This window comes from Nymphaea colorata, chromosome 1 (genome assembly GCF_008831285.2).
Source record: "Nymphaea colorata isolate Beijing-Zhang1983 chromosome 1, ASM883128v2, whole genome shotgun sequence".
Taxonomy (NCBI): domain Eukaryota; kingdom Viridiplantae; phylum Streptophyta; class Magnoliopsida; order Nymphaeales; family Nymphaeaceae; genus Nymphaea; species Nymphaea colorata.
The window spans coordinates 19928875-20000532 of record NC_045138.2 but is presented as its reverse complement, the minus strand read 5'-3'; the positions used below and the strand labels follow the sequence as shown (position 1 = coordinate 20000532).

The window sequence follows — 71658 nt, the reverse complement described above, 5'->3', positions numbered from 1 at the left end:
ACATATTGTAAAATACTGGAAAATTTGAAGGGGGTGAGATTAGATAACATTTTATGAGTGGCGACCTCTGTAAAGAATGCTAACTTCTCATTCAACTTGGACACCAATTCTAAATGAAAACTGAATTTTCTTGGAAATATTCTCTTGGACTGTCTTTCTTTTTCCAACGTCTGTTCTTTTTCTTTCGATGGATGTTTCTGTTTGTTGAACATAAATAGTTCTGCTGAAATATGTTTGCCGTGGCTCTTGTGAATGCCCACATTTGCAAACTACCGAACTGCACTTTTCTTTCATGCAGATAAGAGAAGATGGCAATTTAGACATGTCTGGCAATGTTATGAGGTGATGATCAGGGTAGGACCAATATCCTGCTTTTGTGATTCATAAGAAGGATGACCACTTAGTTATGTCAAGCAGGTGTAACCATGTACATATTTGAGAAAAGTAAATGATCTTCATAAGCAGTCCCAAGAACAGTTATCTACTTCAACCGTGCCGGAGAAACCTAGACTAAATAGGAATGATGAACGTCACACCTTGGTTCTTCTGCGGAAAGTGATCAACATTTATTATCTGTACTATTTATATGGGTTTTGCGAATTGGCCCCTTATAATTTATATTAACACGCCCTGAAGCATAGCCATCTAAATCTAGAAAACGTTTTGGAGATACTCGTAAATTGCTTGTAAATGATCTACCTGAATGGTTCGACAAACATAGTTCTGCCAAGAAAGGTTAGACTTATTACCCTGTAATATCTATCCTGAGCTCCAGACTGTCCTTTACCACTTATCTATTGTCCAGTTCCATTTGAACTTAAACTTCATGCCGCAAGAAAATGAGCATAATTTTTGTCATACTGATCTAGTTTCTGGTATAATTCAAAGACCCAATTGACACTTGAGCAGCAAAATGGATTCAAATGAATTCTACAAATCCAGATGTTGGTCGCTTTTGATATGCATCAACTGTATCAGAGGACAAATTCAGGAACATGCACCCATCTTACTTGAACAAGAAGTCCAGGCTAATAGTTCAAGTATCACAAGCAAAGTCATGAAAGGTAGAAGTGCTCTGAATGATACTGTCTCACGATTGTTGATAAATCCCAAAATTTTTCATGAATGATGCCTTATAGCTATTTTGAAACTTAGCAGCGCTTTCTCTAACTAGCCTTTGCAGGGAATGTGGTCAGGCCAAAGCCAAATGGGAAAAGTGGGTCGTAGTGCTTGTCGCCGACATTCATTGGCAGCTGATCGACATGCTTAAACCATGTCCGTGGCAGCTTTCCTGTGAAACCATGGTCACCAAAGAGCACATCTGCAACTCCTTGGCCTTCTGTACCTGGTAACCATGCGGCAACCAGTGCGTCAATTTGTGATACATATGGCTCAATGGCTACAGGCCTGCCTGAGATGATGATGACTACACATTTGATGGATCTGCAAACGTTTTGGATCACAGAAGGACCGGGGTCAATAATGGTCAGGTTCTTGCTGTCACCCATTGATTCGGCATAAGGAATCTCTCCAACAACGACAATAGCATATGAGAATAGATTCCTCTTGACAAAGTCAGCATCAGGATTCTCTTCATAGACAACCTTGGTGTTGGGGCTCACTGTGGATTTCACTGCACTGAGAATAGTTGTTCCTGCGCAAGTGAAAAAAGTTTGGGACCTCTTCAGAAAGTATCAAAACATTGAGACTGGGAAATTAAAGTTAGAAATATCAATGTAAAGATCATATAGTATATTTAAATTGCTGTGAAAAACATAGTGTTATACTGTTATGAACATACCGCGATAGGTTAAAGTTAATCTGTGAACAAGATTCTGATATGAAGGAAAAACCAAACATTGTGACATACAGAAAAACATCAAACTAAAAGGATCCAAGCGAATGGAGCAATTAAGAACGCTGAAGACATGTAAATGCATAATCAGTAGGGATATGTACATACCTCTGGTGGCATTATTCACAGTTACACCTTGCCATAGAATTGTCCAACCACCACACTGATATCCCAAGTTATTGGCATGGGTCCCGGCCACAAGGATTTTTGGAGCCTTCCTGTCAAGTGGCAATAAAGGTTTGCTACCTTCCTTTCCATTCTTAAGCAAGACAAGTGATTTTCTCACTGCTTCTCTTGCCAATTCTCTGTGAGCCTGTCAATTAAGGAAGTAATTATTAATTTATTTTCTAAGTACCAAAACCATGGGAGGTCAGAATATTTCAAAGACTGGTGACAGCATGGAAAATTCAAAATTTGCTTATTGTTTGGCGCTCATATAGGAACGAGATTGTCACAAGTCATTAGTTATATTAGGTGATATGTACCTGGCTACCGAGCTCATTAACCAAACTGTGATCAGCGTAGGGCCTTTCAAAAAGGCCCATTGTGAACTTTACTCGCAAGATCCGGTAAACTGCATCATCAATCCTGCTCATTGGGATGGCTTTAGATTTAACAAGATAGGTAAGGTCATCAATGAATGTAGTGTAGGCCCAGGGAATCATGACCTGCACATGGACAAGACGAGCCAGATATGGCAACAAGAGTGATAAATATACGCTACTGTCAGAAATATGCTGCTTTGAATGCAAGTTTCACAACAAACAATTGGCAGAAAAAAAAAATTCTGTGTAAGATTTCATTTTAAATGTTATGTGCAAGGAGTCTCCAAGAAGATGCTTCCCCTGAACCAACTTATGCCAAGTATACACTAGCAACAAAGTCAGATAAAGGACATAGAAAAACAAATCTAATGCTGATATTGCTTAACCATCTGGTTTCAATGATGCATTATATCAGAAAGAACAGGAAAGAAACTGTTTGGTAATACTAGTTGTTGATAAAGGAAAAGTACAACAAACCATATCAATGCCAGCACTAATTCCTTCATAAACAGAATATGTGTAGTTTGCATCCAGGGAAGAGTTGATCTTGTCAATACCCTGCCAATCGGAAATAACCAAACCCTGCAACATAATCAAATGACACCGAATTAGGGACTACTTCTATAAGCTGGACAAATGTAAATCAGCTCAAGTTCCTAAATATTTGGCCAGTCTATGCCCAGATGAAAACTTGAAAGATACATGCAGAAAGTATGTAGATTGTAGCAGAGAAATGACCAATGTACCCTAAATTTGAGTGTGTTCTTGAGGTAATCAGTAACCAAACCATGATTTGCATGCATTTTCTTCCCGTTGAAGCTCGAATAAGAGACCATGATGGATGAAACACCTTTGTAGACAGCAGCATAATAAGGAGCCATGTGGATCTTAAGCAATCCAGGAAGGTCAATGATGGTATTACCCTCATTGATTCCATCATGTGTTCCACCATCGCCAACATAGTGCTTTGCACAGGCTGCTATATGGCGACTGCATAAAAACACACACAAAAAAAGTATTCAACAAAGAGATAAAATCAATGTCGAGTTGCATTATGGTTACTCACTTTCCATCTACAAAAGGGACACCCTTTCTTGTGTTTGGCGGCAAGTCTCCTTGTAGACCAGGAATTATATCAGTCATAGCTTCAACAAGCTGAGGATCCTCGCTGAAGCTCTCATAGCAGCGGCCCCATCTTGGGTCCCTGCAAACCTATGAAAAAAATACATCGGAATCATCAGAATTGGTAATACTATTGAAGGTAAAATGTGCTGCATGTATCTGATCAAGTTTATTCTTACAGCAACACAAGGAGCAAAAGTATAAGGGATGCCAGTGGCTCGAACTTCCAAGGCTGTTGCCTGACCAATCCTTTTTACAAGGTCAGGATCCCTGCATCCAGAGCATCAACAAATACACCAATGAGAAAATTAACTTGATATGATGTGACCTCAGACCCCAGTATGTATTCTCCACTCGGTTGATAAAAGGGAACCGATCAGAGGAAACAAGAACTGATAACATATACACGGAATGCTCTAACAGATATAATAATCTCCTGCACCATCAAGAAAGCCTAATATGACCTGCAATCTTCAACTCATCTTCCCAAAAGACTGAAAATCATCGAGTTCCCTGGAACTCAACAAGATCAAGTTTATACTTGCCGGGTAGCTCCAAGGCCAACATTGTGAGGGAAGATGGTAGCTCCATAGACGTTGCTATGTCCATGAACAGCATCTATACCGAGGATCATCGGGATTTGGAGACGAGTAGACATAGCTCCTTTCTGAAACTCATTTACCATGTCAATCCAATCCTGTGCAGTAGCTTGAGGGCGAGGGGAAGCTCCAGGGGCACTCACCAAACTGCCTGTTCAATTCCTTAGCACATTGTCAATTTGACATCTCAACATTACACGTTAATAGGAATGGAGAAACGGAGCAGCTTTTGGCGAAAACGCTAGTTTTTACCTATGAAGTAACTCTTGACTACATCAGGGGTTGAAAGTACACGATCAATTTGTGCCATCTGCCCAATCTTTTCTGCTAGAGTCATCCTGCTCATCAAATCTCTGATCCTAACGTTCAGTGGCTTTCTTGGATCCTTGTAGCTGGCATAACTTGCTTCTCCAATTGACATACATCCAAGTAACAGTAAAATGCTCGTCACAAACAACCGGAAGATTGCCATCTTCTGATCCAGCAGTTACAATCCTGAGCTTAGTAGAAAAGGTATCAGCGTTAAAAATTAAGTTCAATCAGAACATGAGCATCCCAGTTTTGTCAAACAGAAGGTGCATTCAAGGAAACTCGAAAGATTAGTTAGCTGAAGTAACAAAAGAAGAATGTAAGTACAATGTGAGAGGTAGAAAATTTGATGAGAAAAGCAACAACCAAGGACAGAGTACTGGCGCACGAAGCACAAACTATGGCAAAAAAAACTAAACGAACTCGAGGGTGAGCACATCACTAAGTGGGGCATAGACAACCACAAAATGTAACCATTGAGTTTCCAAGAAAAAAACCCATTAATGTTCTTGTTAAAGAAAGAGAGAGATAAGTGGGTTAGTGATGTAACGAGAAGCCAGAATATACAAGAAAATAGACAAATATCAATCTCATGGCAACACTAATCTCCCAAAACTGAACTGACACAAGTAAAGCAGAGCATGAAATGCTCTACCATATGAAGGAAAAAACTTTTCCAGCCAGCCTATCACCAAAATTGACAGACTCTTTTATGTGGATAACTGATACTGACCACCGCCATCCCTCCTCCCACGCCCCTTCCCCTCAAATAAAGAAATGTTCATAGTTGGCAGAAAAATGCGAATGCCGAAGAGAAGTTTGTTCGGAAAGTTGTTCAAAGCTCAGCATATTTTTTATGGTACCATTTTGAAGCTGAAACAAAACCAAGAACTTTCTGATCAGCACGTGATCAGGTTCCTACTTGGTAGGGCAACTTCCATCTCAAACAATGTAATTTACAGAAAAAGCAAAGTATGCACTTGAAAAATGCAGATAGTTCACCTTCACTCGACAGAGAAGATAGCAATCTGCTTTAGCAAGACCCCCACAGTGCGGAGTTCAACTAGCACTCGGAGCTGTGTGTGACGAGGCGCTCTCAGCATCTCCCCCCGTCTCTCCCTGTACAATTAAACCCGGAGCTTGAAATGGTAGACTAATTCCCCGCCATGAGGATTAGCTTGTGATTATTTTGTTGGTCGAATTTGACCACTCCCCAACAACCACCTGTCCTCTCCCTTCATTATTTACTGCTGGTCCAGGAAGAAGAACTCAAAGAATTAATGCTCTGAATTCGTCGGCTGATTAAGCATCGTGTATTCTCCTCGCCCACTGGGTATTGGCCAAGCACTTGTAATTGTTAATGTACTAATTACTTAAAGAATAATCGAGAATCCTTCTGTGATGTTAAAGAGGATATCTTCCCTTTTTTGTAAAAAAAAAAAAAATACCACAGGATGTGACCAGAGAGGCTGACCACCTGAAGGTGGAGGCTCGCCAAGAAGATGATGGTGGTTCTGATATGAAATATTTTTTTAGGAAAAGGCAAAAACTTGCCTTTATGGTGCTTTGTAGGATTGAAGGGGGAACATAACCGGGCGCTTCCATAATTGGCTCGTCAAAAAATTAAGGAAGCAAGATATGGGTCTTATGTAAATACACGCAGAGTAAACGTAATCTTATAGAATTTGGAGTACCAAAGAGCATAGAGAAGAAGACCGCATCTCAAGAAGGTTAATACGGGAATCTGAGCAGTCTTTTGAGTAATCGACTTAAATGAAAGCTGCGAAATTTGTTTATTAAAATGGACATCGTCGATCAAGTTGCCTTACTTTTCATTGTTGTCGACATAGAGGATGGGGCCTGGTTTCCCTTTGTTCTTGAAGAGTTGATCGAAAAAAAGAAAGAGTACCGGATGCAACTCCATGTGTAGATTTAGATAAACCTTTCTACACCGCCTTAGAATAAGGAAGTGCTTGACCGCTTGAAATGAACTTCAAAGTTGGACCCTCCAAAGGGCTAATAGCAGTTTTTCTCTGAGGAAGAAGAGTTGTGGGTAAAAGCCTTCCGACCAAGTATAGTTAAAAGGCTTTTGATGGCAAGCAAGTATATTTAGAGGCTTTTGATGGACGTAGTTTAGCTGGTTGGCCGGAGTGATGCACAGACAATGTGTCTTTAGTTTATTTCTTACAAATGTTGATGATATTATGTATATCGTAAAATTACTCATGTTTGGGGCAATGAAAGGGTGCATAGGCTTTCGTCTCTGACAAACCACCTAAAGTATCTGCAAAGGTTCTTAAATGCCTATATTGAAGGTCAAAAAAGGAATTAAGACTACTTTGTGTTAATGTTTGTCAGAATCAGCCTTAAATCCCACTTACATCTGCGGCCAATTTACTTATTTTTGAAACATTTGAGGACCTGAGGTTGTTTTACATCTCTACTTTATATGTATTTCTCTAAAATGTAAGTTTTTGATCACTTTAACCGATTGAGAACCCTAACTAAAAGTTCAGGAAACCAATTATTGAGATGAAAAAGAAGCCCGGAAATCAGTGACCTTCCCTCACTTTCTATAACCAGCCTGTTCTCGACCAGCCATTGTTGCAGATCAGTAGTTTAAACTTTGGGGAATGGGTGACCTGTTCCATCTCCGGCCGTGACGTCGAGTCAATGCAATAAAGCTGCGAGCAGAGGGTGATGTGAAAGCGGTGTTGTAGCATGCTAGCTAGCGGCCTATACCAGTCAATCAAATTCACACAGACAACCATAAAATACCTCACCGCTTACATCATATTTTCCATGCAAAAGCAACCGAAGTCCGTGATCTCTCTTTTGTAAAAGTTAGGGCCGTAGATGACAACTCCCTTACTTGAAAGAATGAAATGTAACTGTGAGTGGAAGAAGCATATGGAATCTCATAGATGCTGAAGTCTTCCGCACATTTATTTTTCAACTCAAGTATGTCATGCACTGTCTGCAGTTCAGAAAAATAACAACAATCGAATTAGAAATGAATCGTCGGTAAGTTAGACCAACGGACTATGCTATGCCCTTCCATGTAACTATGTTTTAAAGCTCATGTCAATCATAGCAAGACTCACATACAGTGCATTCACACCAAGATCTAAATAACAAGGAGCCTCTTTGCATAGTTTTTCATGGTGGTGTTGTTTTCCGAAAGTTCTCAAAGTTAGGGCCCCAACAAAAAACAAAAACACCTTTTATCCTATATCCAGTGGGTGTTTGATAATAAAAATATTGTGTTTTTGGCACACATGTTTCTAAGATACATGACTATAAAATATAATGTCTGAAGTTTGTTATTTTTTTGTTAGATTTATAAAAAAAAAATCCATAATCATTTCATGATCGTTTAAATAAAAACAATTATGTTTTTGAAACATTTGCTCCCCAATAACACAATGTTCTTATCGAGCTCCTCATTGATTCTTGTGATAAGCAATGTTTAATGTGGGCAAGTTAAATAACATCTAAATTGGATATTATTATTATTATTATTAAGAAAACTTAAATTGTGCTCAAAATTAATTTTTGAAAATTGAGATTGAAAAAGACGCACTTCAAATTGTGAAATAAATGTACCAACCTTCGCTTGCCATGAAAAAGAAATAAACCAGAATGACCGGGACAGGATCATAAATTTCAAGAAGATATTGCTATCCCTTATTAAGGGGGCAGTTGGTTGCGCTTTAATGGCCAAACTCCTCTTCTATTTTTCCATAAAATTTGTATGATGTGTTCTCATAATGAATGCATGTGGCAAGAGATGTAAGTTGTAACTGCAACCAGCAAATGCCATTATGAGACGCAATGGTCTCCAACTGTTCCATTTGGTATTTCTACTGCGCGCGCCTTTGTGTTTAAAGTACATGGAATTTTTTATTCTTTAATTACTGAAATTTTATCCAGAATTTAAAAAAATGTTATATATACATTATATATTTTGCCGATGCATTACATGATTGATTCATCCGAGCTCAAAATAGCCCACTGAAAAAATAAAATAGCTAGCTGCTTAAAATATTATTGAAAATTCAGTAATCCACCTCGCTAATCTGGAGGCCGATTTTGGATGATCTGCATTGAATAGCTCCTTATGCATATTTTTTGCTTTTCAAAAAATAAAAAAATAAAATTAAGTATTTGTTGAAATGAAAAGTTAGAAACTAGAGCCGACTACCCAAATATGGATTCAATTAATTCAAATTTGTTTAATAAAAAGCGTGTGAATTTAATCGTTAACCAACTTCTCCTGAGGAAAAGGTTAACAATCCACCAGAAAGAAAGAAGCCTAAATCCCTCCAATTCCCTTTGTCTCCAAATTCAGGGACTTGAATGAATGAGATACAGTACACCCTTTAAGGGACGTTACCATCCGACCGTTTACAATACTAGGAGAGTAAATCAATGGCTATCCGCTAGTGGCTTACACACCAGTCATCAAATTCATGCATACAATACTTCACCGCCTACATCATATTTCCCATGCAAAGCAATCAAGTCTGTGATCTCTCTTTTGTAAAAGTTAGGGAACCCTTTTCCTCAAAAGAATGAAGCATTGACTGCAACTCTTGTCTTGGACTATATAAAATTTAATTATGATATTTTTGGTGACGGGGAGAGAATGTCACAGTTATTTTTGCCGAAGCCCCACCTTCTTCCTTCAGAGACTCTGGGTCAAGAACTATGTGGGGATCTGGGTGGTCCTGTGGTACATCTTCAATTTAAGTGTTGTGCATACTATCATTTGTCGTATATGAGTGTAGCACAAACTGAAAATCATTTTCACACTATTTTGGCCAACCAGCTATGTTATGCCACTAAGGCCAATTATAACCTATAAAGCTTGTGTTTACGAAGACTCATATCTACGAGTGGAGCCAGAAATTTTTCATGAGGGAGGCCGAATTAAAGTTGCTAAATTTTGACTACGACCGTATCATTTTTCAAAATTTTTATATAGAACAGAAGTGAGATTTTTTAAATTTTACATGTAATTTTTTTTAAAAGATTTTTTTTGAGGTATTGCCAACGCCCAAGTGGGCCTTTCCTTGGCTCCGTCCCTGCATATTCATTGCAGAGCTAATTAGAAAAGAACTTCTTTCCAGCTGTTTTTCATGGTGTTGTTTTTGGAACCTTCCCGAAAACAAAAACACCTTTTATCCTATCCTTAAAAGGTGTTTGATAATAAAAATATTGTGTTTTTGGAAAAAAAGTTTCTAAAATACATGACTAAATATAATGCAAGTTTGTCTTTTGTTTGTTGGATATAAAAACATACCCATCGTTCTTTAATAAAAGCATAATGTTCTTGAAACGTTTTTTCCCCGAGAACATAATGTTCTTTTAAGCTCCTCATTGATTGTTGCAATAAGCATCCACTAATATTTAATTTTGATATGTTAAATTGCATCTAAATTAGATATTATTATTAAGAAAACTTAAATTGTGCTCAAAATCATTTTTTTGAAAATTAAGGGTTGAAGTAAACGAGTTCCTTTTGGTTGACATATTGCCAATTTGGTTGCGGTTTAATGGTCAAATTCCTTTTCTAAGAGTGAATGCATGTGCAAAGAAATGTAAGATATAACTGCGACCTGCAGAGGCCATTATGAGATGCAATGGTCTCCAACTGTTCTATTTAGTATTTCGACTGTGCCTTTATGTCTAAAGCACATGGAATGTTTTACTCTTCAATTCTTGAAATTCCGTCAAGAACTTAAAATATAGCAACATACAGTATATATATATATATATATAAGTTATAACTGCAACCTGCAGCAGAGGCCATTATGAGATGCAAGGTCTCCAACTGTTCTATTTAGTATTTCACTGCGCCTTTGTGTCTAAAGCACATGGAATGTTTTATTCTTCAATTCTTGAAAAAGTAAAATAGCTGCGTAAAAAGTCATTGAAAATTCGGTGACCCGCCCTTGTTAAATATTGATGCAAACTGACAACCTCCTCATTTAATTTTCTTGGACTGCTTGGGACAAAATGGGCAAGTGGATCAGAAACATTCACACCATGTTAGCAACGTGGAGGTCCATTTTGGATGATCTGCACTGAATTGCTCCTCATGCATACATTTTGCTTTTCAAAAAATAAAAAATAAAATTAATTATTTTTAAATACAAAGTAGAGCCGACTACCCAAATATGGGTCAAATTTTAGTTTTGTTTAATTAAAAAAACTTATGAGTCCTGTTGTTAATCAAATTTTCAGGTGAAAAGGAAGTTAGGAACGTATGAAGCCCTTTCACTTCTCTTGCCTTGGGGGACTTGGCCGTGTTAAAGACCTTGGTAGTTTATGATGCACCTTTAAGGAGTGCCGCCATCCCACAGTTTGCAGTCTTACAGCACTAGCACCAACATAAAGCTAACCAATGACATGTCTTTAATGTGCTGCCTGTTCGACCTGCTATGCTATACACATGACAATGTGTTGCCTGTACGACCTGCTATGTAGCAATTATCCAAATCCATGCTCCTTTTCACATATTGTATTATTCAATGAAACATATGCCGAAATTAAGATAGCAAGCATTTTTGTCAGAAAGCAAGTGCAAGTCTTTCTGGCACTCTATCGATGGCCTGGTTATATGGGCCATCTTGGTATATGAATTTTCGTGCACCAATATGTTTAATGATTAAAATACCCTTAGCTCACATTGAAAAAGAAAACTTTTTTGTAAAGAAAAAATTATAAATGGAAAAAAGTAAAAAAACTATGGAGGACATTGTTTCTTATAAATTACTAAAATATCATTTTCTCTTTTACTGCGCACAGTGCGCCCAACAGGTAGCTTTTTCTCACTTTATTGTCACACGGCATAGACAGATATTAGGGAAAGTAGAAAATAGTTTAACAAATTTTCAGGAACAGTAAATGGGGTTTTAAGAAAATTTAAGGGCTAACTTTGGGATTTCAGATAATCTTTTGGAGATTGATCGTGGGTTGGCTTGACCAAGATCCTCAAAGCTCGTGCTGGACCTAGTTTGAGTTCGTGCTAAGCTTATTTGAAAAAAAAGAAGAAAAGAAACTTGTGTATTGTGTCTCAGAAATGTATAAAAGGACAAGACCAACAAAATTTGAACTTGGAATATGCCTAAGGCATCCTTATCTCCACTTAGTGGCAGGGCCACATCAGCCCAACAAAAGTTATAATAGCGTCCCAAGTTCACATTGTCATGACTCAAAAATTACATGCTATGGCCACACCAAACTTATGTTGCCAACTCAAGTAAAAATTCCTGGCTCCGCTACTATCCCCACTGTGAAAATAAGTGCAAATTGGCCCTATCAACTTCATGAGTTTAATCACGAGACTTATAACATAGAACAACTCGAGTTCAGCTCATTAAATCTACCACCCCTAATTGCTAGGGTTGTAAAGTGCCTAAAGTTAGCCAGGAATTTAAGTTTGAACCACAAGCAGAAGCAGAACGTTAAGGATATGTGTGCGTTTTATGGAAGGTGGTATATTAAATTAAAAAATATTTTGAAAACAACTTAAGATTGGAACTTATTCTTCTATGGCAGTAGGGGTGACAATGTTTTCTTGGTTGCAGAATTAAGAAGAAAATCTGATGCAAATTTGTAGGGAGATAAGGCTTTCCTCGGATTCATTAAGGAGACATTTGATCCAAAGGTCATCCATATGATACAGATGGATGGTTGAGAGAAAAACAAGAAAAATATATATGAACTAATTTGAGATTATGAAAATGTCTATCACATTTTTCTTATTGTTTTGCTCTTAATCGTCCATCATATTGGATTAAATAGCCATAATTAGATAGCTGGGTGATTCTGATAAGCTAGAATCACCATTCAATATATATATATATATATATAGAAAAGTTGTTAAACAAGAGTATGGTTGCCCTATACAAGGCTCATTTGATGAAAAAGCTTGAGAAAGTCAGGCAGTTCTTAGCCTAGCGAGTCATAACTCTTTAGCGAGTCTTTCCTTTCAATTTTTTCCCTAAAGCCCAAATTATAAAGGTCAAGCTTGTACAAGTATCAATTTATGTTGTGACACATAAAATGAAGGCATTCTAAGGAAAGAGTTGGATGTTTGTTTAAAAGAGGATGCCATTTTTTGGATGTAGAAACCTAGGCTGGCCAGGGTGGCATTTGGAAGGTGGTAGGAATACAAGCTTCTTTCAGCAATTTATATACAAAAAAAAAGAGACTAACACTTCTTGAAGTCAATGGAGTTAGTGATGAGGACTATTAGAAGATTCATGATGTTTGCAGAGAATTTCCAAAGATTTCTTTTCATGTAACATGCTAGGATTGGTAAACCTTGGTATATAGTGGGGGCTGAGATGCAGGTTTTCCATTTTGTTAACAATATTATTTTGGCCCCAATTGTTCTGATGTAAGTTGCATTGCAGATTATGGATTATTGTGGCGCGTTTAAAGATAAGATATCAAGATGTCATTCTGGGGTGGGCGGAAGTAGGTGTGGGTTACACGTAGGCAATTGCCCACATGGACAAAAAAAAAACTTCTTATTTTATATGGATATTTTTGATGAATTTTTTCATTTACATACTGGTACCCTTTTAAAATATAAAATATTATACTAGCTATCAAACTTTTTAGTGGGCGATTTATCAAGGAATGTCAGAGGTTTAGTGGTTGATATGTGTCCTTTGGCTGGCTGGCATAGTCCATGGAAGAAGGGACTATGTTTTGACAGGTTCATATACCTATTAACATATAAAAGCTAGTGTCTATCCGATTGCCTATTTTTCAAACTCGTCATTTCGTGAGGAATTTGCTTTTTCTAGTTTACTATGTGCTCATAATTTAGAACAAGTGATTTAGGAAAGGTGTCATAAAAATTATATCAGATAAGAGTCCTTACTTTTTAAAAGTTGTTTCAGATTAACCATATTGAAAGATTGATTTTTTTTTCTAACAAATTTTAATTGGCATCCTTATAATATATATCCCCAATGTCATCTTTAAATTTGCCATAAAATTTTAAACAATTGTTATATTTGTAATTAAATATCATCTTTAAATTTGCCATAAAATTTCAAACAATTGTTATATTTGTAACTAAATATTCAAACGATATTATCAAAAACTTTTGATGAGTACCTAAACATCATATTCCAAATCAAAATATCTAAGGTCTAGCCCATAACGTATCCACTTTCATCCTCTTAAATATCATTTTTTCAAGGGCATTTGGATGACACCATCAACAAAATTTGGTTTTGTGAAACTACAATTTCAAATACTTGGTTTTGTCAAAACCCCAATTTTAAAAATCCGGTTCAAAACTCAGTTTTGTAAACTTGGTTTGAATGTTTGGTTGACAAGTGAAAAACTTTGTTTAGATGCAAAAATTAACTTTACCATAAAAACTTGGGGGACAGGCCCTTCGTGAAAACCAGCTTTGAGAAAACCAGTTTGAATGTCATCCAAACACTCTTAAAATTGTGTTTTGGAGCAAAACCATGTTTAGTCTCCCAAGACCTAGTTTTAGATTGTCATCCAAACAGCTCCATATTTTACTTCCTTAAAGTGAGCAGTTTATATTATTTTCATTGAAAAGTTATACAGCTTAGTTGATACACTTGCATGATAACAACACTAGAAAAAAAGCTATATTGGTAGTTATTGAAAGAAAGGAATAAATACGCATGAACATGGAGATAAATATAAAATTGATAGTTATCCTCAAATTTACTAGTGAATAGAAACTTATGAACAAGGTACTTGTTCCAATCAATTTATGTTTATAATCCTAACCGTTGGGATGAAGGAAAATCCTAATAATGAAAGTGAATAAAATTATATATGGGTGCCTGTAAGACACTTGTGTTTTGGCTTACCAGAAAGTCTTATAAAACAAAAAGATAATGAAGTTTTTCAGAAAAGTAATTCTTTTAATATTCATATTAAATATGAATGCTAATATAAACTCATGCCCTTCTGATTCATTTGAAAATGTACCCAATGACGATAGCTAAGATGATGAGAAACATTTTACTTTCAGAAAAGAAATACCATTCTACTTTTTCAAACTTGAAATGTTTTCTATTTATTGCCAGAACCAATAACAAGAATTCATGAGTGCTGACACTTCATAAATTGTTCCTTAATTAGAAAGAAAATCGTCAACATTCCATGGCTTTGTATACATTCTTCTCAACATTATTTATTTCATAATAGCATTTTTCTTGAAGCAACATTCTTAATATCTTTTAAAATATTACATTTATTTCACAAATTATTTTCTATCCTAGTGTAACTTTTAGAACATCAAAACACATTATTCTTATCCAAGAAATATCTTCTTAAACATATAATTTATCTTTTTTATAATAATACTTTTAAAACGTCATAATTTATCTCATGTTGTAACTATACATTCTATATAATACATATAAATAAATATGCATTAAGATAATAATATAAGATAAAATATTTACTTGCTTAAAATAAACAGTTTATATTTTTTTCATTGAGAAGTTATGCAACTTAGTTGATATACTTGCATGATAACAACACTAGCAAAAAACTACATTGGTAGTTATTGGTAGTTATTGAAAGTAAAGAATAATATAAACAAGTAAAAACATGAAGATAAGGATAAAATTGATAGCTATCATCAGATTTACTAGTGAATAAAAACTCATGAACAAGGTACTTGTTCTAATCAATTTATGTTTATAATTCTAATCATTAGGCCGACATAAAATCTTAATAATGTAAATAAATAAAGTTATATCTTTGATCTTGTAAGACACTTGTGGAGACAGTTCTTGTAGTGATAACAAAAAACCTACATCTAGTATATAACATGATCTCATTCAATACTCTTAGCATTAAACTTAACTTTCACCATCTTGGCGACTAATCAACTTACATACCAAATTGGCATAGTATACATAACCTTGATTTTACTAATAAAGAAATTTGTCAAACCTAGCCATTGTTGTGGGTCATCTTATCTTAAGATATCAGATGACTCATGTTAACAAAAAACAACATCATTTATTTTTCGATTTCAGCACTTCCTTTTACTTTCACTCTTTGTTCATCTCTCTTTTTCCTTCAACTAGCTTTATATGGAAAGACTATTTTAAGTACTAAAAAAATAAGTTTGTGCATACATGATCACTAAGTAATGTTAAGATGGATATGTAATATGTATGTTGATATGTTCATGGAGGATTAGTAATTACAAGGTCTATTGGGAAGGATTCTGCTGATTCATGGCCAAGAATTGTCAATGTTAAAAATTTTATTGTCTCAAAATTAAATAGTTTTATAATTGCTTTATAGAATATGATGCTACTATATTTTCCATAACAGAAAGTCCTACATAACAAAAAGATAGTGAAGTTTTTCAATAAAGTTACTTCTTTTGATATTTATATTATAATGAATGCTAATATAGACTCATGCCTTTGTTATTCATTGGAAAATGTACCTAATAACTATAGCTAAAGAGATGAAAAATATTCTACTTTAAAAAAAGAACCACCATTCTACTTTTTGAAACTTAAAATGTTTTCTATTTATTGCTAAAACAACAAAAATTCATGTATTCTAACGCTATGAATTATTCCTTAATTAGAGAGAAAATCGTAAGCATTCCATGACTTTATATACATTCTTTTTATGATTATTTATTTCATAAATAATTAAGCTGTGTCAAAAATATACATTCTTTTTATAAATATTTCTTCCAAAATATTTATTTGGTGCATACATTATTATTAAACAATGTTAAGATGGATATCCAATATGTATGTTGATATGTTCATGCAAGATAAGTGATTATAAGGCCTATTGAAAAAGATTGTGCTGATTCATGGCCAAGAATTGCGAGTATTTTAAATTATATTATCTAAAAATTAAATATTTTTATAATTGATTTTTGAAATATGATGATACTGTGTTTGCCTTACAAAAAGTTCTTATAGAAGAAAAAGATAATGATGTTCTTAACTAGAGAGAAAATCGTAAGCATTTTATGACATTGTATAGATTCCTCTCAGAATTATTTATTTCATAAATAATCAAGCGGTCTTCTAGCCTTTTTTTTATGCAACATTCTTAATATCTTTTAAAATATTACATTTATTTTACAAATTATTTTCTACCATAGTGTAACTTTGAGAAAATCAAAACACATTATTCTTATCCTGCAAATACCTTCTTAAACATATAATTTATCTTCTTTTCTAATAATATTTTTAAAACATAATAATTTATCTCATATTTTAATTGTACATTCTATATAACACATATAAATAAATATGTATTAAGACAACAAGATAAAATAAAATATGTACTTGCTTAAAGTAATTTGTTTGTATTCTTTTCATTGAGAAATTATACAGTTTAGCTAATACACTTGCATCATAACAACATTAGCAAAAAACTACTTGTAGTTATTGAAAGTAAGAAATGATATAAATAAGTATGTACATAGATATAAATTGATAATTATCCACATATTTACTAGTGAATAGAGATTCATGAATAAGGTACTTTTTTTAATCAATTTATTTTTATAATCCTAACTGTTGGACTGAACAGAAATCCTAATAATGGAAGTGAAGAAAATCATATCTAGGAGCTTGTAAGACACTTGTGGAAGCACAATTCTTGTAATGATAACAAAAATCTACATTTAGCATATAACATGATCCCATTAACTACATTTAATATTAAACTTAATTTTCATCATCTTGAGGACTAATCAACTTACATGGTAAATTAGCATAGTATAGATAATCGACCTACCCATTGCTATGGGCCATCATACCTTAAGATATTAGATGACTCATGTTAACAAAAAACAACATCATCTTCTTTTTCAACTTCACTCTTCCTTTTACTTTCACTCATTGTTCATCTCTCTCTTCCCTTCAACAAACTTTATAAAAAAAGACCATTTTAAGTATTAAAAAAATAAGTTGGTGCATACATGATCACTAAGCAATGCTAAGATAGATATCTAATATGTATGTTGATGTGTTCATGCAAGATAAGTAATTACAAGGCCTATTGAAAAGGATCGTGCTCATTCATGGCCAAGAATTGCCAGTGTTTCAAATTATATTGTTTGAAAATTAAATAGTTTTATAGTTGGTTTTTGAAATATTATGCTACTGGACTTGCCAGAAAGTCTTATAGAACAAAAAGATAATAAAGTTTTTCAGTAAAGTACTTCTTTTGATATTCATATTAAATATGAATGCTAATATAAATTCATGTCATTGTGATTCATTGAAAAATATACCAAATGAAGATAGCTAAGAGGATTAAAAATATTCTACTTTCATAAAAGAACTACCATTCTACTTTTTCAAACTTAAAATGTTTTCTACTTGTTGCTACAACATCAAGAATTCATGGATGTTGACACTCTATGAATTGTTCATTAACTAGAGAGAAAATTGTAAGCATCCCATAGCTTTATATACAGTCCTCTCAGGATTATTTATTTCATAAATAATCAAGCGGTATTCTAGCTTTTTTCTTTGGGCAACATTCCTAATATCTTTTAACGTATTACATTTATTTCACAAATTATTTTCCATTATAGTGTAACCTTGAGAACATCAAAACACATTATTCTTATCCTATAAATATCTTCTTAAACATATAATTTATCTTCTTTTCTAATAATACTTCTAAAACATAATAATTTATCTCAATGTTTTAATTATACATTCTGTATAACACATATAAATAAATATGCATTAAGACAATAACATAAGATAAAATATTTACTTTCTTGAATTAACACAAGTATTCTTGGATGCTGACACTCCATAAATTGTTCATTCACTAGAAAGAAAATCGTAAGCATTCCATGGCTTCATATACATTCTTATTTGAGCAATTTTTTGGCTCTTAGGTGCATCAACCTGCCGTGCTTTGCCATATTATAACGAACTTGGTGACATGAGCTTGTCATGGAAATACAAAGTGTAACTATATAAATTGGTCCCATGAAAGTTATTAATTAATAAGTGGAGCTGGTTGTGGTTGATGAAATATTTCATTCTAATTGGTCCATAATTTGTGAATCACCCTTTTCATGTTCAGTAATGGAAAGTATTTTGCATGGACCAACAATTTGATTTCAATCATTAATCAGCAAGACTGACGATCCACCAAAAGGAAAAAAGAAAAACGCACTGTTGTTATGAAGAATTAGGTTTTGCCTTGAACTGATCCAATTTAATTTCTGATCCAATTTTTTAGAGCTTGGTTTCTATCTCGTATTGAAAGCCTTGAAAACCAATGTGCACCCTTTATATACCTTTAGTAGGAGGGCATGGAAGACTAATGTGTAAATATGGTGATATACTTAAGAATCATATGATAAATGCTATAGTTTATAACTGTTTCATGGATTTGTATAAAAAATTGAGGACATTCTCATAACATTTTTTAAGATGTTTCATGAATCTACCACTAAACTTTGGGCTATATTTATGAAACAGGTACATATTATTCTATTTCCCAAACAAAGTTTCAGATCATGGCAAGACACATGGCCAATCCCACACAAGTTATTGCTCCCATGGCCTCTTGAAGCTGCATATTGGATATGGAGCTGATTATAAATTGGATTTGAAGCTTTTTACCAGATTTCTCAAAATGGATTCGTAATTAGATTGAGATTGACCTATACATAATCCATTTACATACCTAAGCACAAACATTATGCCCATTTCCATTTCCTTCTTCAGTTCTTACTTGCTCATAAACTATGGACATGGATCCAAGTAAATCAGAACCAAATTTTGTTGCATTAGGGTTACATCTCAAAATGAAAGCTTCTGTTGGCACCTAGAGTGGCTTATTTTTGACATGGTATTGCACTCATATTTTCGATCCAGGTCCATTTTTTCACAATGACATCAAGTTTTAGGATTTCAAACCCAAATACTGGATCCAACTATAAGAACTAACCTGCATTTGATCTGCTGCGGTCACACCCATGTTTTGACATTATTTTTACTGTGCCGAACAATCTTGCGATCACTAAATAGTTTTTTTTTTTAAAAAAAAACCCTCCTCTTTTTCAAAAATAATAAAGAGGTTGAATTAAAATATCTGAAAATTTTAATAGGTAAAATTGAAATTTGAAAAGCTTCTATGACGCCTAACCGACAATCCTTTTCACCCCACCTCTGCTTTCTTGGGGAGTCGAGGAAGGATGATGATGGTCCCATAAGGGTGAGCAATGAGCCCGATATTTACTCCCCTTTGAAAAGCTTATCCAGATTTTGAGTTTGGTTCAAATCTGAAGCTTGAAGGAAATTGGGCCGGATGGCAATGGGTTGGGTCTGGTACCCAGTACCCGGCCCACCTTGGGTCAGGGCTCAAGCCCAGGCCTACGGCCCGGATCAGTTCGATAACTTGTCGGGCCGACCCACTAAGCCACATACAGATCCAAATCTCTTTCGAATACCAACAAATAATTGGAAATTTGTGGGACTCGACTCGACCTCCCTCGTGGTAGTCGCCCAATGCTTCCCATATAAACCATTCATCAGTTACTTTCGGTGGCGTTACTTTCCTTCATCGGCAAAAAAAGTAGTCGATACAGTCAAAAGCAGGTAGGGAGCAAAAGCTGAAGAGTTGCAGAAATCTGCAAACGAAAGCGAAAGCGAAAGGAAAGATATGGTATGGGGCCTTCATAAAGGAAGCAAGTCACAAGCCATGTGAGACAGAGAACAACATTGAACCAGAATGAGAAGACCAAGAATTTACTTATTCTTACAAAAATGTTCAGAAGAACTTTGTTTTTAATTACATGTATTCGATATGTGATCAGAATCACAAACCCTGAGGTTTTTTTTCCCCCCCCCCCCCTTTTTGTCTTGTCTTTTCTCCCATCGATCGATCAGACGACTCGCTCGGAAAGGGAAGGAAGCCGGCGAAGGAAGCTGAGCACGGGAGCCGGCATGGGGTCCCGAAACATCGGGTGCCGGAGACAGTAGAAGACGAAGGCGATCGCCACCACCTTCAGCGGCACCAGGTACAGCACCGCCGCAGCCAAGAAGCACATCCCCAAGAATATTCCCGTCGCTCGCGGGTCCCGCCAGCACACCAGCGCCTGCACCCGCTCCCCTTGCGCCGCCAGGTCCCCCAACACCGTCTGCACTCGCGCCGCTAGCAGCCGCAGCCGATCGTACCGTGCGCGGACTACCTCCGGCGGCCGGACCGACGGTATCGGGTCGAACTCCTCGTCGAGGTCGTCGCCCTCGGCCACGTCCGCCAGCGAGAGCTTGGCGTCGATCTGGGGAGGGGATCGCGGCTTGTACTTGTAGTTCCACGTTCCCAGGAAGAATACGTAACAGAAGAGCGTGGGGACGATGAGCTCCGGGAAACAGACGAGCAGCACCGCGAGGAAATGCACGAGCATCGAGGTCGCCGGGTTCCTCCACCGGCGGACGTCGTCCGTCCACCTCAGGACGTCCACCGCCGGAGACAGCACGTTCACAATCCGGTACCAGTTCGCCCGCGTGCGCCGGATACTCCAAGCGTGCGCGTCCGCCTCCAGCATGTAGAGCACCGCCTCCCGCCTCAGCGGCGGCTCCGCCCGCGCCAGCCTCTGCGCGACGATCCGCGCCGCCACGTTGCGGAGCGCCTCCTGCTGCGTGATGCCCATCGGACGGGTGTAATGCATCGGCGGGAGAAGCGGTTGCACATAAGCGTGCAAAACCTCGAGCTCCGAGATGCGGGAGAAGCGAACTGCAAGATCAAGCTCACCCATTCGCTTCAAGCCAGGTGGCAGTAGAAGCATCAGAGGGTAAGAGTTTTTGTACACCTTCCCACTCTCCAAAGCCGATACTCGGATCCGGACTTTCCCGATCCGACATTCTGGCTTGACCCGCTTCTCTGGCTCGGCCACGTCAGCATAGATCTGCCAGTTGTCGAACACTGATACGGTAAGGGTCGTGCATGGGTCGTACACCTGCCACGTGTATTGCTCATTCCAGACCGGATTTAAACTGTCGGTCATGGTTCGGGTCCGAACCCATTTTTCGCCATACTTAGCTACGCAGTAGGCATCGGTGGACCCCTTTCCGTTTTTGGTCTTCATGGGGAGAAGGTTCCGGCCGCCGAGAATGCCGAGTTCCAATTTTCCGACGGCCGGACGCCAGAGCTGCTTCGCCGTGGGCCGGAAGTCGCTGCTCAGGTGGGTCCACTCGTCCATCACGTGGTAGCCTCCGTCGAAGCAGAGACGGACGTGGAGTCGACCCTGGTACGTCCCTGCCTGGCCCGACTCGCCCACGTCGAGCCACCGAGATGCCACCAACCGATTGTCGACCCGTCGCTCGATCCCGGTTAGCGGCACTAAGACCTGGCCGAGCACCGACGAGTCCTTGCCGGCGAAGCTTTCCACCGTGAGGGCGAGCTGCTCCTCGAACGGCTCGGCCGCGACTAAGACGAGATCCTCGTTCCAGGAGAGCGAGCCGTTCCGGGTGGTTGATTTTCGAGTCTTCAGGATTTGGAACCCAAGCTGCGCTCGGACGCAGATTCCGGTGCCGTGAGGTAGGTCCTGTGCCTCGATGACGGTGGTGCGAAGGTACCAGAGCTTCGGTGAGATGTAGACCTTCGACCGGCAGCTAGCGCCGACGGCTGTGTCCGAATACCATGCCTCCGGGAACGACTCGTCTGCCTGCGTCCCGAACCAGACGGCGAGCATCACGTCTCCTGAGACCCCGGTCGGCGACTCACCTCCCTCGAGTCGATACCATTGTGGAGCCAACGGGCTGTCGGGCGGCACGCGAGTCGGGATCTCCAGTAGGTCAAAACAAACCCCACCGAGGAAGACTTCCGGTGCCGATCCCTCACTGTTGCTGGATTCCGGTGAGTCCCAGACGGAGACTTCCAGGGTGGAAGCTGAGGCGGCGATCTCCCGGCCGAAGGCGAATGTCTCTTCCCACTCGCAGGTCGCCATTTTCCGAGCCGGTCCACAGCGGGCGGTTCGGCCCGAGACTTCTATTTTCACGAAGGGAGCTGCGGGCTGTGGATCGCCGAGACACCGCGCCTTGACGACTCGGACGAAGAGGTACTCCATCTTGTCCACGAGGTCGAACGAGGAACGTTCCCGTTGACCCCCATCCGTATATGACGTCGCGATCTCCCGGGGATAGACGTCCGGCGTCGCCGGCGTGAAGATCCTCTGCCTGAGATGGGGACCATACTGCATGGGTATAGCGGACGTGTTGCTTTCCCTTCCGTAGTTTGTTGGAGCATTTTCCCCAGGTATTGGTTCTGGCGGTGGGTCCGCCGACGCATTTGCTGTTGGTTGTTGGGTGGCGGTCTCCGGCGGCGGCGGCGGCGGAGGGTTTTCTGGCGCCGGATTGGTTTCAGGTGGTGATTGCGGTCCGGGAGGGTTTTCCGATGCCGATTCTGGCAATGGTGGTTCAGGCGGAGGCGGCGCTTCAGCTTGTAGTGGTGGTGGTGGTGGTGCTGCTGATTGCTCTTCAGCCGATGCTGGTGGAGGTGGTTGCTGCTCCTCCGCCGGTGGTGGTGGTGGTGGTTGTTCTTCGACCGGTGCCGGGATCGGCTCGTCGACGTAATAAATCTTCAATCCGATTTCGCCCTGCACCCAATTCAGGAGGCTCTTCCTCTCCAAGGGGTAATAGATAAGAGCTTCCTCCCCTTTCCTCACAAACTGGCCGGAGTCCAGGCGGAGACGGCCGAGGAAATTGTTGCGCCGCGTCGGTCCGAGGTGCTTGTCGTGGTAAACGTCGATCTCTAGGACTTCTCCGGCCATGTTCTTCGGACGGGACACATGGAACTCGAGCACCTCGTTCCACTTGGGGTTCAAGTCTCTGTGAACCGTCCGCGTCTTCTTGCGCTGGCCATCGAAATCGGCGACGACGTAGGGGCTGGACGTGCCGGTGCCGTCTTTGGGAAGGAGCTGCTGCGCGTCTATGATCTCGACGACGAGCTTTCTGGTAGCCATGGCCGAGGAGTGCGGTCACATGATCAAGGAAGGGCGAAGGGGAAGGATGAGGTGTAAAAAGGGGGTTAGTGGTCTTCTTTATTTAGTGAAGAAACAAAAGTGAGGCCGCCCACGACGGACAGTCGGAGACGCAGAAAAGCGAATTGCTTCACCTGCAATCCATCCTACTTTTTCTTAAACCCATTCCATTATCTCTGCAGAGATTCCTTTCTGCAGACCACCCCACCCACTGGAGTGGATGGAGCCCGGTCTGGCTTCGCCTGGATCTGATCCAAAATCCAAAATCCAAAAAATAGAGGAAACTTAGGGTTTTGAAGAATAATCTTCAAAAGTTAAGATATAATACACCCGTTTTTTTACCTATATATAGGACCGATAATTTTTATTCTGATGGTAAATATGTAGAGAAAAAACAAAAAGCTCTTAAACCGATGAAAAGACAGTAAATAAGTCAGTTTCTTAAATCAACTAATTAATTGAATATGGGTCGATGGGATACCCACTATCCAATTTTGCAAACTAAAGTAAATTAATAAATGCTTGAATCTTATTAAATGTATTTTTAGGAAGCTAGGGCCTGATCGCCAATTGACTTGATCACTTCACTAATGGGTGTTTATCTTGGAAAATCCTAGAAATTCAGAGTTGGGGACTTTGATACAGGAAACGGAGGCTAAGGCGCTAAAACTAGATATTAGTATGAGTTCCAATTTGCCAAAAAAGCAATTTCTGGAAAGTATATTAAAAAATCTTCGGTTGTCTGTTTCTCGGGTTCAAAGATAGGACTTCGACAAGATCCAATAGGTCTAGTGTCAGATCCATAATTGAAACCGGGTCCGGTATAAGTCAAGCTGGACCATTGTATTACCATCCAACCAAACTTGAGAGCATTATAATTGCCCGGACTTAAAATCATCAGGACTTAAAAACTGTGGATTTTAAGGTCAGACCCTCCTCCCTTCGATTGTAAATCTGATTTTTCTTAATGCAGAAAAAAAAATATTAAGTATACATTAGGATTAGCATAAATCCTTAGCTTGGTGAACCATTAATTTTACCATAGATCTTTTACCACATCAATGATCAAAACCATGCCCTGTCGGATCCATGGATTTCAAATCTCTGAGTTCATGACAAACACATCATGGTCAGATGATCTCGGGTCATCTACATTTATTAATTGGTTCCCAAATCAAATATCAGATCTTGGGACGTCATCAACCATTGCAGCCAATTTTTAATAAACGCACCTGTACGGTCACATTCATATTGCCCTAAGTTATAAGATTCGAAAATAATATCAGCAACACCTGATTCATTGCTTGAATTCTACAAGGATTCACAATTTACAATCTTACTTAATTTTCTTTCATAAATTTTGTATGCATACAAAATCATGATTTTTTTTAGTTAGCAACGTAGTTCAGGGGCCAACATTACAAAAATATTGACCAAAAGTATTTAGACAGAATGCACCGATCACACAATTCTTGTGAGATTTTGGAAAAACATTAATTAACCTTTTATTAAAAAAATAAAAATAAAAGTTGACAAAACCAAATCTACAAAAATAAAAATAAAAAATCCATGCAATAAGATGGGATCATGCTTGTTTTCGCCCTAGAAGTATAGCTTATATATATAACCGTATGACAGATATTACTGGATGATTAAAATGTAAAAAAAGTCATAAATCATTAGTTAAACCAACATAAAATACCACCACAAATGTTAAGTTAGTGACAGTTTTTTATTGACAAATTTTTATATTTTAATCATCCAGCAACATCCAGTTTATCGCAGTCACTATATTTTGTTTTTTAATGAATTTTTATTTTATCGTTTCTATCTAATATATATATATAGGCGACAAAATGAAAATTAATTCAAAAACAAAATGTAGTGATATATATATATATATATATATATATATATATATATATATATATATGGGAGAGAGAGAGAGAGACGAAATGAAAATTTATTCAAAACGAGAATGTAGTGACAAGGTCACCAATCGGGGAGAGAGAGAGAGAATTCGATAACGTTGCAACCCAATGCAGCTATTGTTGGAGCCTTGGAGGAAGCTCTACATGTATGCGTGGAAATCGCCGTTAATGTACAATCCTACGTAGGCCTTCACACGTACAACCCCATTTGTTCCTGGTCGTCGCAAACATTATATTAGAACGGAACAGGCGTCTCGATGAGTGGAGAGTCTTGTTCAGTTCCCGCACAGAAAATCATTTATGGCATTCCTTAGGCAACCAGAAAGTAAACAGCCATATTCTCCATATAGAATTCACTTCTTTGGTCATCTAACTTGAGGAGGCCTCCTTGTTGCGCCTCGTGAATGGCAGGCGCTTCAGTAACAGATTAATTGTACTTGAAGAAGAAGAACAGGTTAGCACCAACATTTCCTGTGTGAGACTGCAACACCAAAATAAATGGGTGGAAGATTCCTACACCTGCCTGAAGATCACACAAGAATTGCTGCAGTTTTTTATGTAACAAAACAATCTTTATGGTGAAATGAACGCTGCAACTTATATATGTTTATTTCTCACTGACTGTAAGACTTCAGTTATAACCATGGATGAATCTTAGCTTATGGATGAGTCTTTTACTTTGCTTTCAGCCAACCAAAAATAAATGAAAAATGGAAATCTTACTGTAGGCTAATATCACCATGTCTAGTATACTCGTGTTCTCTTCTCTGTAACAGCATCCGGGACGGTTCATCTCTATCCCCAAGTAAGACACTAAAGGCAATTCCTTTCTCGACAAAGAAAAAGAAAACAATAATATAAAACGAAATGCACCACACTTTCTTGAGAACAATGACACACTGAGAAACATTATAGAGGATCATCAGAAATCCATCAAATTCTTAAGATAGTAGACATTATGCATGTGGAGAGCCTGGGGAGTGACAGAGAGGCCTTGTCTTATGAAAGAGTTTGTCAATGTTATGTACATCAAGGAAATACAAATACGTGCAGAGCATGCACCCGTAATCACAATATCACAATCCAAATGCCGCCACAATTGATAAAAATTCAGAAGTTTGACTTAGTGAAAAAAAACACTGTTTTTCTCATATGATTTATCATTACTCTATGTTGTTTTCCACCAAGCCTGCGCGTATGTATATCATACGCATGGTTGCAGGAGAAACCGATTCTCAATGGATCCCACCACAGTGAGCAGGTGGTGGGAAAAGTTTTGTTTTCCCTGATATGATCAAGATTATCCATGCATGGGCATCTAAATCATCAACTAGCAATGGTCTGTTAAAACGGCCACCCTTACCTGACATCACATTTTAACAATGTAGATCAATTTTCATTGATGAACTTGAGCAAAAACACATGAAAAAGGTTATATATGTGTTATAACAGTCAAACACAAATAATACAGCAAGTTGCAATTCTAAATGAGAAACTGATAATCCATGAATCCACATTCCCTCAGTATAAATCTTCAAAAGACCATAAACAAACAAAGGTATCATACATTATGTTGCATTTGAAATATGTTCTATATAGCAAAGACAAAATGGAAGGTGGGAAAAAGAAAGCTACAAAGGCAATGTTTTTGTCCTTTCCTTCAAAGGAGAAGAATTACAGTGGCAACAGATCTGGATGACAATGTAAAAGCATGAGTACAAGGAACAAACTAGCCAACTTATGTGCCCATGCAGCAAAAACACGAGTTGCTAACAAGTGAAATAGACCAACTTAGACAATCTTACTTGATCAATAAGAAATGAATCGTGAATAGATTCAGGATAAGGTTAATTTTCTTTGGGCATAGAAAACATGCTGTGAGGAATGAAGCCTGGTCCGAGATCTATCTTTCATACGATCATTTGCTCTTGAAAAGCGACAAGAGAAATACAGAAAGATTTGCAGGGAAAGATCTTGGAACAAACTTCATTCCGAACAGAAGTTTCCTTCTTCTCTCTTTTCCTCTCTCTTGTTCTACATGAACTTGAGTTGCGGAAGGGGAGAAACCTGAAGGCTACAAATAGGAAGCGTTAATTTGTTGAGAGGGCACATGATAACAGAATTTTGCGCATAAAATACTAAAAAGATTGTGGGTCGTCCTCAAGGAAGTCACGTCTTCTTCAGAATGACCGCCACTTTTGCAGGGCATGTCTCTGAAAAAGGCCACGGTAGAGCTGTAGGTCTCTTTTATGTAAATATAATAATGAAAAGTTGTACATGTAAACGAACGGTAGCAACCAACAAGAAGGATTTTTATGAAATCAGTGCAGTAAAAGGCAACCGTCCAAAGTCTTTAGCTCTCTCTCGCTCAGAGACACACAGTACTACGTATCTGGGGATGTAATATCTGTCTGTGGCTCGATAAACAACACATAAATATCAGATCTTACGCTAGCTGGATCAAAATTAGACTTTAAAAATTAAATTTCAAATTCGAACCACAAACATAAAACTTCATTAAGCTGAATTTGATACAAACTGAGCCGGATTCAAAAAAGTACAAACAGTTTAAATTCTTATATATATATTAGTGTGTGAATGATGATTTTGTTTATCTAAAGCAGATGAATGACTGAAAGAAAAATAAGAAGAAAAATGTGTGAATAAATACTCACTTCATTCTTGTTTTTCTGTGAACTATTCATCATGTGGATTGAACAGTCTCGATTGGATCTGGATAAGAGACTCTAAAGAGCCTGAATTATGTATATCCATATCATGGGAGTACAACAATTGCCCTGTAATAAGAGAGAGAGTTTTATTAATTAATTGTTATGATCAATGACTGCTTTGGAAGTGTTCCCATTGGAAACTGATCAGTGGGAACGGTGAAACTTTTACTTTTCACTACGCGTTCGTGGTAGGGTTTATTCTTTCAATTTCGATCCCCTCAAGACAGGAGTAGCAGTTTCACACTGAGAGTGGATACCGAGGAGAAGTTTCGAACTTTAATGGTTTAGACCCAATGATTTCGGTTGTTCTTTTTGACCGGTTACGAGGAGGCTGGGCCGTCATGTATGGCCTAGATTTAGGAGTGATCATGTCTCTGTACTCTTCATACTTTTCCTCACGACTGAAACCGCCATGATTCGCCATCTTAAGTTACCTTCTCTGTGATGCTGCTGGTTTCATAACTTACAACGGGCCAGTTGGGATATCACTAGTCGCGCGCTTTCTAAGCAGAGAAACAGAGCAGCTATCCAGGTTGATGGAACTGTCTGCCATTGTGATGCAAAGCGAACTCAAAGGGACCTAAGAGGCTGCTTTGGATAGAACATTTTGTAAACGTTTTATATATCTAACTGAAAAATTGCTTAGATTCATTGAGCAGTTGAAAAAGTATTTTATGAATTTGCTTCACTTTTAACGGTAGATTAACTGAAAAATTGGTTAGATTCATTGAGCAATTCAAAAAATATTTTATGAATTTGCCTCACTATATGCACGGAACAGTAACATATTACCATTTCTAAACAGCCTCTAATGAATCCAAATTCGTCCGACACGTCCAAGGGTCCATTCTCGATAAATGTACCGCTCAACAACACCAATGTGAAGATGTGTGCAAGTCCTGACTTAGGATGAGATGAAGGGTACAAGAGGAGGTCCCCGCATGTGACAAGGGATAGAAAAGCCGAAGGTTCAGCTTTTCTCAGGCATACATTGTTCGATTGGACCCATTTAGTGTGTTTGTAGATCCTTTATTATATTTTGGTCATCTTAAGAAACATAACATAGCTGCCAATAAAAGCCCAGTCCTTAACTTGATTCCTTCCCATGAGCATTGCTCCTTTGAATTACAAAACCATAAATTCATCTAAGAACGTTCTGAAGCAGCCTTAAACCTTGGGATAGGAGAAAATAGAGACGAAATTTGACCTCTTCGGCATATTTTCCTAAAATACCCATGTTTTTTTTTCCCTCTTAGGGTGAATTATTCAAGAATGAAAGATCCTGTTCCCCTTTCTTGCTCTCTTTGTTTCCATTAATTATCAACATTGTCTAGTGTTTGTTTCCTTTCAATTCAATTAAATTAGTTGATTTGTGTCTCTGATCAGGAGTCGAACCTCCCTACTCTGCATCAAATTGTATTCTTAAAGATCATAGCTTCATATTTAACTACCTCTTACTTTTTGGACTCACTCACGAACTCTTCTTTTTGGACCCATTCACCATGGTGAAGAAAGAGAGGGGCGCGAGAGAGAGAGAGTATGCGTGGAACTCCTTGCTTTATTCCAAAAGATCATTGGAATCAATTCATCATGGCAATTCATTGGACTGCTTTCCTTTCAGCTTCAACTTATGATTGTCACTTCTTATCTCGTATTCCAATGGAGATTCTTCCAACCTCACCGTGATTAGTTAGAACCGCTACCACTCCGATGGTTTTGCATTTTAGGTGTTTCAATGCCATAATCTTCTCGGCAAAACAACTTTAGCTAAGTTTTAAAACTCTCTTCACGTAGCTATTGGCAGCGCGAAGTTCAAAAGGATTAGCGTTTTCAAATTGGAGACATTAAAATGGCACAACGTTTTTTAAAATGTGAAGTCAAGCCTTATCATTTTCTGATAGATTTAATAGTTTAAATCTTATGAATTATGACCAATATAAGCCAATGGAGACTAAATGCTGGGGCCTTGATCAACAGAACGTGAGCATCTGGGTGTTCCAAAGACTAAAAGCCCCTAGAAAGGGCTTCTCATGAAACACACAAATGCAATGGGCAAGTTCCAAAAGAAGGTCCATGAGGACAATATGGAAAGCAAAAAAAAAATGTGCGCCCTTATTTTTACTTATATGTCCCAACAAAGTGATCGTAGTTGGTAAGAAGAACATGTCAAAGATGTGAAGTTAAAGACTTCAAATTAATTGTCAACATTATTGTTCTGCAGCCTAAGCAATGGCGGAACAAGATGTGGTTTTGGTGTGAGTAATTGCTCATACCAGACCCACAAAATACTCTTTTTTTTTTTATTTTTCTGCTGTCAAATATTTGATTATTTATATATATTGGTGCCCCTCCAACCAAAATTTCTGTTTCCGCCGCTAAGCCCAAGTTTTCTCATAGTGTTTTCCTGCTAAGGCCCTAGCAGTTGAGACCTACCAAGTGTGCCACAATTGACTACATAAGGGATGAAACCAATTGGCTTAAGAACATAATCGAACCAATTAGGACAAAGTGGCGTAGCTAGTTAGCGTCAAGCAAGCTCAGCAAGTGACCGTCTTCTTAGATAGAAGAGCACTTAAAAAAAAAAGGTTTCTAACTCCGCTTCTGCAAAAGAATCTTTACAATATTAATGTAACTCTAATCCACAGACCAATTTTCACAATACTGATGTAAAGTGAGCTCATTTGAGAAAAAGAGATTTCGGGAGTTGATTCACATGGGCCTGCCTGAATGAGACAAAAAGAGAATTCGAACCTCAAAAGCAGAGTTAACTTGAATCGCTTTTCTTTATGCAGCAGAGAGGGCATGGGACCCTTGTGATCTACAAGCCTGCATCCACTTCAATGCATGTAACAATGAAATGGACCAGGAGTGTGAAGCCATCTGCTAGCTTTAGATATCGGCATATGCAGCGCCGCTGCATTTAAAGAAAGAAACTTCTACTGAAAAAGATTGTCTAAAGAAAGAACTGCCATGATGACGCCCATGATTTCATCAATAAGAAATGCCAGAAAAACTCGAGTCCCCATATAAAAGAGACCAAGAAGAAGGAGGAAGTCATCACACGGGCACGTGCTTCTGCACATCATCTTCAATTTTTTTCTGAATCAGTCAGGACCAAAAAGGAAAATCTTTGACAGCAAAGAACTACGAAGAGCACCAGTTGCAAAGTTTTGCTCAAACTTGATTAGTTACAGTTAGGTGAGCTCAAATTCAGTCAGCTCAAGTCGACTCGACTCTTCGATCTAGTGTCAAGCTGTGTATAAGGTGAGATCATGCTTGCCTCAATAGACTGAATCTTGGCTCAAGCTCGACTCATTTAAGCTTGTTTATCAATTCCTCATCTTCTTATCACCTAGATTAAATGAGCTTATTCGAGTTTAACTTAGTAGTTCATGTAACTTGAACTCAACTCATTTATAATCTCGAATTGTCAGTTAAACTCGAGCTCTACTCGTTTAACCAAGCGACATTGAGTTGGCTTGACCTGTTGTACAGCCCTAGTTACAGTGAGTTTGACAAGGGATGCAAATGGGTCAGATGCAAAACAGCAAAGTGCATAAAATAATGATTGGGTCCTGACCAGATATTGAGCACCAAATGCCCGATCTTAACTCCATCATAAATCCTTTCACAGATGCAGATTTCAGTTTTTTATATAACAATGCCAGTTCTGTAGATCCCCTCATCCATAAAATCTGCACTTGGAATATATGTAAACATGCATGTATTGCCCATCATGCAGGGAGTGATATTGATAAGCAATTAAGCATTGACCGTTGTTGGCTGATACCCTCCAGTGTCGTAAGGCAAAAATGGCGACAGATAGCCCCGTCGCCAAAGCTACCTGGGCCGCAGCTACAAGCAGCCACAATGGCGCTGCTTCAGGTGCTATGGGTTCACTTTGAGATGTGCCTGAAGAGTAGTATTTCATCTTACCATTCTTGACCATTCATCAAGAAGACAAGACAGTCGAAGCCCCCCACCCAAGCTCTCGCCCACGTAAGATACAGGATTGCTTTCTATGCATCGGGTCCCTAACCCCGTGCGCACTTCAACTTCCGTATCAGTGAATGAGCTTCACTTTGAATAACAAGATACTAACGTACAAGAACATTCTAGCAATGTGACTTTCTTTTGTGATTCACCAACACAAAAATAAGCATTTGTGTGTCATTATAATGCACGTAATCTAATGATAACATATGTGTGCAACAGTTTTGAGTTAATAAATAACATAAGAAATAATTTTAACAACTTACACATCTTTTGCATTACAATAACCTTCTTCTTTTATTATATGGGTCATCAGAAAAATATCATCCCATGACAGTGCACTCTGGTCATACTGGTATACATAGTTTCACTCATTTACAAGTTGTCGTATACAATTTCAGCATAATGGTATGGCAAATTGCAGCACTAGCTTGAGCAACATGGTAAACAAAAACAAATGATAAACAATACTGTATCGTACATGATTTCAGCCAAAATCTGTTATTTCAATGAATCCACGCATGAAGATTTGAGTTCTGTGGAGATTGAAAAGGATATTCAATTGTATGATCAGACACGCCTTTGCAATATGTGGTTTTCTTAGCTCAAAATAATTCAAGAAAAAATTAAAAGCATTTTAGTTTTAATTGAATGATTATAGCTGCATTATTATGTTATTTCTATATGTGGTCAGACGACTTTGTCTAGCTACTGGTTTAAATATACTCAAAAAGATCACCTGCACAACAGTTGATGCAGAAATGCATTTTTTGCTTGCTTCTAAATATGCAAAATTGGACCATCATAACTTCATCATTGTCAACAGTATTTAGTGTGACAGGTTCTCACTTTATTTTATTTCCATCTCTTTTAATATTATATATGTTAAGCAATTTGACTTCTCAAGCTCTTAGTTGAAACTGCGTCACACATATAAACTGAATGATCACATAAGATCAGTGGAGTTAAGAATCCAATAATGGAATTAAAATGAACTTGTCTGATGTTGGAAAGCAACATTAGGGTAGTTTTAGCTTGCCAAATACAAAATTTCAGGTAAGGTTTGTTTTACAGCTAAGGAAAAAACATGGATCAACATATTTAGACTTGAAATGTGTGTGCTACATGTCTTTCATAGTTGACAATGAAGGAGCTAGATTTTGAACCATCTAGAGCAAAGATGAATTCCGCTTGCTAGAGAACCTTGGATACGTAGGTTATGGTCATCTAGTCCTAATTCTAAATAAGTAGTTTGCATGTCATGTATCTGTAAGATATTGACTATGGTAGAGTATGTTTTGAAGAGTAACTCTTAATGTTTAGACATGATCTAATCTAGTTCCTGAGTTTGTGTCATCTCAATAGCACATAAGCATGTTTTTGGTGTCCCTTAGAAGTTCATGCACATTCACATCAACATAGACGTAGTACTCTCTCTCTCTCTCTCTCTCACACACAGAGTCACAGATTCGGAGAAGCAAGAACACTTGCACACTAACATATGCAAATGCATTGAAATGCCAACAAGATATACAAACAAACATCCACAAGTTGATCAAGGCATAAAATAATGAAATAAGTTCTACCCATACTCACAAAAAACTTTCTTGCAAATGGCAAGATAATACGGCAAGCTTTAAAAAAACAGAAAAAATACAGTAACTTTTTAAAAAATTAAAAAAATAAAGAAATAGGGAAAATAAAATAAGTGAGAAACTAATAACTCAAACAAGAACAAAAAAGCAAATTTGCAACAAATAAAAAATAGAAAATAAAAAACAAGCAATTTGGTGTTAATAAACATGAAATAAATAAATAAAATGAAAAAAGGGGAAAAACTCTTTTTTGCATATTTTTCGTTTTTTTTTCAAACAACGGATTTTTAAAAAAAAAACTGCATTTTTTAAGTTTTAAACAGCTGACTTATTTATTACATTTTTTGATTTTTTTAAAACATATTTTTTGTGACATTGTTCACCCAACATAAAGGGATAGAGACTAACAAGTTATAATCTCATTAATAATGGTTGTGGCTCATAGATCTAGGAAGCGAGACATTTTTTGTTACAACCTTTAAGGTACTATTCAGTACTAATAGTGATAGTATAATGTTTTTAGATACAAAAGACGAGGTTTCATTATATTGATGGACATGTTTATCCAGAATCATGCCCAACACGGCTGCCAAGTTTGCACTGATCTTCATTCTTGTAGAAACAAAGGAGACATTTAGAGAAGGCGGAGGGAGGTGTGGGCAATTGCCCACACATGCCTACAAAAAATGGTTATTTTTATATTGAAACTTCATAGCTGTTTTTTAAATTTACATAAAAGTGCCCCTTTAAAATCTAAAATTATAAACTAGTGCCTCTTTGTTGAAATTTTTTGGCTCCGCCTCTAATAGGTTAGCTTGCAACAAGTTTAGCTGAACATTCAAAATCAAAATCTTCGCTTGACCCCAGAATTGAGATGCTAGCAGAAAGTTGTACATTCAAAGAAAACAAATCAAGATTGTGATACGTCTCAAGTAAAATCTGCTGATGTACACCTCCATTAAGTTCCATTTTTTATCATAAAGGATAAACTATCTCTTTTGATTTCACAAATGCTGGTTTTGGAATATTTATATATGTGGTGAACAATATCATGTGTGAGAACTTTTCACTTTTACCGGGTCATTCTCTTCTCTTCAATGAATTTCTTGCTCATCACTTCACAGTCTAAGCAGAGTCAAAGGCTGAAGTAAACTAGTAGCTCTAACTTGATAGGATTACTAAATGCATGTGGTTCAACCTAAAGTTTCAACTCGCTTAAGTTGTAGTACTTATTGTTGCACAATATTTCTTTCGTACTGGGCTCAGCAGGCAGCTTTGCGTGCTGGTTAACTCTCCTCAAGCTTAGAATAGGAGACCAAGTACAAACACGATTGGTCGTGCCAAAGTTTGTTCCGTAAAACTCAAGCTCGGCTCCAAGTTTAAGTAAAGCTCAAAACTCAAAGCCTTGTGCAGGACAGCGTGATCTTCACGCAATGGACCACCGCAGTAGAATTATCCGAAATCCTGTCGGTGACCAGGAGGGCCGGCGGTCTATCAGGCCGGCCATTGCAGACTTGGCGACGAGCGGGATCTTCCCTTCACCGCTTGGTTGCGTTTAGGCGATGGGAAGACGATTGTACAGGATTTCTTTACCGACAGAACGAAAGAAGGGGTTCGCAAAGGGCGGAATTTTTTGTCAGGGGTTGAATTGTAGTTTCAAAATTTTAACGAGAATTCAAGTTTTTCAAATTATTTTTTGTGTAGGTTAAACTAAAATTTTTAAATTTTTCATGTAAAATTTTAAATTTTAAAAAATATATTTGTCCGAGAATATCTAGTCTACAGGCGAGGTACACCGTCTCTCCCCAAGAGAAACCCATCTTTTAGTTGAAGGGAAGACGGCGAAGAAGGGGCCGACAATGATCCGGCACACACGTGTCAAGCCGACGTCCATCTGGTGCTTGAAGCTAGTGGATGCTTAAGGCACGATATATTTATTGTTTTTAGACAAATATTAAAAACGTCTTTTCTCCTTTTTCAATCCAGTTTTTGAGATAATAGGTGACCTCTCCGCATACTTGTTTTTATTTCTTGTGATTTCTAAATTATTAGCATGTTAGCTACTCTTTTTTGTAGCTTTTTCCCCTGTTTTAAGTTTGGCTAGTTAATGTAAAGTGGTGTCTTCAACAAATAATAGTTAATGTAAAATGTTAACTAAGAAACCGTGGTGTTATTTTGGCGTAGAGTTCCTTGATAAATTTTGATTCTAGAAAAAGTCCTGCTTTTGCAGTAATCTACGGAAAAGGTAGCGAAGTTCTAACTTTTCAAGTTTATTTTGTGTTGAGTTCTTTACATACAATCTTCTTATTATCTTCCTCCAAACCTAAAAAGAAGTTCAATCATTCGCCAAGACACCTGTTCCAAGAACAAAATATTATGTTAGTTTAACAGTAGAAAGTGGAAAGATTGAAATGCATAAATAATGTTTCTGAATTATCAAAAGACACCTATTCCGAAGTAATTTAATTTTATTGTTACTTGGTGGAAAGTGGGAAGCTTGGAACGCATCACAAATGTTTGTGTAAAGTAAATTTGTGCTGTTGGTATCCATTACTGAAAAAGCATGCACTTGCAGAGGCGGTGGCGATACAGAAAGGACAGGAAGGACCTGCTCCCATGATTCAAGCCAGCTTCCTGGTGGCGCCGAGACTCAATCCTTCTTGTTTTCCATTTTCTGAAATTTAATCTAGGGCAAGACTTTTTCCGTTTTCGAACAAAATTAGCTGATCAGAAGCTAGGCTTTGCAGCTAACCCGACCTCGGTTCACCTGGTTGGACGGTTGGACTCCAGGCCTTCAAATTGAAGAGAATCAGAAGCTCGATATCCCACATGCGGGTCGCTCTTCGCATAATCTAATGAGGGTACAAATTGAAACGAAATTTGCATAATCTAGGAGGCTTGGACTTACCCGGGTTTGTCTGGGAAGAAAATGAGGAACGAGTGATGAACTTTAGTGCGGCATGTTACGACAAATATGAAACTCCCACAATTGCAAACTCCTTGAAGCCACGTCGTACCGCAAGAAAGGCAAAGTGGCATTTTCCATGAATTCGCAGCAGCCGAGTGTGAACGCACTGTTGTGTCCAAAAAGAGGAAAGGGATTAACCGTGCTTGCAGCCTTGCAGTGTCAAAAGAGAATAAAAGAACGAATCGGGAAAAAAGTTGGAGGGAATAAGACAAGGAACAACTAAGAGAAAGATGCAACTAAGAATTTTAACGCGTATTCTTCCCTATATTACAATAAAATCAAGAACCATTAGATTTTTTAAGTTCAAGTGCAAAACAGAGATTCACCAAGTAAAAGAAATGGACAAACGGTGTTCTTGCTATCTTAGAACCTATTTGGCAATTTTTCAAATAGAAATTATTACTCCAGTCTATTACCAAGATGCTACAAAAGAATTTCGTCAAATTGTAAGGAAAAGGCAGGCCTCACCATCTAAAGTTCACCCAAATTTAAACTTGCTCCACGTAGACGCTGATTTGAAAGAAAGGGCCATAAACAAAGTTCAATCAAAAATCAATCCACACGCATGTAAAGTTTTCAAACACAAAGAAACGACAAGGAAACACACAAGCGTCCAGCTCGTACGTGTCGAAATCACGTCGAAAAGCACCAATGGAGACAAAGGAAAGGCTCCTGTTTCTATCAAACGAAGCTGCGGTTGGGTAACCTTTTTGTGGAGATTCTCCCAGGCTGAGTCAACCAGCACCAATCACCACCGTGGATCCAAAATTCTGTTTCGGAAAAAGCAAGCCTTTCCTTTGCCCCCAAGCAAATACTTCCATCTTTATATATATGGCTGACAGGCAACCGCAAGTGACTACCATAGCACAAACACCCGCCTACAACTTTCCCCAAGCATGGCTTCCAATCCCTCTACCTCCCATCTCGACTGCCAGAACGAATGCAGAGAGATCCATGAGAAGAAGAGTCAACTTGGTCACCTTGCCAGAATCTTGGCCCGCCGAACTCAGCTGGAGCGGCAACAGCTCTGCAGCACCTACACTGCCATGTATGGGCAAGACTTGGTTGAGCATCTCCAAAGAGCCCAAGCAGCTGGGCAGCGAAATGAGGTCGGTATGACTAACTAGAACCATTTAACCAAGCAAAATGCGTGAAATTTCTGTTTTCTTCATCTACTCAATTATCTTTCTTTTCTTGTCTTCCCTTCTATAGATTTGCACTCTGTTGTCTCTGTGGATGCTTAGCCCACATGAACGTGACGTTGTTCTTGCAAAACAGTCACTTGAAATTGGCGACAACCAATACATAGCACTGGTTGAAATTTATGTGGGCCGAAAGCCAAGGCAGATGCTCCTTATGAAGCAAACTTACCTTGCGAGGTTTAAGAGACACCTAGACTATGACATAGCATCATCTGAGCCCAAAAGCCCTTACCAGAAAGTAAGTTTACTATGTTGATGTTTCATTTCTCTACGGTACGACTGGATTAACTCCCAGTTGATGTTGGTTTATATGGTTAAGGATATGCAATTATGCATGCAAATGGGACACCTAAAGGCTAAAGTGTGTCAGATGTCATTTCTCAGATACTAGCAGCGCTTGATGCCGCACATAAGTCACATGATATGGATGTCAGTCTACACGTCGCGCAGTGGGATGCAAAGAGGCTGTATGAAGCAGTGGAAGGGAGAGCGGAAGCAACAGATGAAGCAGTTGTTATTGAGATCCTTAGCAAGCGGTGCCTACCACAACTCAAGTTGATGTTATCTTGCTACAAGCATATATACGGACATGATCTTACAAAGGTGTGTAACATAGCCTCTGTTATCAAATCATAGCCTATGAATAAATATTTAAACAATCAAAGCACCTGTATCATGCCTAACAAATGTCTTTTATGCAGACGCTAAAGAAAAAGACACAAGGGGAATTTGAAGATTCATTCCTAATGACTGTCAAATGCATGTATACTCCAGCCAAATATTATGCCAAGGTAATATTACGCATACAACATTTAATGCATAAAAAACTATATGTATATGCAAAGAGAATGTCAACATTAAGATGATAATAACGCATGAAAGTAGCATGGAATATCAAAAGCAAGCATGCTACCATGTCAAGGGAAGAAGCAGGTAAGGATGCATACTTCAGCTAGTTTTTACCGTCTGCATCAAAACATACATAACTAAAATCTAATTGCCCTTTCTTCCAGATGTTGTATAAAAGCATCAAGGGCTTGACTACAGACAAAAACATACTGCCACGTGCTTTGATGAATGTAATTGAGACTGACAGGAAGGAGGTAGAAAAAGCATTTCAGACCAAGTATGGAATGAAAATCCATGAAGCAATTCAAGGAAGCATGCCAGATGGAGATTACAAAGAGTTTCTTCTTGCTCTAGCTACCCCTTCAATTAGGTAATATATTTTCCTGGTCGAACATTCCATCAGGACCAAATATCCAAGGGGACTGATCTCAGGAAATGGCAAGGTTAGACCATTGTATTAACTACCAGCAGGATATAACAGTGTGAGACGGTGTACAACAAGAAGCCCCTTCACATGAGTCAACAATGTGCCGAAAGCTTATCTTCTTTATGTAAAACAGTGTATACTGAAAGTTTCTATATTCTAAGTATGTGATACATAGCATGCCCTTTTGTTGAAGCACCATATAGTAAACAAACAAACCCAAGTCAAACATAACTGTACATGAACAAAGTTGGATAACAAGGAAACTGACCGCTGTCTCAATCAATAATTTTACCTCAACTAACTGCAGATATTTTCACCTAACCAGTCTCAACCTATCACATCATTATCATACATGGGCAATCTCTGTTCCCTACTCCAATCATATATTATCAATGTCCCACTGTTTTGGAAGCTTCTCTGTGTACCACTATCGTTGTCATATGTCTATTTAAAAGGTCTATTTCTGTGTCTAGTCATATCAGGTGACTACAGGAGGCAAGAGTAACAGGACAGACAAGAAAGAGGTCTTTTGCACATTCATATTTGTGCAGCATACGACTATAGAAGTGCATAAAAGCTGTCCACAAAATTCTAGGAACATATCTAGAAAATCAACTACCTTGTATGACACCAAGTAGCATGAGTTCAGCTCTCTCATACCCTTCAGGGGTGGAGCCAGATTTTTTTTTTTCATGGGGGCATTAAATATATAATTAACAAACTTTCAATTGGCCTTGGGGTAGCGACCTGCGCCTTGTGGGGCTGCCCCATATAACTGAACGCAGGCCACCAAAATCCAACAAGTAAATTCAATGTTTTAGCTTGAGTTCCATGGGCCATACGCCCCACGGAGCCCTCACCTATCTATATCCGTCACAAATGTTGCTTCAACAATAAACATCCGAACAAAAAAAAAAACAATTATAAGAGCTAGAAGTAAGAGTGATGCAGGTGCAAAGCAGGGAATAAGAGACTCAGTCTCAATTTGAGGTTTTGTTTATTATTTTGTTTTATTTGGTTCCCGTTCTAGTATTTAAATTTTTAGGTTTTTATTTATTATTACTTTTGGATCCAGATCCAGGGATCCATATGCAGGCTATATAAAGATGTTTAGAAACTCATTTGTAATTAGTCTTGAGTTTAATGAAACCCTAATCTCTTGAATTTTCCTTTCCTACAGTTATTTTCATTCCATTTCGCATTTCTTTAGGTTTTCTTAGTTTAATTTAGACACTGAACGTGGGTTAGAGGAGCAGTCCTCTTCCCCACTGCATCACAGAGCTTGAGTGGCACAGTCACAACAGGAAATTTTTGAAGAATACTACTAAGAGCCTTTTTGACAACTGAAAGTTAAAGGTCATTAATTTGAAACTTCAACGTCAACTATGTATTACTATGAGCGGAAAAGATTAATCCCTTATATTAGCAGCAGAAATGAAAATTTGAATTTTTTAAAGCACTAATATATTCCAGGAATAGGTTTTCCTGTTCCCAACAAAAGATTATTTGAGACTTGACAGTAGTCTACTGATCCCACAATGGGTGCCCCGCCCACAAAACCAAAAATCTAGCACTTTGTCCGATAGAAGGATAGGTTGGATAAATTAGCTTCTGTGTGAATCCACTTCCATAGTAAATTTCAATAATTTTAGGACTTAATTTTGCTGAAAGATCAAGTTTCAGCAAGCAAACTGTGACTAGACACAGTGCCATCAGAACAACCAAAGAAAAAAAAAAGAACTATATAAAAAGTGGTACTGGAAAGTACAAAATGTCTGATGAAGGCCAGAACTTAGCGAAACAGTTACAGTAAAGTCCAAAAAAAGCTAGGCACAATGAACAACATTTGCAAAAGTGAAACAAGCTCACACTAAAATGTAAAAGGTAATCAGTTCAAGGAAGTTCTCTACATAAATGATTGGCAGTATTTCTGAGTAAATATATGCTCTACATCATAGTAGTATAGGTCAGTTAGGTTGCCACGAAGTAACATAGTCTACAATTTCATGGACGTGCACACACTTGATCAGAGTAGCAACCTAGACCTAGAGATTAAGGAACTTCTATGTTCCCTGTATGATGTCATATGAGCATAGAAAACTAGAAACTATGGGAGTACCTACATTTATTTTAGCTGTACTAGAAGTTGAAGTTTCCCCACAGTAGTAAGATGTGAATCAGAAAATTGCAGCACAACACTAACCAGAAAGCTTCCTGCAAAATAACATATAGCAGTACCACGAAAATCAACCCTGACAGAGCAGCAAACAATCAGACAGCAAGGGGACTTTTTTGTTATGGAACAGGATCTGGAGCCTAAAGGTGTTACACTGTCAATGAATTACGATAACTAATCATTAAAGCAATAAATTCGGGGAAAAAAGGGAACAAGAGAAAAGTATAGTAACTTTTCATGCTGCAGCATATTCATGACGTTTGAAAAGAAAAGTACCAGTTCTTAAAGGAAATCATCATATTGGTGTGATTCATCAGTTGAAGTTTGAACTCATCAAACCTATGTCACACAGACTCACCAAAACAGCAAAAGCAGCTGCGTCGACATGACTCGGGTGCGGGTGCGCCTCCAACATGGCACCGGTGAGATCAACGCGAATCCAGTGTGGTCAAACCATATCAAGGTCATTTTTGTCCCTTTTCAACTTTTTTTCATAGAAATGATGCTTCTGTTTTCTAGTTTTCTTCATGCTTTGCTGCATCTGTTATGCTGTTTTTTACTGCACACTTTTGCAGTTTTATACTAGATATTATATGTTAGTATGTTACACATAATTTTATATTTTGCAGATATCATATGGTCATATATGTTATTGCTGTTTATAAGTTCTCTTAATCTGGGTGTTTTCTTATATGTATTAGTTGCATAAGTTTCGTTAATCAGTTTTGTTATATATATATATATATATATATGCTTATAAATTATGTACATGTAGCACCAGTTTTGTTAAGTCTTACATATGTTATATGTAATATACATTGTATATTTATACATGTATAAATTTATAATACCAGCTAATTGTTTAATACCTACATATGTTATGAGTTAAGATTATAAAACCATCAAGACTCTGGAGTATGTATATTACATGAAATAAGTAGAATGCTAAAGATTTTGGAATATAGGATGCGACTTACACCCTCACTGCACCCGCACCCGAACCCATGTTTTTCTGAAATTTGCCAGCACCCACATCTGCACCTGCACTCACACCCATGTCACATGGCATCAAACATCAATATGAAAAAGATATAACCATTGGTTCATTTAGGTTGAAGACTCTGCACCTTTTGATTACAACTCTGATGGGAAACCATATGAGCACATAACACAGCAAGCCATGAAGCCTAACTCAACATCATCACTGACAGAAGCAGAAATTTCAATAGTTCTCTGTCAAGTACTAGACATACAAACTAGTCAATATTGTAACCTACATGAAGGCCATGGTGCTTAGTCATCATTGGTCATAGTCATACAGGTCCCAAAGTAAGTCAATCCTTACAGGGAAAAGTGTGGAACTCCATCCCATACTATTTTCTTCAATATGACGTTTTCAATGTTGTCAAGATAGTAGGTGATGCATATAAGTATTTAACTAGAAGCGCAAAGGTTCTTGCAAAACAACTTATAGCATTTTCCTTATGGATCAATGACAAAAAAAGCAGATAGCAGGATCTTAAGGAGTACTACACCATAAAATTACAAGATAAACCAATCAGCAGCAACATGGAGAAAAGTCCACCAAATGGCAAAGGCTTTTTCTTCTCTTTTTTTCTCTTTATTGCATAGTTCGCAAACCCATGAATCATACTCAAATCAGCTGACTATTGAGTAATGGAAAAGCCAGTTGATTCGTCGACTCTTCCAGGTCAGGTCATAAATTTTATGCAGTTTTACTACAAAATTAATGAAAAAGGTAAGTAACCATCAAGTAAATACAATTAAACACCCATAATTTATGAAGACAACTACAAAAAGGTAAGAACTAATAAAAAACATGCATTAGATTATTTTTGCAATAAACAACTAGTATAATTTCTTACTGACATTGGGTAATAGTTAGATTCTGTGTTGAATGAAACAGTCTAGAATCTGGTATTCCTAAGTCAATGCATCCAATCAAAAACTGTCTTCTAGGATTTGGTCACATTAGTTCTGTACCTGATTCGTGACCAAGTCCCTTGGCAATCCCGAGTCAACTCAGGTGATTATCAAGTTGACCAGGTTTGAGAGCTATGCCTTTTTGGTCCATATGTAGTAAATCAATGACATTGTTAAGGGTAAATATGAGATCTTATTTTTGCTGATTGTACAACATATCAATAATTTCCTTAGGGAAATCTTTTGGCAACATTAACAGCCAATCCTACCAATCCAAGTCAATACTAACAGCCGTTACCTTCAGATTATTTACTCAGAAGACCCATAACTTTATCTTACAACTGACAGTTGCACCAACAACCATACAGGCAATTAAAATTGTGAAAGAACAATCAACTAAAGGCATGAAAGCCTACATCTATATAATAATTGACAAATTGAAACTAAAACTAAGGATAGAGAGAAAGAAACTTCAATAATAGCTGGAAAACACTTAAATAATGGAAAGAATAAGCACTTATGCACATACACAAACACAAAGTTGCCGTTCATATCCTGACTTGCTGTTAGATTACACTGAATAGTTTGATGAAATGATAACTAATGTTACAGCAGAAACAGTTGAATTTCGACGGATTTCCCAGTCCGTGGATCTGCAGAAGTTGTTCTTGAAGGCTTTTCTTCTAAGATAGGCCGGTTTTTCCAGTAGACTCCTGCTGCTCCTGCTATAAGTCTTCTTTCAATTGCTGTCATTCTTTTACTTCTGTAGCATCATTTCCAAATGTCAAGATACCAAAAGTTTGACAAACCAATAAATAGCTGAATTTAGCTTTCCAACTCTAACACCTGGAAGTTTCCAAGACAATCTATTTATGAAGTTTTAATAGAAAAGTGTTTCTAGGTGCCATTTGCGGAAAGTGATGTTCTCTGCGTAGGAGTTGCTGCTTACTCCCCTCACCTAAAACCTGTCACTAGGAGCTGTAACGTGTAGCAAGAGAACGAGCCCAAATACCAGCTAGATCATTTTGCAACCAAAAAAAGGATACCTCCTGATTACTACCATTTATCTTAAAATGGCCGACCGCGCGTCACACATCCCTGTACAATCCCTCTTTCAATTTAGGGTCTCAGCTCAACACCATGATCCAACATCCAGTCGTGCAAAGAAAACGATAAATAAAAGCATCAGGAAAGACCGACGATAGAAATCCTTTCCATCGTAACGGAAGGAACCATTACCAACAAGGAATCAAAGGAATCACGCCCTGGACACCGCACTAAGAGCCAGTGCATGATAAACTCTGAGTAAGCAAACAAAATGAAGCCTTCGAGCGGCAGATTATGGATTTTCTTGCACACAGCGAACGTGAATTTTTAACAAACACGAAGGACGTAGATCGGAGGATCAAGCGGCAAGCAAATACGAGCCCCTTTATAAGAACAGATATGGAGCAAATCCCAAGTCCGTACAAGTTAATCATGATTTCCCGGTTCAGATTGCACTAAGATCCAAGCTACCATCAATTCTACAGAAATTAAAGGAGAAGGAATCCTTCTATGTTCGTCACCGATTGACAAGAAGGCGTAATCAGAGAGGAAGCAGATAGGAGCATCCGGCGGCAAGAGATAGGGAAGCCGCGGCTTCCGAAGGCAATCGATTTCAGGGTTCCAAAGACGGCAAATGGATCCCACGACCTATATCACGCAGGGGTCGACGACAGAAACCACGAAAGGTTGAAAGGTCGAGTTCCCGCCATCCTCCAGGCTATTTAAGAGTATGGAAGTGACCACTCCTTAGTGGGAGTTTAAATACGGACCCAATCGCCCGAATCCTAAGCGGTACCGGGTATGTGACGCAAACGGGTTGGATCTGCAATACCACTGTGGTTGAGAATGGAAAACCTCTACATTTTTCCTCACCCACCAACTTACTAAGTTTACTTTTGATGTATTTGGATTATGCATTGGTTTCATGTTGATACCTTTTTTTGCAGCACGAAAATTTAACATATCAAAAAATGCAATTAGATGTCATTAGTATCGACCCTACTAAAAATTATATGTCATTTTTTTATATAAAAAAATGTAATTAGATGTCATTAGTACTGACCATACAAAACATTGTATGTCATTAGTGCTGATCATACAAAAATTTGAAGCACACTCACAAAGTTTTGGCTTGACCTTTGATTGGAAGCTGGAAAAACAGACAAGTTTGCCGACTACCTCTTGTCATGTCCATTGCGTCAACCCTCTCAAAAATATTGTGCTTGTATGTTCTTGTCTCGTTTGTTGCAGCAACCCTCTCAATCATACTATTGTGTTGATATAGCTATGTATGTGAGCCAATGTTTTGAACATATTTAGTAAACACTAACACTTTTATGTTCTTGGGGTCAAAATGACAAAATTGTCCCTATGCTTGAAAAGCAATGCCGAAAATGAGAAGGGAAAAGTTTATTTTGTAGAATGACCAAATTGTCCTTTTAAAATGACCAAAATACCCCGGACACATCAACATTGACACTGCAAAGTAGAGTTTGCTTGAGACATTGGTCGCTTATAGCAACATCTTTTTTCTTCTTTTTCATGCGTGAAAAGGATAGAACGGGCGGCCAAAATGTCCCTAAACATGAATAAGGAAAACCGAAAAGGAGACCCCTTATAAGGACAAAACTGGCAAAGTAAGAAGGCTAAATTTTTTTTATGATGTTTTCTGCTTGAACTTGGCCTCATAAGTATACAATGTCTTGCGTAATTATTTACAATTAGTTATATATTTTGTGAAATAATCTTGAAGCATTTAATGGAGTAAGAAAATGAGTGGAATTATATCCCTGCTGAATGAGCCAACCATATTTAATTGAAAACAAGAATTGGACTTAAAAGTTGAATCTGCAAGAGGTCATGTTCGAACACTACTTGGCGATTTCATTTGAAAAATTAAAAAAAAATAAAATAATTGTTATTGTTTATGAACAAGATGTTTAAAACTAAGATGATGGCACAAAATAATGACATTGTTAATTTGTTTTATTGTTAGCTAAACTATCAACTGCATAGACTCAAGAATTGAAAATTGAGACTTTTCGTAATGACATTCATGGCATTATGAGGCTTGTATGCGTTAGACTGTGATATTTTTTTCTTATGACATGCATTACAAGATATGTAGATGCATAATTGAAAAAGTATTGTATATTATATATATTTCCCTTTTTCACCATGACAACAACAGGTGGGATCCAATAAAGAGAACCAACACTATGAGTTGTGGTCCTGTGTGGACCCATTTTTTGACGTATATATTTCTCCATTTTATTGAAATAAAAAAATGGGGGCCTAACCCTCACGCAGCCATTGTCCCAAGAGTAGCATACTCCAAAAATTTATATGAAATTCGTTTCCTTCTTGAGAGCACTTGAAAAGACCATGGATTATCTTGCACTGCAGCTTCAACATTCAAAAATATCCAGATGAATCTGTCCAGAGTCATTCATCTAAAAGAGTGAAAAATAATATTAGATGATGAAAATATTGTCAGTTTTTTCTTCTTATTTTTCTTTCATTATCCATTAAGATGAATAGAACAATTTCCATATATATATATATATATATATATGTTGGTATATGGAACTTTATTCATACTGGACACTCATTTACAATACCGCTTTCCTCATGTAAGGGCATATATGTCATTTTGTACAAATGCGGGTTTGCCCTAATCCTTATGTTTTGAGGATGGCCGCCGCTTGGTTGTGTGTCTGTCTGTGTGTTCTTCTGAGAGAGAGAATACAAGAGATCTGTGCGACCGTGGACGGAGGAGATTATTGCTCTGAATCACGTAAATCATTGTCTTCTTCCTTGTTGCTTCTAACCCCCTCTTGAGAGTGTGAGAGGAGAGTTTATTGTGTGTTGTTCCTAACAATATATATATATATATATATATATATATATATATATTAAAATCATGAATCTTTAATTCATTAAATCTTAGTGAGACATCTATTTTTTTGCTTAATTTTGTTATTTTGGTTTGGTCCCCCTATGTTTGATTGGATGGTTTTAAGAGAGGAAACACCAAACACATATCACACACACACACACACACACATATATATATATATATATATATATATATATATATATATATATATATATATATATATATATATATATATATATATATATATATATCCTATTCATTCATCAAATCTTATTGCAATGTTGATATGTTAATTTTTTTGTAACAAAATGTATCAATTTCTTATGATTTTTCAAACTTTTTTTTATATTGCTAGGTTGCATCTTCAAGCAGTACAAGTAACCCAAAAAAATGATTTTTTTAATGTTCCTCGTTTTCATTATTTCTCGTTATTTTATTTATATTTTCCCAACTTCTTAAGATGACATTCTTCTGCAAGACAATAAATTTCCATCTATTAATAAAACAGACAAATATCTTGTGCGCCCTTGACAAGTATATTCATTATTTGAAGGCAAAGAAAGTGGGGATGTATGGAAGAAAGAATGCCAAAGTAGCAATCTAGGAACTTATCCCAGTAGTGAATGATATTATCAGAATAAAAAAAACTAAGCACGACTCCACAAGCATGCGCCTTTTATTAAAGAGGGATGCACCGACGAAGAACGAAGCAATCAAAACCAATATTCTTAATTCTCCCTGTACAAGAAAGCTGCTCCCAAAGCGTCAAACCATGGCCTATAAAGATCCATGAATTGTTGCAATGGAACAGCAAAGGAGTATTGCAACATCACAGAGAGAGAGAAAGAGTTCGGCCATGGCGTCCTCAAGCTCAAATGCTCCTGCTAAGACCTCCTCTAAGGTCTTTGATTACCAGCCCAAGTCACGTTGGTGTGAAGATGAAGAAAGTAAAGTTCTCCAAATTGAACTCCCTGGTATTGCACCTCTCTCTCTCTCTCTCTCTCTAAAAAAGAGTTTAAAATAGCTGGTCGGATTTGATGGTTTGGTAAAGGGCGCGTCATAGTTTGATTCTGATAGAATGGTGTTCTCTCTCTCTCTCTTTCTCTCTCTAAAAGGGTTTAATATAGCTGGTCGGATTGATGGTTTGGTAAAAAGACCATCATCAGTTCGATTATGATAGAATGTTGTTCTTTCTCTCTCTCTTTCTAGAAAAAGGTTTAAGTTAACTGGTGGGATTGTTGGTTTGGTAAAAGGCCCATCATCAGTTCCATTCCGATAGAATGGTGTTCTCTTTCTCTCTCTAAAAAAGGGTTTAACATAGTTTGTTGGATTGATGGTTTTGTAAGGTGTTCTCTCTCTCTCTCTTATTCTTCAAAAATGTTAACACCCCAATTTAAGTCGGATGGGATTTTGATATAATAAGTTACATATGATCTGATTCAGCGTCGTATTTAGTTTCAATATTCAATCATATTCAAAGATAAATATCTTACGTCCAAACTAATACATTGTGAATCTGTGATAGCCAGCTTTTAGCATGTCAGAATGCGCTCCAGATTTGATTGTGTATTTAAAAGTTGAATTTGGGTGCTAATTCCGAAGTTCGATTTGAATCAAATTTGGATTCCTGTTTTAATCTTTCCAATAATTTTCTCATGAGATTTCTTGGTTTGCTTTACTTGCTAGACTTCAAGAGGGACGAACTCAGAGTGCAGACCGATGGCTCGGGCCGACTCAGGGTCAGTGGGCAGCGCCGAATCGACTCGAAGAAGTCGAGTCGCTTTGAGGAATCGTTTCCCATTCCTGACGGCGTCGATCACGGCGCCATCAAGGCCAAGTTCGACTCCGGAATCCTTCACGTCATCATGCCCTTCAAGAAGATGCCGCCGCTGGTGGCCGAGGAGGGTTCTCCGGCCACCGGAGAAGCCCCGACAGATAGCGATGGCAAGCCTGGACGCGGATGGAGGGACCGACTCGATTTTTGTTTGGGGACTCGGAGGAAGCGAATCGTATCGGCTTGTGTGGGCCTCGCAACGCTTGCTACGGTGCTCGGCTTGTACGTAGCGTATCGGCAAGGATACTCGGTGGAAGATTGGAACCGGTGGAAAAAGGAGATTGGTGAAACTTTTGCGCTTGAAAAGTTTCCTGTTTTTCCTCATTTCTGAAAAATGAACAAGCCTGATCAATAAATTGTGTTATTGAAGATTGCTTATGGTATTTTTATCTCCTCAAGGTTGGTACATTCTTTAAATGTGTTGATGAAATGCTGAAATTTGTTCTTTTGAATATTTGAGGCGCCAAATTTCTTACGCCGCAAACGGGGAGCTATTGACCGTTGAAACACGACAGGTGTAGAAGCAGACCATATACCTTGAAGAGACAAGTAGTAGGATGAAATATTCCTCCTGCTCACTCAGGAATCCTAAAATGTATTCAATGCTAAAAAAAAACAGATGCTTACTTACTTGATCAACAGCTTAACTGTCCCGTTTCCATAACATTAGTTAATCACTATTTAAAGACAAGTATATTATTAAGCAAAGTTAAAACTAGACACAACTTTAAAAAAGATTGAAAAAAAGGCTCTAGAGTTTGAGCAAATATTAAATTACTCTATTGTTAAAAGTTAACAGATTGGCACTCAACTTTTAAAAAAATTCTTAAAGAGCCGTTTACATATAGAAAATATTAGTTTTTTATAAGATTTCATTCAAACTGTGAAGATTCCAAGATACATGAGCTGTTGAGTCAATCATGAAATGAGGCATATGCCTTAAACATATAAGAATATGAAAACAATTACCAAAAGATAATATACCAAAAGGCACAAATGCAAGGGCGGAGCCAGAAATTTTTTATGAAGGGGACTGAATTAAAGTTTGTAAATTTTGACTAGAGCCGAAATATCATTTTTATTTTCTAAATTTTACATATAATTTTTTTTAAAAAAAAAATTGAAGTGGGGCCAGGGACCATGTGGACCTCACCTTGGCTCTACCCTGACAAATGCACATATAATGAAATTTAGAACCCATTTAAGAATGAATTTATAAGTTTTGAACAATAAGAGTGACATGCTTACATTTAAAACTATGAGAAAACAGATTAACTTCTTTTACCACTTCACCAAAAAATTAACCTTCTCAAGATCTAATTGCATACTTTTTGAGATATTATGTTGCATCGATTCACCAGTACAGGTGAATCGTGGATGGCAAGAGATTGTGAAGGGTGTTAAATTGAAAACCTAATGAGATCCCCTAAAGAAGTATCAATCCTTCCTCTCTGCAGCCTTCCATGTCCTTGTCAGGCACAAATTTCATCGCTGTCTGTCAAGGAGAAGATCCGCTGTGTCAATTGGGCCTTCAAGGGTTCCTACTGCCCAATCATTTATTCATTGCTCGTTAATTGGTCTCCCTAAGCCACTTTACTTGAGAAAATACATCAGTAGCGATGCGGGTAGATACTAGGAACCAGATCATGAAGGTAAGATATAACTATAACAATATCCATTCTTTGAAGCAGATTTAAAACCATATAGCGAAAACATATGACTGACATCTCCAGGCCTTGGCAATTGGAACTAAATTACTCTTTACTGGCAATCTCCAAGGCTGCCCACCGTAGAAAACAAGGGTCTGCAGTTTTCACGTAAATGTCTGCCAGACGAATGTTTGTCGACACCATAAATGCTAAGCGAAACCTCCGATCTGTCTAACCCAAATTACAGAGCAATTGAACAATGATATCTTAGACAGCCAATAGTAGCCAACCAAGAAAATAGCACAACAATCTCAGATTACCTTTTCGGATCACATTACATAGAGCTATTGCGCCTTCAGCAAAAGAAAATCGAGAAAAAGGAAACTCAAAATAGGCAAAAAAGGATCTGCAAATGAAACACCGATAGGCATCACATGGGCCAGAGACCGAGGTCGCCTAAACAATACCAAGGACTACTAGGTAAAGAGTTATTACAACATGCCATACAATCTGAATTTTTCTTCTTTATGCAAGGTAGGTGAAGAGCTCAAAAACCCCAATTGGTGCGGGGTTGCGCCACTCACTTAGCGCTGGCCAACTGGGTTCGGAGGATCTTGGCTGCAGCAACCATGTTGGTCAACGCCGGAACCACCTCGTTGTACTTCCTGGTCTTGAGACCACAGTCAGGGTTCACCCACAAAATGTTGGTCTCGAGCACAGCAAGCATCTTGTTCACTCGGTCTGCTATCTCCTCGGTGGTTGGGATCCTAGGAGAGTGGATGTCATAAACACCGGGGCCGATGCCAGCGCCGTACTTGACACCCTCGCGGAAGACGGAAAGCAGCTTCTCATCAGAGCGGGAATTCTCGATGGTGATCACGTCGGCGTCCATGTCGATGATAGATTGGATGATGTCATTGAAGTTAGAGTAGCACATGTGAGTATGGATCTGAGAACAGAAGTCATTTTTAAACTGTGAACAGAAAGTTCAAGTAAACTGCTACATGACTGGAATTGGAAACAATTTGCGTACCTGAGTGGTGTCCTTCACGCCAACATTCGTGATTCTGAAAGAGTGAACAGCCCAGTCCAAGTAGAAAGCCTGCTCTGACTTGCGCAGGGGCAGTCCTTCTCTGAGGGCAGCCTCATCGATTTGGATTACCTGGAAATAGATTAACAGATAGCATGAACGATACTTCATATGAGTTCGAAACGTGGAGTCTGACTTCAATGTACAAAAGCTTACCTGAATTCCAGCTGCTTCAAGGTCCTCGACTTCGTCCTTGATGGCCAAGGCAATCTGGTAACATGTTTCGAACCTAGGCTGGTCGTTTCTCACAAAGGACCAGTTGAGGATGGTGACAGGACCCGTGAGCATTCCCTTCATGGGACGGCTCGTCATGCTCTGGGCTGTCGAGGACCAGAAGACTGTCATGGGGTTGGGGCGGCTTACATCGCCGTAGATGATTGGTGGCTTGACACATCGAGATCCATACGATTGCACCCACCCGTTAACAGTGAAAACGAAGCCTTGCAGCTGTTCTCCGAAGTACTCAACCATGTCGTTCCTCTGCAGAGTGAAGGATTCGATAGACTTCTTAGTGCTTTAAATCGAAGACCCGAGGAACTCGACAGTTACAAAGAAAATAAAGTGAAATTCAGATTGCCAGAACAAAATAAATCGTGAGATTATCTTTTACCTCTGGCTCTCCATGCACAAGGACATCGATGTCAAGCTCTTCCTGCAACTTGACCACTTTCTGGATTTCCTCCTTGATAGCATTAACATATTCTTCTTCCGTGATCCTGCGATCGTTTCAGAATTTTAGCTTTGTAACACCAAAATCTCCATAAGCAAATGCCAAAATTAAGCACAACGACCAATGAAAGTAAGAACGCACTTTTTGGCCTTGTATTCACGGCGCACTCTCCTAAGCTCCGGAGTTTGAGGGAAAGACCCAATTGTAGTTGTTGGGAGAACGGGGAGGTTTAGCTTCTTCTGTTGTGCATCCAATCTATCACTTACTGGGGTGGCACGGCGGTGATCGGACCCCTTCAAGGCAGCAGCCTGAAGCCACAAGGAAACATATTTGAGATAAAGCATGTTTACAGCATCGCAAAATGTTTAGACAAAAAATTATCTATTTGCATCTTTCAGGATCACTTACAGCTTTCTGAACAGCCTCATTAGTAACTCTTGGAGAGGATTTCCTCGATGCAAGCGCAGAGTGATTGGCATGGAAGAACGCCTAAATTCAGCAGTTTTCAGTATTTTTGACGGTGAAACAAAAGGAGAATCCAGTAACGAATAGATGATCCCGTACCTCATCTTTGTCAGCAGCCAATGCCTTGGCCAAGGCATTCACTTCAACGACCTTCTGTGCAGCAAACGCCAACCAGGATTTGATCTCGCTGTCGAGCTTGGTCTCATTGACAAGATCCACGGCAGTGTGCATAAGTGAGCAGGAAGTGGAAACAACGAGCTTATCTGCAGGGAAAAAATATGTACCAACATCAGTAAACGTTCACCTTTTTGTTCTTTAAGAGTAAAACTGCCATTCGTTCTCTCCTAGTACTGAATCTAAGTGAAAAAACTGAAAAGCAATTGCATACCCTTGCCGACAATAGACTCAAGCTCATGGAGGGTGCTAAGAGACGATGCGAGATCATTAGCCCAGATGTTCCTTCCATCAACTACTCCAGCAAATAAGAATTTGCCAGCAGGGAAACCCTCTTTGATCAAGTCAAGAGTCTTTGTTCCACGAACGAAATCAAAACCATAGCCAGAAATACCATTCAATGAAGTGATGATCCTGAGCGAGAAGGAAAAAACAAAGTTGGGTACAGTAAGCTTAAGTTGCCAGGGTAAAGCTTGGGTTCCAACAAACTGAAGAATCTACCGGAGTGATGGAAAGCAACACAATAATAATGGACTAAAAAGAAACCTACTTGTATGCCTCGGCAGGGACATCAGCGAAGTAGGTTTCGACAAGAACATTCAAGCCAGAGAAGGATGACTCCAACTCTGTGTATGCCTCAACAAAAGCTTGCAGTTTGTGGGAGTCCAAATCCAAAACAAGGGTGGGTTCATCAAATTGGATCCAGGTTGCTCCAGCTGCCTTCAGTTCAGCAATGACTTCCCTGTTCAGAGATGGACAGATAACTATGAGAAAACGCCCTCATATGAATCCAACAGGATGACTAGCCAGATAAGCTACAGAATTCTCACTTGTAGACTGGAAGGATCTTTCCCAACAGAGACAGAAGAGAGAAAGATTTCTCGACACCCTTAGCTGGCTTTGACAGCAACAAATAGGAGACGGGACCAACGATGACGGGAACAGTGTCAACTCCAATCTGCATCACGCATTAAAATCAGTTAAGCTTCCCAGATCCAGTGAGTAGCCAAAGATTGACAAGTTTTGATAACAAATTCTGCATTTTTGGTTTTGGAAAGCCCTTTTCAACTAAGAAAATGAAGTTATTGTTTTAGATAGACGAATACCTCCTTTGCCTCCTTGTATTCAGATACAGCTTTGTGTGATGCGTACGAGAACTTCAGTTCAGGTCCCAGCTCGGGCACAATAAAGTGGCTGTTTTATCAAAATATTGTCAGAAAAATACACAAAAACATTAAAAAAATCAAAATTGGACAGCACTAAAACTAATTTACAACCATTAGAAAGATTTTTCAGCAATCTTCAGAATTTAAGTTGATGAACAGAGAAGCAAGGCAGAGGTAGACACTTACTAGTTGGTGTCAAACCATTTGGTCATCTCCATAGCAGGAAGGGTAGCATTTCCTCTGGCCATGGAGAAGTAGGTGTCGAATCCGATCTCTCCACCATTCCAGCCATACCTGGGAGGAACTGCCCCGAGCATCGCCGTGGTATCAAGGACCTGATCATAGTAAGAAAAGGTGTTGCTGGGGATGTACTTGATCCCAGCACCAGCCATCTGCTTCCAGATGGACAATCTTAGATCCTTGGCAACCTTCTGTAGGTCTTCAGCGCTGCTCTTCCCATCCCAGAATGACTCCAGTGCAAATTTAAGCTCCCTCTTTGGGCCCATGCGGGGGTATCCAACAATATGTGATGCCATGATGCTGATTGAACAGACATGCATTAAATAATTAGAGAGATGTATCGAGCAATAATACTAGTGCATTAGATAAGCTAAGTTCGCAAAAAAAAAAAAAAGAGTAGATCTGAGGCCCACTACAACATTTGTGGAGAGAAAAGAAAGAGAAACCAGATACCAGAAATTAAAGAAAAGGTGCAGAGATTGCAGGGATGAAGAATCTGCAAATAAGCGGTGCAATAACAAGGGAAAAAAGCTTACATTAAAAGCCATTCACGATCTTAAAAACAGTTTCAGATCGAGATAAGTATGTTACAAGAAATTTCAGATCCAGAGGAACTGGTTAAAACAATTTCAGATCCAGATGAATAAGTTGAAGCCAGGAATCTGGTAAAGGAATTCGAAATACAGATCCGTGCAATGTCGGTGTACGATTGGATCCGGAACTAGGCAAACTAAAACGATTAAAAAAAGCAACTGAAGCTAAAGACATGCGCCTTAGGTTTAAAAACATTAATGAGACAAGGGACATGAAGCACTTGGAATGGATAAACAAAATTCTGGTTGTAGAGGAGTTAAAAGTTAAAAGCAAATTTAGAAGTTCAATGAGCACGAAAAGAATCATGAAAGGAGATCTCAAAAACAAGAATTAATGAAAAAAGAAACTACAGTAAATGACATAACATTGAAATTCCATGAAACAGTTAGATCCAAGACTTCAAGAAGCAGATCTACAATTTTTTGTCGCCCATCCCGACACAGATCCAAAAGAAATTTTCTTATACGCAAAAAAATCCGAACTTTTCCTACATACAGTCACAGCATCACATAAACCTCACTAAAATCGTCGTCAAGAGGAAGAAACAGAGGATGAAGGCCAGATCCCAAGAAACAAAGACCTTCACTCTTATCACTATAATTTCTCCGAATCCGACTCAAGAAAGTTCCGATCGGGACAAAATCACGTGAAGCCAGATCTACCAGGCCACTTAAAATCCAGATCTCAAGCACAGTAGACCACTAGAAAAGATACTTCACCTCCTAAACGATCCCAGACGCTACTGCTTTTCCTCGCTGCTAGTATGAACAAAATCAGAGAGTATCGGCCAACAGATGAAGCAGCAAAAGAAGAAACCTTCGGAACTACAGATCCTTCGATCAAAGCAAGCGCAGAGAAAGAAAGAGAGAAAACACTACAGATAGACGGAAACTGACGGAGAAAAGAAACGGGAGAAATAAGAAGAGGATCGTCGCAGGGCGGAAAACCCGAGGCGACCTTACCTCAAACGTGTGGCCTTGGACCCCTTGACGAGTTCAAGAGCGTGAGAGGGAGGACGCAGAGGGCAGCAAGGAAGGGAGAGAGAAGCGGGGAGGCGAAAGGCGCGAGAGAGAAGGGCGGGGAATCGCAGCATTTATAGCCGGCGGGCGCCCCCGATCTCCAGACGCCCGGTGGGTTGGTAAGAAAGAATGAATCGCCCAAGACTCTGGATGAAATTCCATTTTTGTCCCCATTTTTCGCCCTTTTATAATTCTGGTGATTAACTCTTTGAATAATCTCTTTTCCTCCCACTTTTAACTGAATCCAGACCACTTTCAGTCCTTGCCTTTCTGCACACTTCGCTTTTGCTGATAGATGCAGTTAATCCTTATCACCTTAAAAAGTACTTTGAATTTCTTAATCAAAATTCACTTTCTATACTAAAGAGGCTCTGAGGCCTAAAATAGTAAAATAGGTCTTTACGTGAAAATTATCACTAAAAGTTGTACTGGCACGGAAAAAATATTAAAAAACCTCAGCGGCTCGGACTCGGATGCGATTCTGACTTTATCGAATCCAACCCTATCGATTCCGTCCCCGAGTTCCTATTCGAGTTTGGATCCTATCTTTTGAAAATAAGACTTAGATCTAGATCCAAAATAGTATAAAATCCGATTCCATAGGATTGAACTTTTCTTTATAAAACTTAAGACTAAGTTTAAATTAGATTAGGGTGTATTTAAGCTTTGGATCTGAGTCCACACTGCAAAGGACCCATTAACAGAAAAAAATCCGTGGATTTAAGGTCAGACAAAAGGAGGGGTAGGACTTCAGATCTGCCGTACAAACACCCCATTAGATTTAGTTCTTTGTCTGGATTTTTCAGATGCAAGAAGAAGAAAAATTTGGATCAGAATGTGAAAACTTGGCACTAAATCCAAATCTAAGTCCGGAAGGGGGCCACCCTTAGCTGCTGAACCCAACTTCCGAAAAGTGAACCAAACTTTCTTCCAGCAAATGAAAGTTTATGAATCCAATTTGGGCATGATCTCTAACAAATGAAGGATCCGTTTGGTTCATTTTAGTACAGTACTTCAGACCAATGATCCGATTCAGATTCATTGCCAGCTTCCGATCTGGATTAATGGACTCTCAACGGTTTTCGGTTCTGATGGATATCCAGACTTGCTGATTGCATGCCATATATCCGTAATACGGATCGTGGGTCTTCTCATATTACCCTTTCCCATCCAAATCTGGATCGCTGTGAACCCGATTAGTTCTGGATCCAGATCTGGACCCGGAAAGGACATAAATTCGGTTTCTTACCGCCGGTTTTTAAGGTGAAAGGTTGGGAAATTGGTGGGGATTTGTCCGGGTCTAGCCGTAGATCTGATCCTAGTGCATTTACACATGGTTGGAGGTTCTGTCTTGATCTGTCTAATAAAGATCTTGGACCCACAGTAGGGGTCCAGTTCCAAATTGTCGGCTAGATTTATGTGGCTTACAGGACGCAGCTGTTGCTTGTAAGCCCCAGATCGGACCAGTTCTGCTGCTGGTATCGGCTGTCAGATCCAACCCGGTTCAAGTTGATGCCGCCGTGATAAATAAATGCAACGGTGGAGATCCGACCCGATATGAACACAATCCCGAACCAATTTTAGATCTTCCGGACTCTGCATTAAGAAATAGACAAAATATACATATATTTATTTTTAATAAATAGAAAAAATATACATATAAATAACTAAAAATAGAAAAAAAAAACCTTTTATGAGAAAATAGTGTTATATTTTCTACTTAAAAAAAAAACTCTTTTCTTTTGTCGGACAACATCTTCACCACTTGGCTACAAGTTGGGTTGTATTGCCTGCGAAATAAAGTCAATAAGTAATTTTGTCGATTTGGTATTTCTCCGTATCGGCTTGTCGACTGACATTGCATATCAACCGATACGTTTATGAACTCATCATTTCTAATTCAAAGTAATCAAAATAATTAAAAAAAAAAGAGTCTATTTCTTGGATATTATTTTCCCATCCGATCTTTTGAAATAAGGTTTTAGTAATCATTCAAAACAAAGAAGATCTTTAATTGTATTTGGATGATGCCCTCTAAAAAAGTAGATTTGCCAAAATCAGGCTTGTGATTTTCTTTTTAACCATTTCCACAGTCTGATTCGTGTGTTTGGGTGATAAGATCAAAATGATGTTTTCTGTGAAAAACCTCAGTGTGGAAGTTATTCACGTCATTTTATAAAGGAAGCTGGGCTTTTCATAAAATTAGTTACCATTAAACGCAGTTTTAAAGTTAGTTTTAACTTTGAATTGTGATGTTTACGGCTCACACTTATAAAGCATTAGGATATGAATATATCAGATTTAATACTTGAAAAGCTCACTTCAAATTCGTTGAGTGTGGAATAAATTATGAAATCTGAAAAAGGAATCAGATTGAATTTGGTATTGGAAAATGACATCCGACTAGATTTGAGTTCGTGTTTGGCTTTGCATGAAATCTCCTATATGTATGATAACGGATAGCTTACACTTGACGCAAAAGGAAGAGGGGATTTGTGTTCCTACTTTAGGTTTTTTTTTTTTTTAAACACTAAAATCTTTTTATATTTGGAATGGAACGCAGATTTGATTATCAGACTTGCTGTTCCAAGTCAGATATTGGATCAGATTTGGTTGTGGTTTCAATAATTGGATCCAGAGACAACACTTCTATTCGTTTGAATTTGAATCCAAACATATCACTATCCAACTAACCCTGTGATCCGATCCATTGACATCTCTATTCTGCAGTATGCCTCATTATATTTGTCATATCATGCAATATTACAGTTGGTCTCTCATTTTCAATCTAAAATGCATAAAAAAGTTATGGGACCATTTGGTAACAATTATACACTGTTAACTGTCCCATGAACTTGGCCCACAAAATGGGGCATATTCATGAAACAATATATTACAACATCTTATGGAACTGGCTCATTTTTATGGCAGATTCATGGGACAGTGACATTATGTTGTTGTCGTGTTTACTAATTTTCGACACTTCTACCCATCAATCAAAATTTAACACCATTCAAGAATGAAAAAATAAGTTGTTTTCCGGGTGAGCAGGACGAGTATTTCATTATGAAGCGAGAGCCGTGAACCATGCATGATGCATGTTATTAATTTCTTTCATGTGCCTCACTTTACATGGGAAGCTGTTCTCATGTGCAAAGGATCTAAATGGTTAGAATGTTGCCTGGATTTTTCTTTTTTTCCTTGTACCAAATCCAGTTTTAATTAAACTATTCGAATTCGAACCATTTCCATGTGCTTGTTCTATGAGAAGAAGAACAGAGCATCATTGTAATGAGAAATAGTTTATGGTTGGTGAGAGTGGTGGGGCTAGTGTTTGAATTTTGTGGCACAAGATTCACATAATGGGAACGTGGTGTAAATAGTTTAATAGCGTTGATGCCCCTTAAAGTGACAGCTTTTATACCGACCAAAAAGGTTGCAGAGTCGAAAAATTTGGCAGATCTAGAAATGTCGTTGTTTTGGTTCCAGAAAATCACGATACAGTTCATGATCTTAAGTATTGAGCTTCGTTGGTGGTTTCCTCATTTGAAGAACTCTGGAACATCTACGATTCTATATCGATACTATACACCAAATCCTATTTTACTCACGAAGACATCTTATTCTCACAAAGAAAATTGCTTGTTTTTCTCACTTAGGGGAACCACTTTCTTGGGCTTGGCATAGTTGAGTTGGTGCAGTTAGAGTCATGCATTGGAAAGTGTGTCCGAGAGAGGTACACTAAAAAAAGGTCGTCTCTTAGGTCCCGTTTGATGGTAGAGTGAAATTTTGAGTGGTAAAATTACCATGTAAAAAAATATATGGTAAAAAGACGAACCTCCCCAGGTCCGACTTTTTCCAGGGTAAAATTACCCCGATCCATTAAATTTGACAGAGTAATTTTTCATATGTTTGATTTGAGTATGAAAAGCTGTACAAAAAGGGTAAGTTTTCCCGATGCACAGTAAATCTTTGTGCATCAAACGGGGCTTTAAGAAGAATATTATGTTTTTGGAATATATTTACCTCTTACACAAGTTTTTGTAGCTTTAGACACTGGGGGCAAAGATAATGTAGAAGTCTTGGCTCTTTGTTTTATCACCAAAACATCCATAATCACCAAAGTCTTGGCTCTTTTGTTTATTATTTCCAAAATGCATTCCGAAAACATTGTGTTCTTCTTAATTTCCAAAATGCATTCCAAAAACATTATGTTCTTCTTACTTGACACCTTAAAAAGTTTTACTCAAGTAGATCTAAATTGTGAATTTCCCTCTCATTCATTTCAAATGAACATTGCTCCAAGAAAACAAAAAAAAAAAACCCATTCCCAAAGCATCATAATTTGTCTCTTCTCCTAAAGTAGGGCTTTCAAATGAATGCACTAGGACCTTAAATCTGAAGCTATTCTAAAATCCATCTTATGTGGGATTCACTGTCTAAAACTTCGCCACTATGTAAAATTGTGGACTTTAAATCCATGTTAAGAGGATCAAACCTATAAGTGAAGTCCTACAGAAGGGGGGAAGGGTCGAATCTCAAATCCAAGGTTAGCAAATGCGTCCTAGTAGGTTTTGGGAGTAGTTAGCAATGACTTGATAGGTGTCATGCCTCAATTTTCCTCTTATTGCCTTAGAGAATCACTTAATCATTTGAAACTTCCTCACAATTGAGAGGAATCAACAAAAACCTTTTAAGTTCTTTCTAGTTTTAATAGAACTCCAACTTACCTTTTGTTGTGTTTCTATCGAAAAGTTTGAAGTATTTTATTGAACACATCTACAATGGGTTCAGACGAATGTCTGAAGCAATACTCCTAATTTTCTATTTCAGGTTTAAGTATTCTCTCGAGAAAGACAGACAACACTGTCTTGTCCTACTTGTGAAGAGTAAAGACCAATTAAAAAAAAATTATCATCTACAAATATAAACTTTCACCGGTTTTGTCCCGAGTTGAAATAACTAAGTGTGTCATACAACATATTAGGCACAATAACCAGTGGCGGAACCAGAAAAATTGGCTGGAGGGGCACTTGTTTAAAAGTACTCAAATCTGATCAGACACTTGTATATATATAAGGATAAATATTTAAGATTCTCATTTTAAAATAAAGAACTTTTAAGATATTCATATGGCTACACCACTAGCAATAACTAAGTACTTTTATTTTTTTATATTGCTTCATTCAAGTATTTGCATATTTATGTGTCTGTGTGTCCAAGTATGGAAATTTTGGATTATTTCAAGTAGACTGACTGAAGAGAGTGATCTTGTGGTGTTTCACATCTCTAAGTTACAATATAAGAAACTTCCCAAGCCTTCCTAGCTTTTATCTTGTGGCAAAGAGAACAAAGCAATGTGTGAACACTCGATTTATTTCTCCTTTGTTAGGTCAACTTATAATAGCTTCATGTTACTTTTTCTTTCCCCATTTCTAGCTCTAGGGAACAACACATCGGCATGTCATCTTTCTAATTAATATATGCTCGACGCCGAGCAAGGCAATGGTGGAGGTAGAAATTTCTAACTGAAGAGGCAAACTAATTAGGCACACTTGGATCTAGTGGAGCAGCTATATATGGTTGGGCCTAGAATCCGAGTTCATTTCCCATTTGGAACCCACAAGCAACCGCCCACATGTAGCTCCATCAATCATTGTCTCAAGCACCTTGTAAATCTATTTAGGTTGTTACCTTTGGGGATCGTTTGGCAGCAAAAAGCATTCGGAGAGTGTCAAATGAATTGTTCCCAAATATTGATGCAGGTTCATGGAACATTAGAACCTCCCTGAGTGTTCTTCCTACCAAACAACCCCTTGAGATTCTTATGGATTCTTTATCCAAACTGGACATCCTTTGTCAACATATTTGAAATAGTAAGAGAAGTGTGGCTCCAAGAATTTTTCATATGCAAGAAATGGTTGGTGAAGAGAGAGACTAGTTTTGGAACCATGCATATTCCATTTATATTCCTTTCTCCCTCCCCTTTATCAGTTCGGACCATTCAAAGGGTGGAACCGGAAAACAAGATCCCACCAATGAATAGGAGTAAATCCATGTCTACATAATCTCAACACAATTGCTCTTAAGTTTTAATGTAAGTTGTTTTCCAAGTAAGTAGGGCAGACCCACAACTAAGCAAAAATCCAAAGCTTCCACCTGACATGTTGTCAGGTATAGAGTCTTCTCTCCATATCTTGGGGTATTGTCTTTGCTATGCTTCAACTTGATCATAAGTCTCTCTCTCTCTCTCTCTCTCTCTCTCTCTCTCTCTCTCTCTCTCTATATATATATATATATATATATATATATATATATATATATATATATATATATATATCCTTTTGTAGCATAGGAGGTTGATGTTCCTTGGCACTCGAAATTAAAATTGGCTACCTGCCAGCTCCCGCCCCAAGCCATTACACCGACCAACCCCATCAAGGGCAATGTTTGTTGTTTCCTCATTCATGTCTCTCTTCCTTTTTGTTTAATTTCTTTTAGTTTAGACTTGAGGCTATTGGATTTGATGTTCTTTCGTGACAGTTATGAATATATTATCATATATACTAGTCAATTCATCTCTCTGGCTCCACCCCACTGCTCATGCTTGTCACTTTCTCTGTATTAGGTTTGTAAGAATGACTCTCTTGGTCAATTTTTTTGGTTCAACTTTGGTGAGGATTGTTGTTTCCTTTTCTTTATTGGTTACATGGAGTGCCACCAAGAAATATATAGTCAATGCTAGGATGTGCATAAGATTCGCATTGGGCCAAAAATTGGGCAGCCAACTAAGCCAACAGCCCAGATGGAGACATGAAAATAGCTTGGGATTTTGTAACAGGTTGTATGGGAAGGCAAGCTGATCTTCTCTTTGATAAGAAATAGAATATTTCATTTTTGAGTCAAGTAATGCTTCACCAATCCCTTTTGGTCAATTTGGGACCCAGTAAGTAGGCAATTCATTCAAGTTAAAGAAATTGGGTTTGGTGGGCACTCTAGTAAGGGGATTGGTTGTCTCTTCCAAATTGTCTCTTTCCCAACTCCTTGGATGGAGGTCACTACCAAACTGACTTGACCATTTGCATAAACTTTATAATTCCATCAATTACTTTTAATTTGGAAATCCTTTTCTTCTAAATTATTGGAACCAAGTTTTTTTTTTCTGCTACAATGTGATAAATAAACCAATTAAGAGTAGGGTTCATGAAAACTCTAACATGAATTTTTTTTTCACAAAAAGTAGAAGACAACAACAAACTGAGTCCCTTCCGCAACAACCCTGCGGGGGAAAGCCCCCCCTAACCTTTTATTCCAACAGCATATATATACAACAAAAATTGGCAATCACTCCACAGTAAAGAGCTAAACTCGAGCCAATATGGAAACCAGCAAACAAGAGGATACTAAAAAGTTGAAGGAACCAGATTTACAAATTTTGCATTAACAGAAACGAAATATCATGAGCAGGGTTTTGTTGCAAGATTTGAATTTTACGAAATGAGTTGCCATAGTCACTTTGCCATCTCTGAGTGGGGCGACGACCTTCCATGGTGGCCCAGAGCCTACCAAGCCATGGCTTGTTGTTTGATGTTAGCATTATATTTTCAAACCATTAAGGTCTGAGAAAGAATTGAGTCTTCATGGAGTCCCTTCAATAAACTCGAGTTAAGAGCATGCATGTTGCATTCTCCGAGGGGTCGTCGAGGCTACGATCGCCGCAAAGGCAGTCTGACATTCAAATACTATGAGTGGCATCCCTTGCATAAGTCAAAATGCATAGTCTTATAGAACATCAACGAAAAGAACATTGTGTTTTTGGAACATGCATGCGTTTTAAGAACATGTGTTTCGATAACACAATATTCTTTTTACTAGATACTTTCTTATGGATAACGGGAAGCTTAAGTTGTGGTTTTTGTCTATAAGATGGTAAAAAAGGGATAATAATACTGTCCAATAGGAATTTGAGCTGCATGTGTGAGAGTCTGGAGCATTGTGATTCCTAAACCTGCATGACATTTTAGTGAGTGGTGGAGCCAGAAATTTTTTGGTTATGGGATACTGTTATAGAAATTCTCATTTTTGAAGGGACACAACATATATAAATAAGTAAATAGTAAGAAATCTATGTAAAAATAAATAAAAATTTTGTTGTTAGTATGGGCAACTGCCCACGCATGCCTATATTTAGCTAGGCTACTGCTTTTAGTTGTCATAACCTTTTAAAAAGTTTCTATAATTTTTGTACATGAGGTACATGGCAAAGATGGTGAGTTAGTTTAAAGAAAACCTTCAAGTTGGATGAGTTGTAGATTTCAATAAGAAGCTCAAGGATTTTACATCGAATCAATAGGTTGGACAAATTTCTGGTTCCTCTCCATTGACATATAAATCATTGGAATTTCTTAATTTACTTCCATCTAGCTTCATAAATTGTTCCTACACCCTCATCCAGTAGGGAGGGCAATTGACCACACGGACCTACAAAAAATACTTGTTTCGTATTGACACTCGAGAGCAAATTTTTATTATTGGTGTTCCTTAAAAATTTTAAATTTTATAACTAATACCCCGTAGTCAAAAGTTTCTAGGTCCGCCTCTGCACACATCGAACCAAAATGTTTTAGAATCCGCATAATATCAGTAGTAAAAGGATTTGAATGAATTTTCCCTCTCCCATCTTCCTCTTAACATATATCATCGCAAAAACTTAATTTTCCATTCATATGAGTTTTTTTCTCAACCATTTTCTTAGAAAAAAATTTATGTTTTCCCTGAGATTCTTATTCATGATAAAAGATTTGTCCCAAAGATCGATGGCGACCGGAAAAGTGATCAAATTTTGTGTGGGGTTGGTGAGAGAGGGCCCTCACCAACCGCGATGGCTACATTTTGCTACTCCCAAGTCCCATCAGGCCACCACACGCGACTACGAGTCCGCATCGTCTGCTCAACTTGAAGTCTACGTTGGCTGCTCTTTTTCTTCCTTGGAAATTAAAAAAAAAAAACACAAAGATTAATGTAATAAATTATAAAATATTATGTAATGGAAAAGAGAGTACAGGGAAATATAAAAGCGCGTCAGGTGTTGTTTAGCTATTAGCATTAGTGGATTCAGAAATTTTTTATTTGAAAGGGCACTAGTATTAATTTTTTTTTAAGGTACTTACATATATAATAATAAAATATATCAAAACATTACCATATATTAAATTTATTTTATGAGCCTAATGTGGGTAACAGACCACACCAGCCACTATCTGGCTATGCCACTGGCTCTTAGGCTTGGGGAGCCTTGAACTGGCCCTACTAGTCTTAACAAAAAAATTTTAATTTTTAAAAATTTACAAAAATACAATATATATATATATATATATATATATATATATATATATATATATAAAGAAAGAGAAAAAAAAAAGGCAAAAAGAGATGTCAAAATTTTTAGACTGCTAATGAACCATCCTAGGCTTCAATTTTTTCTTTTTAACCTATATTGAGAGAAAAAAGGAAAAGCTGTGAATTAATATTAGGTGATGAAATATCTAAATCTTTTTTTTCTCTTTAAATCAACTGCTGAGATTAACTTCTTAGGAGCCTAGCAGCTAAAAATTTAAAAACCTACAAATTATTCTCTCTCTCTCTCTCTCTCTCTCTATATATATATATATATATATATATATAAACTGAAATCTTCCAATCATGTGCCAATTGGGCGTGGGATCGGACTAAGTATATAACATCCAACAGAACATACAAAGAAAGAACTGGAGAAATCCACGCTACATAAGTTATATCCATGTTGGTGCTTTCCCCTTTTGGCGTTAATTAAATTCATTTTAAATGGAGGTCGACCTTTTTCTTCCTTCCTTTTGTATTTACTATAAAAATTTAATATAATTCACGGGTGGCACCAGGACCACGGCTTTTTGTCTGCACTTAGATTTTGTGGGGTTGTAGTCGCAAGATTCCGGTAGGCGTCCTTGTCTTATAGCTTCTCACGTGCCAAGGACATGACCGAAGCGTGACGCGCACCAAACACGAACTTGTATTGGTTTATTCCTCTAATACAAGTAAAATGAATCTTTCATCACTTTTATCTTGCATGCTTGGGGTCTAGTCGTGTAGATGATATATCTTTAATATAATTATAATTCTCGTGGATGCTACCCAATCTACGTAGTTATTGGCGCTTAAATCTTTAAAACATACAACTTTTTTTTTATGGAATATTATACAAAATCCCAAACAAAATACAGCAGTTGTAAAATTCAAAACGCAAAACAGCTAATTATACAATAATATTCTAATAAAACATAAGAGGTGTGATATTATTTTTCAAGCAGATGTTTTGCCTCTTTTGCATAAACTGATCATCCTAAATATTTTCTCAAAAGGAGCAGCCTTTTGTAAAACAATCATCTTTTTATAACTTTTTAAACCTAGTGCAGCTTTTCTTATACATACATACATATATATATATATATATATATATATATAATGACCTTGTTCCAATTTCTCAAGTATTTCCTCCTCCTCCTCTCTCTCTCTCTCTCTCTCTCTCTCTCTGTTATATATATATATATAAAAGTAATGACCTTGTTAACAATTTCTCAAGTATTTCCTCATCTTTCTCTCTCTGTCTCTCGCGTTCTCTCTTTGTTCAAGCTTGCGACAAATTGGTGCACAAGATACTGTAAATTCTCTCAGGTGGGAATCGCAAATCACATTCTCACTTTCACTTGCGTCACTAACCATGAGAAAATGCTTCCCGTGTGATCTGTTTTCTTGAGATCTTGAAAGGGAAATCCAAGAATCACATAGCAGGGCAAATATGCCGGTCGTACCATACCTTGCTCGTGGCGCGTGGGTCACCTTTTACAAGGGGACAGCCTCCTCTTGTTATCCCGATCCAGTGGAAGATCGGAATGCTTTTCCTTGGAAAGTGGGGGCGGTTCCCAAACAGGTTCGTAAGACATGGGGTGCTAGCTTTCCCCCTCAATTTTCTGCCTCCTCCACTTTACCTGCAGTATTCCTGTTTCCGGTCCACTCTATTCCACGGGAAACCATTTCCAAGTTGCTCCAACGCCTTTCTCTTCACTTGCAAACAGCTTGTATCGGGATATTTGATTCAAAAAGTAAGATCTGCTTACTTAATTTGCTGTTCTCTTTGTTTTTCTAATATTTTATGTGAGTTCCCATGTGACGGGCGACTAGCATGTTCACTTGTTCTCAGCTAGTTTTTCACAAATCCAACCATTGAGATTGAGTATTTGAGATGAATCTCATGAAAAATATAAAAAAATCTAATGTATAGATCAGAGTTTATAAAGGGCTTAACACTAATGGTATGAAGTTTCTTAGATCATGACATCCGATCTAGATATTGTTTGTGTTAAAACTCTGTTCCTTAGATTGTTCCTAGATCATCTTCATCTGGGCTTACTGTTATTAACCCGTTATTAATATTTAAATGTTGAAGTTTACAACAAGATAAGCAAGTAATTTCAGTTGCATCTTCTTGGTCACAATCAATGTTCCAAACTCTGGGTCCAGCTGGAGATCAACACAAATTTGTACAAAAAAGGAGAGCCCACCTCTTAAAATGAGTCCCTCTGTTCCCATTTCTCCACTCCCAATATATTGAAAATTAAGATTGATTTGGTTTTTCCCTAACCTGCCACAGACATCGACAACTGGTGTCTTGTTCTTTCCTTTTTTTTTTATGTGAGCAAGAGGTTAACAACCTACCACCAGAAAAAAAGCCCGGAAGTCCCTCTATTTTCCTTGCCTCTTTTTCTAGACCTTCAATAAATGCGGAAGGCCAACGGTACTTCCTCAGTTCCTCCTTTTTGATGTTCTGGGTTGAGCGAGTGGGTTAGATTTGATTTGAGAGTTTTGTCATACTATATTTGATTTTTTTTTTATTTTTCTCCGACTTTTAATGCATTTTAGGCCTCTCGGATCTAACCCATTTGCAGCTCTACACATGGATGAGAGCTGAAGCTCCCCCTGTTTCCCTTGCCCTAGGGTGGAGAGTGGTGCTTGGTGCTAGGTGTAGGTAAGCTCGGTGTACGTCAACTAACACAATCCCCCTCCATAAAAGCGCAAAGTCGTAGCACCCATTGGAATCGATCTAGCAACACAGAATTTTGCCAGTGCCGGCCAGACTAACTATGTGAGCCTTCATGGCGGCTTAATAGATAGCTTGTATATTTTCCACATAGTTTTTTTGTAGCATATTTTGTAGTGAAGGGTAGAGCCAGAAATTTTGAATTAAAGTTTATAAATTTTGACACAGGTCATAATATCATTTTTCAAAATTTTTATATAAAACAAGTTTTTTTTTTAATTTATATGTAAATTATTTTTTTACAAAAAATTGAAGTGGGGCCAAGGCCCATAAAGTCCCCTCCTTGGCTTAGCCCCTATTTGCAGTGCTCTTTAACTTATATAGATCTAGTTTGCCCTTGTGGGGGCAATGACTCATGAGGATGTCAATGGATCATATGCAAATATTTGATTTGGATTCAGATATGATTGACTGGAATCAAAAAAGAAAACATTAGGTAATTGGATTTAATTTAGCTATAAGATTTTTTTTTTTACTGAATGTGGGAGATTTCTGATTCGGGTAAACATCAAAATCCGGCTGCATTTGAATTTAAATCGGACACTAGAGTCTGGTGGATCTGTATCTAATGAGTGAAATATGGTATTCAATCCATTAATCTACATCCTTTTTATAAATGAAAAATACAAAATACAAAACCGACCATATTTAACACCACCATGCAGTGTTACGATAATCGGCTTGAAATTAAATATATTTTAAATTTTTTGTTCAAAATTATTTTATATACTTTATCCATTGAATTTTGTTTTAAAACGACTTTTTTTTATATATTTTTATCCGATTCACAAACTTATTGTAACAACACTGACTGTCATGGCGTAAGAACGTCACGAGTTTAATGCATTTGATCTCGAACATGAGTTCAAACTCATTTGCATGGGCTTACTGTTAGTGATCGAATCAAATCCAAATCCAGTAAGTAAAAATCCAGAACTAATTGGATCTGGATTTAGCTAAAAGTTAAACCGACATCCATCTCCAGATTGCCTGATTGCCTTGGAAGAATAATCCCTCGTGATAGAGAAATGAGGTGACGAAGAATTAGGGGTGAACAACGAGAGCTGGGCTCGTGAATGAGTTCAAGTCGAGTCATTTGTTTAACGAGTCGAGCTCGAGTTCATGAGCTGACTCGTTCAACTAGAATTCACTGTTTATGAAACTAAAGTTGTTTGGAGGAAGCCAGGAAGAAGGCAACTTTTTCTTTTTTTGTTTGAGAAAACGTAGTATGCTTGTATCTAATATTTGATTGATGGATTTGAAAACAACATCTACAATTACATCGTGTAATATAGTGTTTTTGAAATATGTGTTTTAAGAACACAATGTTTGTCGTCTTAAAGGCCTTTCAACTAAATCCAAGCGCACCTGTTCTTGAACGAAGGCGAAGGCTTGCGGCTTACTGGCGAGAGTTTGCCGCGCCGCACGGGCCGAAGGAGTCGGCCCGTGACACCTGTTGTCCAATGGCTTATTAGGGTTTTGATTTCTTTAATTACTCGCATGAATTTCATCCACTTGATGAGCTTGGTGCAGGAAATAGAATTGGGTTATTATTCAAATTCAGATTCAGATTCAAAATTCAGTTTGCGACCAGGTTTGGATTTGAGTCTGGGATTCAGATACCAAAATTTGTGGCATTTGGATTTGGGTTCACGTTCAAAAGCTAAGGCAAACCAAAGCTGATTAGAGGAGATCCAATTGGGTCAGACTCGGGAAATCTAGGATTCAAAGTATGCTTGTGCGCCCCAAAGATGAGGAATAGAAAGAGGAGGCGGTGGCATCTTTTCTAAGCGGTAGAAAGAACCACTCACCCTAAAAAAGAAAAAGGAAAAGCCGGTCATTCTTTTGGGTCATTTTCCTTTTCGTTCTTCTTTTTCCTTGTTAGGCGCCTATGACACAATTTCCCGGCTCTGCCAAGTTTCTCGTGGCTGTATAAGATTCCAAGGCGGCAGCGGACGCCCGTCAGTGTTGATCATTTCCAATTGCTCCTGTTGAAGCATATTTAGAGATGCCTTGCAAGATCATCTTGTTGTGCTTTCATATTGATAATATTTTCACTTTTTATTGCGCTACAAGTATCAATTCAAAACACCAAAATTGTTTGCTTAGTAGCATTTCAGAGCATTTCCAATAGACGTTCTAGTTTTCTTCCCTAATCAAGTTTGGCATTTGAGGGCTGCGAAAAATGAGTCCCTTTTAAGAGGTTGTTTGTATAACCCACATTTCCTAGGAAACTGTTGATCTTTGTTAAGAAAAAAAGAGACGATAAACGAGGTAAACATTTTCAATGTCGGAAAATTATTTGGGAAAACTTTCTCCAAAGGAAGATTGCCGGAGAAAAATCCCTTTCAGAAGAATTGGCATAAGATTCCATCAAAGTATCATGACCGATGAAAATGAATTCCCACGAATGGTGGGACATAGTTATTTTCCTTGCTCTGATATTTTTGCTTTGCTCAGCAAAGCTTTTTCCCTGTTGGAAACTAACCAACGTTACAGGAGACCAGGAGCATTTCGTTGAGAAAGATTTTCCCTACATTTGCAGCCGATACTCCAGCTGCCCATGAAATATAGAAACTTTCACTTGAGTATTGGAACTCGTGCGATAAGATTCGGATTTGAACCGATCTACATAGTGCTACTTGAATTACATCTGGATCTAAGATGATTACCTGAATGGGATTTATAAGAATTACTTCGACTGGAAGTCATGAGGAAGCATATCGAGGAAATTAAGTTGTTTAAACCTGAATTGGTTACATGCCAATTGGTGATCATCACTCTCACATCTTTTTTATAAACAAGAAACAAAAAATACAAACAAGATATATGAATTTACAATCAAACAAGCCCTTAGCAATAAACTTGAATATGTTAAATACAATGTGAGAAATCTCAGAGGAGTAGAGCTACCATGGGGCTGATGTGGGCAACTGCCCACCCTAAACCTTCGTAAATTTTTTATTTTATCATCTGTTGGGCATATGGAGTACCCACATCAAACTCAGGTCAATGCATTGTAGTTCTACATGCACTCAATCCATTGCAATAACAATATGAATTAATGCCCATCAACTAAAATTTTCTGACTCCGCCGGCTTATGTACATCTCTGTAAGGTGATAATTTTGAGGATACTAAGTTGCTTTACATTTAAAACACTAACAAACACACTAAATTGCTTAATTAAATAGGTTGTTAAGGCATGAACAACTCGTATTGAAGTCCAGCCTTTATCAAATTCAACACAATTGAATTCCATGTGTTCGGATTGAAATGTGGGCTCATATTTAGACACTACTTTAAAATTGATTTCGGGTTCAACATTTATATGTAATCTGGTTGGATTTTTTCAAACCTTAGGCGATATCAGATTCAAATTTGGATTATATCATTAAACTATGAAGC

At 37.9% G+C, this 71658-nt stretch overlaps 5 protein-coding genes and 1 long non-coding RNA gene across 6 annotated transcripts; 2 read left to right on the top strand and 4 right to left on the bottom strand.

Annotated features, from left to right (window-relative positions):
- Nucleotides 1–901: 901 nt before the first annotated feature.
- Nucleotides 902–5743, bottom strand: LOC116267693 (uncharacterized). Its single transcript, XM_031649560.2, has 10 exons — nucleotides 5433–5743; nucleotides 4374–4616; nucleotides 4068–4272; nucleotides 3702–3792; nucleotides 3467–3612; nucleotides 3147–3390; nucleotides 2878–2982; nucleotides 2341–2523; nucleotides 1964–2168; nucleotides 902–1654 (listed from the first exon to the last, which is right to left on the bottom strand). Exons 2-10 carry the CDS (start codon nucleotides 4591–4593, stop codon nucleotides 1167–1169), a joined length of 1887 nt encoding a protein of 628 aa, XP_031505420.1. The 5' UTR covers nucleotides 4594–4616; nucleotides 5433–5743; the 3' UTR covers nucleotides 902–1166.
- A 14462-nt stretch (nucleotides 5744–20205) lies between these two features.
- On the bottom strand, nucleotides 20206–23680 carry LOC116245824 (protein QUIRKY). Its single transcript, XM_031617395.2, has one exon. The coding sequence runs from the start codon at nucleotides 23434–23436 to the stop codon at nucleotides 20359–20361; it is 3078 nt and encodes a 1025-aa protein (XP_031473255.1). The 5' UTR covers nucleotides 23437–23680; the 3' UTR covers nucleotides 20206–20358.
- A 12313-nt stretch (nucleotides 23681–35993) lies between these two features.
- Nucleotides 35994–45273, bottom strand: LOC116246119 (uncharacterized). Its single transcript, XR_007572306.1, has 5 exons — nucleotides 42305–45273; nucleotides 41275–41365; nucleotides 36614–36779; nucleotides 36314–36497; nucleotides 35994–36060 (listed from the first exon to the last, which is right to left on the bottom strand). It is a non-coding gene; the product is annotated as an uncharacterized LOC116246119 (long non-coding RNA).
- On the top strand, nucleotides 37512–39314 carry LOC116246118 (uncharacterized). Its single transcript, XM_031617825.2, has 5 exons — nucleotides 37512–37782; nucleotides 37886–38113; nucleotides 38260–38478; nucleotides 38577–38666; nucleotides 38889–39314. Exons 1-5 carry the CDS (start codon nucleotides 37570–37572, stop codon nucleotides 39096–39098), a joined length of 960 nt encoding a protein of 319 aa, XP_031473685.1. The 5' UTR covers nucleotides 37512–37569; the 3' UTR covers nucleotides 39099–39314.
- A 2681-nt stretch (nucleotides 45274–47954) lies between the features above and the next one.
- LOC116245777 (uncharacterized) lies at nucleotides 47955–49427 on the top strand. Its single transcript, XM_031617332.2, has 2 exons — nucleotides 47955–48191; nucleotides 48904–49427. Exons 1-2 carry the CDS (start codon nucleotides 48020–48022, stop codon nucleotides 49380–49382), a joined length of 651 nt encoding a protein of 216 aa, XP_031473192.1. The 5' UTR covers nucleotides 47955–48019; the 3' UTR covers nucleotides 49383–49427.
- A 1555-nt stretch (nucleotides 49428–50982) lies between these two features.
- LOC116259904 (5-methyltetrahydropteroyltriglutamate--homocysteine methyltransferase 1) lies at nucleotides 50983–56220 on the bottom strand. Its single transcript, XM_031637895.2, has 13 exons — nucleotides 56062–56220; nucleotides 54452–54805; nucleotides 54206–54293; nucleotides 53930–54057; nucleotides 53650–53841; nucleotides 53314–53513; nucleotides 53025–53188; nucleotides 52869–52949; nucleotides 52602–52768; nucleotides 52401–52506; nucleotides 51947–52270; nucleotides 51734–51862; nucleotides 50983–51649 (listed from the first exon to the last, which is right to left on the bottom strand). Exons 1-13 carry the CDS (start codon nucleotides 56190–56192, stop codon nucleotides 51281–51283), a joined length of 2433 nt encoding a protein of 810 aa, XP_031493755.1. The 5' UTR covers nucleotides 56193–56220; the 3' UTR covers nucleotides 50983–51280.
- Between the last annotated feature and the right edge of the window lie 15438 nt (nucleotides 56221–71658).

Excerpts from the sequence above, each read along its gene's own strand:
- LOC116245777 (XM_031617332.2), top strand. The coding sequence starts at position 48,020 with ATGGAACAGCAAAGGAGTATTGCAACATCACAGAGAGAGAGAAAGAGT. Across the intron at positions 48,192-48,903 it reads TCTCCAAATTGAACTCCCTG|ACTTCAAGAGGGACGAACTC; the intron begins GTATTGCACCTC and ends TTTACTTGCTAG.
- LOC116259904 (XM_031637895.2), bottom strand. The coding sequence starts at position 56,192 with ATGCTGCGATTCCCCGCCCTTCTCTCTCGCGCCTTTCGCCTCCCCGCT. Across the intron at positions 54,294-54,451 it reads AAATGGTTTGACACCAACTA|CCACTTTATTGTGCCCGAGC; the intron begins GTAAGTGTCTAC and ends TTGATAAAACAG. Across the intron at positions 53,189-53,313 it reads TGAGTCTATTGTCGGCAAGG|ATAAGCTCGTTGTTTCCACT; the intron begins GTATGCAATTGC and ends TTTTCCCTGCAG.
- LOC116245824 (XM_031617395.2), bottom strand. The coding sequence starts at position 23,436 with ATGGCTACCAGAAAGCTCGTCGTCGAGATCATAGACGCGCAGCAGCTC.
- LOC116246118 (XM_031617825.2), top strand. The coding sequence starts at position 37,570 with ATGGCTTCCAATCCCTCTACCTCCCATCTCGACTGCCAGAACGAATGC. Across the intron at positions 38,114-38,259 it reads CCAAAAGCCCTTACCAGAAA|ATACTAGCAGCGCTTGATGC; the intron begins GTAAGTTTACTA and ends GTCATTTCTCAG. Across the intron at positions 38,479-38,576 it reads ACGGACATGATCTTACAAAG|ACGCTAAAGAAAAAGACACA; the intron begins GTGTGTAACATA and ends TCTTTTATGCAG.
- LOC116267693 (XM_031649560.2), bottom strand. The coding sequence starts at position 4,593 with ATGGCAATCTTCCGGTTGTTTGTGACGAGCATTTTACTGTTACTTGGA. Across the intron at positions 3,793-4,067 it reads GTTGGCCTTGGAGCTACCCG|GGATCCTGACCTTGTAAAAA; the intron begins GCAAGTATAAAC and ends CTCTGGATGCAG. Across the intron at positions 2,524-2,877 it reads TTAGTGCTGGCATTGATATG|GTCATGATTCCCTGGGCCTA; the intron begins GTTTGTTGTACT and ends GTCCATGTGCAG.